The sequence below is a fragment of the Desmodus rotundus genome, chromosome X (assembly GCF_022682495.2).
Source record: "Desmodus rotundus isolate HL8 chromosome X, HLdesRot8A.1, whole genome shotgun sequence".
In the NCBI taxonomy this organism is placed as follows: domain Eukaryota; kingdom Metazoa; phylum Chordata; class Mammalia; order Chiroptera; family Phyllostomidae; genus Desmodus; species Desmodus rotundus.
The window spans coordinates 61,133,618-61,186,823 of record NC_071400.1 but is presented as its reverse complement, the minus strand read 5'-3'; the positions used below and the strand labels follow the sequence as shown (position 1 = coordinate 61,186,823).

At 42.1% G+C, this 53,206-nt stretch overlaps 2 protein-coding genes across 2 annotated transcripts; both read left to right on the top strand.

Annotated features, from left to right (window-relative positions):
- The first annotated feature begins 711 nt into the window (after positions 1–711).
- On the top strand, positions 712–2,063 carry SMIM9 (small integral membrane protein 9). The gene is made up of 2 exons (XM_024564356.1): positions 712–853; positions 1,930–2,063. The coding sequence occupies exons 1-2, from the start codon at positions 712–714 to the stop codon at positions 2,061–2,063; spliced, it is 276 nt and encodes a 91-aa protein (XP_024420124.1).
- Positions 2,064–23,100: 21,037 nt separating this feature from the next.
- Positions 23,101–52,795, top strand: MPP1 (MAGUK p55 scaffold protein 1). The gene is made up of 12 exons (XM_024564394.3): positions 23,101–23,355; positions 37,748–37,891; positions 38,462–38,540; positions 39,553–39,638; positions 42,596–42,664; positions 44,513–44,709; positions 46,376–46,482; positions 47,068–47,148; positions 48,075–48,155; positions 49,817–50,019; positions 50,271–50,345; positions 52,116–52,795. Exons 1-12 carry the CDS (start codon positions 23,254–23,256, stop codon positions 52,290–52,292), a joined length of 1,401 nt encoding a protein of 466 aa, XP_024420162.1. The 5' UTR covers positions 23,101–23,253; the 3' UTR covers positions 52,293–52,795.
- The last annotated feature ends 411 nt before the right edge of the window (positions 52,796–53,206 follow it).

The window sequence follows — 53,206 nt, the reverse complement described above, 5'->3', positions numbered from 1 at the left end:
AGTCATGAGAATATCTGGGGGAAAAGCATTCCTTGGAGAGAGAATAGCAAATGAGTAAGCCTCAAGGTGGAAACACATCTGGCTTGTTCAAGAGCAAATGAGGCTCAGTCACAGTGATCAAGAAGAGGTAATAGGATGTGAGCTCAGGGAAGTAAAGAGAACATAATCTGACTTACAACAAAGCAAAATCTCTTTGGCTGCTCGGTGGAGAAGGCTGAAGGGAAGTGAGAATGGAAGCAGAGAGACAGAAATGATGGTGGATTATGAGTACACTTTGTAGATAAATAAACCAGGCTTTTCTGATAGGTAAGATGTGGGAGTAAAAAAAAAAAAGAGTCAAAAATGACACCATGTGTTTTGGATTGAACAACTGAAATGATTTCCATTAACTGAGATAGGGACGTCTGAAGGGGATGCAGTTTAGAAAGGAATGTCAGCTGTCTGACTGATAGAGCATAGTAAATTTTTGTTTTGAGTTGTTTTGCTTTTGGGAGGGTGGATGCATTTTAGTTGAGAAACTGACTGTGTTCAGAGTTCAGTATTGTCATCTGTGAATTATTCTTGTGTTCGTGACAGGTAAGAAGTTTCTTGCTATAAAAACTAACCCACCATTTTCTAACTTTTCAGACAAAGCTGCCTTGGAAAGAGCCAAGAAAAAATCCATCTCCCTTTGGCTGAGCGAGTACAGCTGAGTAACCCTCAGGGGAACCCATGGAACCCCAGAAGCTGCTGAGCATTGGATTTCTGCTATGCTCTCTGACTTGCCTCTTACTGGAAACTGTAGTTTCCTCTGTGTTACCTTCATCTGCCTTTGGAATACAAGACAAAGCAGGATTGAAACCACGCTCAAGGGGTGTGTTTGCTGTTACAACAAATGTTCCTATCTTCCAAAGGGATAGCATACATGTCTCGGGTCAGGAAAAACTGATTTTGTATTTAAAAATCATGTTCACAGGAAAGCAAATGATCAGGATTTGGTTCAGATTAGTTCAACAAGCACTAACCCTTCTACTATGCACTAAGCCCTTTGCTAAATGACATGAATTACAAGTTCACAGGCGGACCACCAAAGCCATAGATGCCAACTTCCCATGGAATATAACAAATACTCCCCCAAGACAAAAGGATAATTTTAAATTGTTTTGGTGGAGCGGTCAGGGAACATTTGATAACGGAAGTGAATTTAAGGGAAACCTGATGACCACTGATCCGGCTTAGGTGCTCCCAAAGCCCAGCTTCCAACATGCACATTTGCTGCTCAGACCCTTTCCAGAGGTCCGACTCTGGAAACTGTCTTGCTGGTGAGTGGTGAACCTTCTTGACTCCACACCAGAGACACTTTTGTTTTCCCTGCCTCTTTCCTTAGGATTAAATCATGGTATCCACTCCTTCCTTCCCCATTTCCTAAAGAAAAGAGCCAATATCTCTAGCCTTACCTTAATTGGCAGACTCCCTCTAAAGTTCCTTCGCCAGTTGCCCTGGCACCTTCCCACTCAGGATGCTCCTGGGTCTGGTGGCCTTCTCCTTTCTCTTCATGAAACACTCACTACCTTCAGTCTCCTGCAGAACTCCCAAACACTCCAGGAAACAACACATTACTTATTAATTTTTGCTCCTCTTTCACAGAGTGCCCCATTTATTCACCAAGACCTCAAGTAAGCCCTTAAGTTATCTAGGGCAGAGCTTATTGTTCCTATTTGACTCATGAGAAGGCAAAGATTATATCCATCTGAGGATACCTTTTTTTCTTTAATATGTGCCCCTTGAACATTTTAGAGGAAGCACAACAGAGTACATAAGAATATAGGTTCTGGGCAACTATAAGAGCATTATATCTAGGACAATAATTTGACCTTGAACCAGGGTTGAAATCCCAGCCTCATCATTTACTTGACCTATCCTTAATGAAACTTTATGCTCTTTCTACAGAAAACCACAGGTCCTGGCAGAGTAACTTCAGAGATTACTTGTGGGATCTCTTCAAAAGTTCCATACCTCCAGCAGCCATTTTTGCTTTTGTTGTCAGCACAGCACTACTGGGGATTCTCTGCTGCCTCACGTAAGCTGTTGTGGGATGAGTAAAGGGGAGGAGAGAGGGAACCTGAGGAACAGATAGGAAAAATCAGGTTCCACACCAGCCAGCACAACAGTAATTAGGGAAAATTTTAAGAAAAGTGATTCTGGGACCAAAACTCTGAAAGGCCATGCAACCGTCTTTTAAAACATCTCCTCTACTTTCTTTCTTTCCTCCAACCTGCTCTGTCCATTACCAATGACTTACAGGTGACATTTAATAACCAGTATTTGCAACTGCTCTTTTTTTTTTTACTAACTTCATTAACTCCTAACTTTCCTTCCCTTTGCTTTAGGAACCAAAGAATACATAATTAACTGTTTTATCAATTGCCTGAAAATTTACCAAACTATTTACCTACATCAGCGATTTTCAACTGGTGTGACAGAAGAATTTTTATTTCTATTTTTAATTATATTTTATTGATTATGCTCTTACAGTTGACCCAATTTTTACCCCTTTGCTCCCCTCCACCCAGCACCCCCTCTCCTGCAGGCAATCCCCTCAGTTTGTTCATGTCAGTGGGTCATGTGTATTGGTCCCTTGGCTACTCCATTTCCTATACTGTACTTTACATCCCCATGGCTATTCTGTAACTACCTCTTTGTACTTCTTAATTCCCCCACCACTTCCTCCCCTTCTTCCCACCTCCCTCCCACCTGGCAACCATCAAAATGCTCTCCTTATCCATGATTCTGTTTCTGTTCTTGTTTGCTTAGTTTGTTTTTTAGATTCGACTTTTGATGGATATGAATTTTTTGCCATTTTATTGCTCATGGTTTTGGACTTCTTTTTCTTAAGTGAGTCCCTTTAACATTTCATATAATAAGTTCCTTCAGTTTTTTTTTCTTGTCTGCGAAGTTCTTTGTCTGCCCTTCAATTCTAAATAATAGCTTTGATGCATAGAGCAATTTTGGCTGTAGGTCTCTGCTTTTCATGACTTTGAATATTTCTTGCCAATCCCTTCTAGCCTGCAAAGTTTCTTTGGAGAAATCAGCTGACACTCTTATAGGAACTCCCTGGTAGGTAACTAACTTCTTTTCTCTTGCTGCTTTTAAGATTCTCCTTTATCTTTAACCTTTGGCATTTTAATTATGATGTGTCTTGGAGTGGGCCTCTTTGGGTCCATCTTGTATGGGACTCTGTGCTTCCTGGACTTGCATGTCTATTTCTTTCACCAAATTAAGGAAGTTTTCTTTCATTATTTTTTCAAATAGATTTCCAGTTTCTTGCTATTTCTCTTCTCCTTCTGGCATCCGTGTGATGTGAATATTGGACCTCTTGAAGTTGTCCTAGAGGCTGCTTATACTATCCTCATTTTCTGGAGTCATTTCTCTTCTTGTTGTTCTCATTGGTTGTTTTCTGCTTCCTTATGTTCCAAATCAATGACTTGATTCTCAGTTTCATCCACTCTACTATTGTATCACTATAAATTGTTCTTTATTTCAACTAGTGTACCCTTCATTTCTGACTGGGTCTTTTTATGCTGTTGAGGTCCTCACTAAGTTCCTTGAGCATCCTTATAACTGGTGTTTTGAACTCTGCATCTGGTAGATTGCTTATCTCCATTTTGTTTAGTTCTTTCTCTGGAGTTTTGATCTGTTCTTCCATTTTGACCGTGTTTCTTTGTCTTCTTGTTGTAGCAGCTTCCCTGTGCTTGTTTCTATGTATTAGGTAGAGTTGCTATGACTCCCTGTCTTGGTAGTATGGCCTAATGTAGTAGGTGTTCTATAGGGTGCAATGGCAGAGCCTCCCCTATCACCCAAGCTGGGTACTTGAGGTGCACCCTTCATGCGGGCTGAGTATACTCTCCTCTTGTAGTTGAGCCTTGGTTGCTGTTGGCACATCAATGGGGGGGATTTATCTGAGCCATTCAGCTGTAAGGACTGGCTGTGAACACTGACCACCAGCCTCCACCCTCCAAGGAGGATCAGCTGTGCAGGGGCAGGGTGGTGGTGCTCCGACGTGGTCTGTAGCTGTCCACTGGGCATGCAGGCTCTGGGGTTTCCTAGGTGGTGCAGGCCAAGGTCAGCCCCCACCTGTGTTTTTCCCAGGACCACCCTGCCTAAGGTATAAAGCAATCTGAGATGGCTGCTACTTGTACTGGGCTTGGAGATTCCCAGGTGAAGTCAAGGTGTGAATCTAGGCTAGCTGCTGCTAGTGCTGGGCCTGGGGCCACTTAGCAAGAAGTACAGGGGCTAGGGGCTCACTGAAGCTGGCTGTTGCTTGTTTGAGAGGATTTAGTAAGTTGTGAAGCATGAGCTAAGACCAGCCATTCATATGGAAAATCCACTGTTAACAGCTTGGGTGAGCCAGTAGGTTGGGTGGGACAGAGTCTCTGGGATCTACAGGGTAGGGCATACAGTGTTAGCCAGGTTGATGGAGTCTCAGATACGGCACCAGAGCTCTGTGGCTCTGTGGAAAGGGTTCAGAAAAGGGACAATGGCCTCTGCTTGCCTTGATGCCAGACACTTCAGTTTCTCCCTGTGCACCACTGGTGACTTTCAAGCTACTACCTTGGTGCTGGAGCTCAGAAGGAGTAAGTCTGAGTAAGCCCATGTGTGGGTTCTTTAAGAGGAACTGCTTGGGACTCCAGAAGTTTCTTACACTGACTCAATCCCTGCTGGTGTTTGAAGCCAGAAGTTGAGGGCACTTATCTTCCTGGCACTGGAACCCTAGGTCGTGGGTCCTGGTGTGGAGCTGGGACTCCTCGAACCAAATCTTTAAACATGCAATACCTGACTACTTAGTCAGGGGCACTGACCTCCTTTTCCTTAGAGTGTCAAATAAAATATGACAACAGCTAACACAATAGCAGTCTGGTGTGAATGAATCAAAATTATACTTAATTTTTGGTCAAATAGGCAAAAATACATATTTTTGGTGTGCCACAGAATTTTAGCAATTAGTTTATGTGTGCCATGAGATAGAAAAGGTTGAAAATCACTGATCTACATAAATCACATGAAGCCAAAGAGATTCCTGAAATAGTTGACAATATATTTAAGTATAGCTACAAAAGCATAAATTTCATTAGTTCAATCAGTACTTACCAAGAGATAACTACCTGACTGTCTCAGTCCTGGTTGCTGGAGAGACAGAGAAATAATTACAGACTGTTGATCAGCGCTATGGTGGGAGACAGTTCAAGTGTGGGAACCTATAAAAGTGGGTGATGGGATTAAAGAAGGTTTTGTGTAGTAAAGGACTGTTCAGACTTTGCAATGTAATAAAGTAGCTGAGAGCAAAGATTAGATGAAGGGTGTGGTGTCTCCACCTATGACTCCTAAGAACCTCAAAATGGTCACAGGATCAAGAACTGCATCTATGAAACAACCTTAGGTACAGTTACTGGTACATAGAACTGATTGGAGCCAAATAGAAGTCAGAAGTTTTTGAGAAGCTTATTGCTAAAGAAACCATAAACCAAAACGAAATGAGCAATTCACTGTTTGAGGCTTAAAACAGTATTTGAACACAGGTTTGAAGGCTCCTAGGAGGGCTTGCTCCCCAACACTGGCTTCAGATGCAGTCATAGACAATAATGGACAGGAAGGGCCTCACAGAGGATGGGCAATGGGCCAGGGAACTCCTAGGCAAGATCCTGGCCTAATCAATGTCTGCCCAGCAGGATTCTAGGATAATTCCAGAGCAGTGACTGCTGTGTCTTCCATTCTTCCTCTTTCCATATGGAAATGTTTATGGTGGTTATCCTCTTCCTGTGCCAACCACCATATATGGGGTGTGGAAATCAGGGGCAGATAGCATGTTTCAGTTCATAGGTCACTTAACCAAGAAAAGCTACACCCAGATTTGAGAGAAGCAAACATCACCCAGATGCTCTGGACTTTGAGCTGGACACAGTAAGGAATGGATTTGAGTCTTGGGGAAATGTTGTGCCACAAGCCAGGTGTTCTGGAAGCAGATAGTGAGAGGAGTTTGCTATGCAGGGTATTATCAGTGATCAATGCCTGTGGAGGGTAGGGGGAGAAAGGGAGAAGTTAAACTGCCTTGCAAGTTCAACAAAGCCGTGGTCAACCCCATCAGAGCTGTCCCCACATTATATAAAGGTCCAGCTGAAATAGCTGGACTTTTATAACCATGCCTTGATTCATTAATGGATGTGGGAAATACAGGCAGCTCTTGACAGCTGAGGCAAACCCTAAAATTGCTAACAGCTAGGGGCTGTGTGTTGACAGCAGTCTCAGCAGCAAGGCCTTTTCCAGGGGCAGGGATCTCAGTGTCATGTTTCTGTGTGCACTGCAGCCTGGCTGTGTTCCGCGTATGGAAGGAAGAGTGGAACAGATAGATATCAGGGAATCAGTAAGAAAGACTGACAGAGACTGGGTATATGCTCACCAATCCTGTTTCTTCTTCCCAAACACAGAGGAAGAGTGCATTTCCTAACTAAAGAAGCCAGGACTCAAAGTCAAGATATATCTGATTCTGTATCTTTTAAGTCATTGTTACTCAAACTATGGCCAGTGGGCCAACTGCATCAGAAACACTGGAAATATTGGTTAAAATGCACATCCAGAAAGGCTTCTGTGCAGATAAAGTAGGCAACATGCCAAGAGAAGTAGTACTTCCTTCTTTGAAGTAGATGGCTTAACCTGAGGAGAAAATTCAATAAGTCCTTGTCGGGAACAAGCGAACTGCCCAGTAAAGAAACATCAGGGCATTGGGGGCAAGAGGGCAGACCAGAGATAGCAAAACAAAACAAGACATTGATGAAAAAATATAAAAGGAGATTTGAAATACAGGATCAAAAAAGCCAGCCCTATTAAATAGAGATAAAGATTTTAATGAAAGTAAGATCCAAGAAAAAAATGATAGATGCAGGAGACAATTTCTTCGTAGAAGAAAAGCGAAACAATATAACAAAAAATACTTCAAGGTATAATTTTTAAATGTTGCAGAAATAAAGGAGGATTTGAGCCTACAGTCACAAAGGGCACATCAAGTCACAGGAAAAATTAGCACTTGGCAATGGGCACATAATAGGCTCTCAATAATAGTTGTTGATTTTTTATTACTGCATTTTACAGCAAGGATTGCAAATAGTTGCTCCGTGCCTCTTCTTTCATCCTCTGTACTCACCAATACACTATTAGCTGTAGCTGTAATGAAGGCTTAATCCAGCTGCTGATTACCTGAGGAAATCAACGTGGAAGCCTCTTGGCACTCCAGTGGTAATCAGGGGGACTGACTGGCACCACCAAGTATGCAAAGATACATGTATAAGGAATTTTTGGTACTGTTCATAATAGTGAAAAAATAAATGTCCATTGGTTGGTTAAAGAAAGCATACAATAAGTTCATACAATGAGTACTATATAGTAACCAAAACATTGTTGTAGAGGGACAATTACATGGAACATTGTTTCATACTCATGAAACATTGTTGAGTACAAAAAAAATCAGATTATAACAGAGGATATACAATTTAATCCAATTTGTTATTAAAAACTATATGTATGGGAGAAAAGCCTTTAAGGACTTTACCAAAATATTAGGTATTGTTTATCTCCTTCTGGTAGTGAATAGGTGGTTTTAATTATTACTATTGTTGTTATTTAATTTCATGTTTATTTTTGTCTATCTGTACTTTCTAATCTTTCCACAATAATCTGTATTGTTTGATTAGTACATTTTTCAAAAGATACTTTAAAAGCAAAAGCAAAGCCCTGCCCTGTGTGGCTCAGTTGCTTGGAGCATCGTCCCATAAACCAAAAGGTCGCGTGTTTGATTCCCAGTCAGGGCACATGCCTCCAAGAAGCAACCAATAGATGTTTCTCTCTCACATCATGTTTCTCTTCCTCTTTCTCTTCCTCCCTTCCTCTCTCTCTAAAATCAATAAACATGTCCTCGGGTGAAGATTTTAAAAAAAGAAGAAGAGAAACTGTCTGACCATACTTCTACCTCTACCTCAAATCCCAACCGTACCAGAAACACATTCTTACTCATTTTCTCAAGGCATCAAAGCATTTTGTTCATATAAAATCATGTGGTTTATAGACAAGAAGCTGTCTAAAATCCTATCTTGGAAAAGGTGATGTAATGACAAAGTAACTCTGCAAACCAGGAGAGTGTATAGGAATTTAAATTTTGTTCAGCACTCATTATTTTCTCTTCCTTTCCCAGTATTCTTGTAGGTGAACCAGACTAATGAAGTACTAGAAGATTCAGTTGGACTAACATGGAGTTCAATTTGATGGATTCCAAGAGAGTGGAGAATGTGCTTACAATAAAGAAATATCTATTAGTTAAAATTAAATTGTCTTTATCTGAGACTATTGTTGCCTTATTATCTCTTTTAAAATATGCAATTGAAAAATGGGAATAGTCTTATTACTGTGTTGATTATAGAAGTAATACATACTTTTTGTAAAGTTTTTTCATAAAATACAGAAAGAAGAAAGAGTACCCATAGCACAGAGCCCAGAAATAAACGTTGTTAACATTGTGGTGTATCTCCTTTCAAACTTTTCTATGCTTATATTACCAGTTTTCCAAAATCTGTTCTATGAAACAACATTTCTGTTTTAATAAGTGTTATGAGACAATAGGCGCTCTGTGGTCAATTAAGTTTTGAAAGATGCTGGATTAAACAAATTTAAGCATGGTTCTTTTTTATTGAATTTATTGGGGTGACTGGTTAACAAAATTATATGGGTTTCAGGTATACAATTCTATAATACGTTGTCTGCATATTAGAGTGTGGGTTCACTACCCCAAGTCAAATCTCCTTCCATCACTATTTATCTCTCTTATCCTCTTCTACCTCCCCCACCCCCCTTTCCCTCTGGTAATCACCATACTGTTGCCTTTGTCTATGAGATTTTCTTTTTTTGCTTAATCCCTTCATCTTTTTCACCCAGCCTCCAACCCCCTCCTGTCTCACAGCTGTCAGTCTGTTCTCTGGATCTATGAGTCTGTTTCTATTTTGTTTCTTTGTTCTAGGACCTCTAAGAGCCTTTAAAGACTAATATGAATCTCCAGGAGAGGACATAATGTGCAGAATTTCCAAAATAAATTTGAACATGGGATTGAGAAATGCTGATGCACACACAGTCACAGTAACTCATTCACATAGATGCTTTTTCTTTTACCAAATAACATACAATGCATGCTCTTTTGTAGCTTACTTTTTCTTCACTATGACATCATGGATAAATTTCCATGTCAGTAAATACGTGCCTACATAATTTTAGTGTTGTGTAGTAGTCTTTGCAGTGGGTATGACATAAGTCATTTAACCACTCTGCATATAATACTAATTATAGCAACACCCCATATAATAATGTTTCTGTCAATGACAGACAGCATATATGACAGTGGGCCCATAAGATTATAATGGACCTGAAAAGTTCCTATCACCTAGTGACAAGGTAGCGGTCCTAACATCCTAGCACAGTGCACTACTCATGTGTTTGTGGTGATGCTGGTGTAAATGAACTTACTATGCTTCCAGTTGTATAAAAGTATAGTACATACCATTATGTACAGTACATAATATTTGATAATAATAATAAACAGCCATGTTACTGGATTACGTATTTACTATACCATAAATTTCATCATTACTTTTTAAAATTATATTTTATTGATTATGCTATTACAGTTGTCCTAATTTTTCCCTTTGCCCCCTTCAACCAGTGCCTCACACTCCCTCATGAAATCCCCACACCATTGTTCATATCCATGGATCATGCATATAAGTTCTTAATGGCTACTCCATTTCCTATACTGTACTTTACATCCTCATGGCTATTCTGTAACTGCCTATTTGTACTTCTTAATCCCCTCACCTCTTCGCCCATTCCCCAACACCACACTCCCATCAGGCAACCATCAAAATGCTCTCTGTATCCATGATTCTGTCTCTGTTCTTCTTGTTTGCTTAGTTTGTTTTTTAGATTCAATTTTTGATGGATATGTATTTTTTGCCATTTTATTGTTCATAGTTTTGGTCTTCTTTTTCTTTTTTATAAGATTTTATTTATTTATTTTAACAGACAGGGGAATGGAGGGAGAAAGAGAGGGAAAGAAACATCAATGTGTGGTTTTCTCTTACATGACACCAACTGGGGACCTGGCCCACAACCCAGGCATGTGCCCTGACTGGGAATCGAACTGATGACCCTTTGGTTTGCAAGCTGGCTCTCAATCCACTGAGCCACACCAGCCAGAGCTGTTCTTTTTCTTAAATAAGTCCCTTTAACATTTCATGATATAATGTTTTGGCAATGAGCAAGTCCTTTAGTTTTTTCTTGTCTAGGAAGCTTTTTATCTGCCCTTCGATTCTAAATAATAGCTTTGATGCATAGAGCAATTTTGGCTGTAGGTCTCTGCTTTTCATGACTTTGAATATTTCTTGCCAATCCCTTCTAGCCTGCAAAGTTTCTTTGGAGAAATCAGCTGACACTCTTATAGGAACTCCCTGGTAGGTAACTAACTTCTTTTCTCTTGCTGCTTTTAAGATTCTCCTTTATCTTTAAACTTTGGCATTTTAATTATGATGTGTCTTGGAGTGGGCCTCTTTGGGTCCATCTTTGGGTCGAGTTTGGGGCTCTCTGTGCTTCCTGGACTTGCATATCTATTTCCTTCACCAAATTAGGGAAGTTTTCTTTCATTATTTTTTCAAATAGATTTCTAATTTCTTGCTATTTCTCGCTATTTCTCTTCTCCTTCTGGCATCCGTGTGATGTGAATATTGGACCTCTTGAAGTTGTCCCAGAGGCTGCTTATACTATCCTCATTTTTTGGAGTCATTTCTCTTCTTGATGTTCTCATTGGTTGTTTTTGTTTCCTTATATACCAAATCACTGATTGATTCTCAGCTTCATCCACTCTACTGTTGTATCCCTGTAAACTGTTCTCTATTTCAATTAGTGTATCCTTCATTTCGGACTGCATCTTTTGCTGCTGAGGTCCTCACTAAGATCCTTGAACATCCTTATAACTAGTGTTTTGAACTCTGCATCTGGTAGATTGCTTATCTTCATTTTTGTTTAGTTCTTTTTCTGGACTTTTGATCTGTTCTTTCATTGGGGCCATGATTCTTTGTCTCCTCATTTTGGCAGCCTCCTTGTGTTTGTTTCTATGTATTCAGTAGAGCTACTTTGGCTCCCTGTCTTGGTAGTGTGGCCTATTGTAGTAGGTGTTCTATAGGGTGCAGAGGCACAGCCTCCCCTATCACCCAAGCTGGGTACTCGAAGTGTGCCCTCCATGTAGGCTGAGTACATCCTCCTCTTGTAGTTGAACCTTGATAGCTGTTGTTAGGTCAATGGGAGGGATTTACTTAGGACAGTCAGGTGCAAGGATTGGCTACGACTACTGACCACCAACCTCTGCCCTGTGCGGAGGATCAGCAGTGCAGGGGCAGGGTGGTGGTGCTCCAACATGGTCTGTAGCTGCCCACTGGGTGTGCTGGTCCTGGGGTTTCCTGGGTGGTGCAGACCAAGGTCAGTCCCCACCTGTGTTTTGCCTAGGGAACCCTGCCTGAGCTATAAAGCAATGTGAGATGGCTGCTGGGCTTGGAGATTCCCAGGTGAAGCCAAGCTATGAATCTAGGCTGGCTGCTGCTAGTGCTGGCCTGGGGCTCACTGAGACCAGCTGTTGCTTGTTTGAAAGGATTTAGGAGGTTGTGCAGCAGGAGCCAAGACCAGCCATTCATGTGGAAAAGCAGCTAGGGTGGGCCCGGAGGTTGGGTAGGGCAGAGTCTCTGGGGATCTCCAAGGCAGTCAAACAGGGTTAGCCACTGTGATGGAGTCTCAGATATGGCACCATCTTGTCAGCTCAGTCTGGATGGGTATGGTTTCTTTATATCATTACTTTTGAGTGTACTCTTTCTACTTATAAACAAGTTTTCTGGGCTGTCTATCCAACATGGGGGCATAGAGAGATACACTTTGCCTCCTCGCAAACCAAAAGAAGGACAACAAAGTAAAAAAAAAAAAATAATAACAAGAACTCCCAGAAAGTTGAACTCTATGGAAGTCTGACAACCAAGGAGTTAAAGGAGAAATATTCATCCAGACTGGCAAGAGGGCAGAGATGGGCAGATGGGGTGGAGAGGACTTGTGGCAAGGCAGCAGCTGGAGGACCAGGGTAGGTGAGGTGGTGGCTGGCAGACCAGGCAGTCCCACATTTTCATGCAGATAAACTGGAAGGAACAAATGAGGAGTGAGACAGGCCACACAACCCAGGGTTCCAACCAGGGGAAGTAAAGCCTCAAAACCTCTGACTGAAAAAATCTGTGGGTGTAGTGGCAGTCGGAGAAACTCCCAGCCTCACAGAAGACTTTGTTGAAGAGACCCACAGGATACTAGAACATACACAAAACTACCCACCCAGGAATCAGCACCACAAGGGCCCAATTTGCTTATGGGTAGCAGGGGAAGTGACTGAAGCCTGCTGAGAGTCCAGCAACCAGCATTATTCCCTCTCGGACCCCTCCCCCACACACAGCATCACAACATAGCGTCCTGGGTTGCCCCGCCCTGGTGAATACCTAAGGTTCTGCCCCTTACAATGTAAGAGGCATGAAAATATGGCCCAAATGAAAGAACAGACCAATGCTCCAAAAATAGAACTAAGTGATAAAGAGATAGCCAACCTATCAGATACAGAGTTCAAAACACTGGTAATGAGGATGGTCACAGAAATGGTTGAGTATGGTAACAAAATAGAGGAAGAAGTGAAGGCTATGCAAAGTGAAATAAAGGAAAATGCACAGGGAACCAACAGAGATGGGAAGGAAACTGGGACTCAAATGAACAGTTTGGAGCAGAAGGAAGAAATAAACATTCAACCAGAACAGAATGAAGAAATGAGAATTCAAAAAAATGAGGAGAGGCTTAGGAACATCCGAGACAACCTTAAACGTTACATCTGAAGCATAGGGGGGCCAGGAGAAGAGCAAGAGCAAGAAATGGAAAACTTATTTGAACAAATAATGAAAGAGAACTTCCCTAATCTGGCAAAGGAAATAGACTTCTAGGAAGTCCAGGAAGCTCAGAGAGTCCCAAACAAGCTGGACCCAAGGAAGCACACACAGAGGCACATCATAATTAAGTTACCCAAGATTAAAGATAAGGAGGGAATCTTAAAAGCAGCAAGAGAAAAGGAGACAGTTACTTACAAAAAAGTTCCCATAAGACTATCAGCTGATTTCTCAAAAGAAACCTTACAAGGCATGAAAGGGCTGCAAAGAAGTATTCAAAGTTATGAAAGGCAAGGACCTACATCCAAGATTACTCTTTCCAGCAAAACTATCATTTAGAATGGAAGGGCAGATAAAGTGCTTCGCAAATAAGGTCAAGTTAAAGGAGTTCATCATCACTAAGTCTTTATTATATAAAATGTTAAAGGGACTTATCTAAGAAAAAGAAGATGATCAAAAATATGAACAGTACAATGACAACAAACTCACAGTTATTAACAACTGAACCTAAAACAAAAACAAACTAAGCAAACAACTAGAGCAAGAACAGAACCACAGAAATGGAGCTCACATGGAGGGTTATCAGTGGGGAGGGGGAAAGGGGAGAATGGGGGAAAGGGTACAAGGAATAAGAAGCATAATTGGTAAGTACAAAATAGACAGGGGAAGGTTAAGAATAGTATGGGAAATGGAGAAGCCAAAGAACTCATATGTACGACCCATGGACATGAACTAAGGTGGGGGAATGCTGGTGATAGGGCAGGTGCAGGGCCAAGGAGAATAAAGGGGAGAAAAAATGGGACAACTGTAATAACATAATCAATAAAATATATTTTTTAAAAAGTTTTCTGTAAGACAGCATGTTGTACCATATCAGCAGGAGCCTTATACATCTTGTCTCTTGATTGCATCATTTTCTCTTGTGCTTGATTTAATCTTGTGTTGTTTTGTACTGTAACATGCTGTACTGGCTTGTACCCTAGGAGCAATAGGCTATACCATATAGCCTAGGTGTGCGGTAGGCTGTACCATCTAGGTTTGTGTACATGTACTCTATGACATTTGCATAACAATGCACCCACCTAAAGACACATTTCTCAGAAATATCATCCTTCAGCAGTGCGTGACTGTGTTTAAGATGGTTCTACTTTTTCACTATTATAAATATAATTCAGGTAATAGTTTTATAAATTATTAATTTGTATTTCCCCTTTGCTGTTCTGCATTTGAAGTCATTCACTCAGTGGACACTTACTGAACACCTACCATGAGCCAGGCACTATTCTGGGCAGGCAGCGAAACAGATTAATCCTGGCTCTTGTGGAGCGTCTGTGCTAGTGGAAGGATTCAGAGTATTCAAACAGCAACACTAGGTGTTCCAGGCAGAATATGCAGCAGAGCACAGGTGCTGGGATGAGAGCACTCCTGGTATATTCAAGTAGCAGCAAAGAAACCGGAGTCAGCAAGGGGCAGAATAGAGCCTTGTGGGCCATTGAAAGAATTTGGGCTCTTCTTGGGGACAATAAGGGAACCACTAGATGGTTTAGAGCAGAGAAGGGACATAATTTGATAGTTATTTTTAAAGGGTCATTTCAGCTGCCATGCTGAGAATGTAGGGGAGTGAGGAAAGAAGCAGGGAGACCAGTGGGGATGCTTTACCAAGATCCAGGTGAGAGATGATTTTGTTTGGACTCAGGTGGGGAGCAACAGAGTTACAGGAAGTGTCAGATTCTGGAGATATTGTGAAGAAAGCCAGAAGAATTTGCTTATGGGGAGCATGAGGTATAGGGAAGAGTGAGGCTCCAGGGATGCCTCTCAGGCTTTTGACCTGAGGAAGTGAAAGGATGTGTAGTCATTTATCGGGCTGATAAACTACAGGAGATTAGGAGTTTACTACATGGAAAATGTAAAGAGAAAGAAAGCCTGAGGTCATATTATAATGCATACTGAGGTCAGATCCAGCCAGCTGCCAGTCACTTGGCTTGTTCAGTGGCAAAGTGAATTTGGTTAAGACTACACCAGCCCTGGCTGGTGTGGCTCAGTGGATTGAGTGCCAGCCTGCAAACCAAGGGATCGTCAGTTCGGTTCCCAGTCAGGACACATGCCTGGGTTGAGGGCCAGGTCCCCAGTAGGGGACATGCAAGAGGCAATCACACGTTGATAATTCCCTCCCTCTCTCCCTCCCTGCAAAATAAATAAATAAAATCTTTAAAAAACAAAAGACTACACCAAAGCTAGGCAGGAGGCCTGACAGAGGCTAGCGGGAGCATTGTTCAAACTGAAAGACCACGGGCTGCCCTAGAGGCCAAGCGGGGCGGGAGGGACAGAAGGATAAGCTACATCCCTGTGGACACCCATGGGTGCCAGTTCACACTTGCAAGCTGAGACAAGGGGGTCAATTTCACTGCAAAGAATAGTAAAAGCCACTCATCCTTTGTCCCACACCCCCACATGTCAGGACACCATCATTCTTATCAAACCTGAAATGACTGTTTAATTTATCACCTTACACTGAGCTTTAAATGGGATTGGACATAAACTCAAATTTTTCCCCAAGAACCAGCAGGCAGGAGCTTGGGAAGTCATAAATTACAATAAAACAGAAGAGCTGCATTTTTTCTGAACATCCAAGTTTCAGTGTTAGTAGCATTTATGACTCTGCTACACAAACAACAATTTGATCAGCATCCTTACGCACCACTTTATAGGTTTTATATCTTGTCCAAGTTCCTTAATTTGCTGAATGTGGAATTGTTGTGTTATAGGCTATGACTATTTTATGTTTTTTTATATTGTTCCACATCATGGTTGTACCAATTTACACTTTAAGCTCACAGGCCTCCCTCCTCCTACTTTCCTGAACATTGTGTTATTTCCTTGGTTTTCTTTATATTTTTGCCTATTATATTTGGCAATATATATTTAATTTTTCCTGTACTTTTTAAATTCTTGAGGTATCCCTAGGTTTGATGCCCCCAAATTTTTAAACTTCTTTTTTGAAAGATAATGCACGTACAGAAAAGAGCACAGATCATAATAAGCCTTCAGCTCTAAGCATTACCACAAAGTAAACAAATTCATCGTCCTCCTCACCCTTAATGTAACCTCTGACCTGTGTCCCAACAAGGCTATTGCCTTGTCTGGTTTTTTAAAAGATTTTATTTATTTATATTTAGAGAGAGGGGAAGGGAAGGAGAAAGAGAGGTAGAGGAACATCAATGTGTGGTTGCCTCTTACGTGTCCCCAACTGGGGACCAGGCCCGCAACCCAGGCATGTGCCCTGACTGGGAATCAAACCAGCGACCCTTTGGTTTGCAGGCTCGCGCTCAATCCACTGAGCTACACCAGCCAGGGCACCTTGTCTGTTTTTAAACTTCATAAAAACTGACATGTATGTGTATTCTTCTGAGGTTTTCTCCTTTTACTTGCTTTATGTTTTCAGATCCATCCATGTTGATGCTTGCAGTAGTAGTTAGCCCGTTTTCATCCATTCTGTGTAACATCTTATTGTGTGAAAAGAGCTCTACTTATTCAGACCATCAACTGTAGAAGGACATTTGGATTGTTTCTGGGTTTTTTCTATTCTAAATAAAGCTTCTATAAATATTATTGCCGGTATGATAGTACACCACATGCAAGAATTTCTCTAAAGAATACCGACTGTGATTAACTTGCTGAGTCAAAGTGTAAGTGCACGTTTTACTGCGTTATACGATGCCAGAGATTCCCAAAGCGATTGCACCAATTCGTACTCCTACTACGAGTTGGAGTGCAATGTTCCCATTACCCCATATCCTTGAGGAAATGCAGTACCATCGGTCTTTTAATTTTTTGCCAATCTTATGGATGAGAAATTGTATCTTACTGTTTTCTTACTTTGCATTTCCCTGATAACTGATGAGATTGAAGATTTTTTCTTGTATTTATGGATCATTTGTCTTTCTCTTTTATACAATTCCTGTTAATGAATTTTGTCCTTTTTTCTGAATTGTAGTTTCATTTATGCCTTATCAATCAGTAAGAATTCTTTTTTAAAAACAGCTTTATAGAGGTATAATTTATTTTTTATTATTTGTGTGTGTTTTATTTTTTTAATTTTTAATTTTTATTCAGTTACAATTGTCAGAATTCTTTACATATTCTGTATACTAATGTTTTGTGGGCTATAGCTATGGAAAATATATTCTCCCAGTTTGAGGATTGTATTTTCACTCTTGATATGATATATTTTGATGAGTGGAAGTACTTAATTTAATGTAGTCAAATTTGGTGATCATTTTTCTGTTAGTGTTTTTGCTGTCCTTTTAAGAAATCCTTTTCTACCCCAAGGAAGTCTCCTATATTGTCTTATTTGTTTATATGTTTTATTGTTTATGCCGTTAGTTGTTTCAATTATTTCCCCCTTCACCCCCTGTGCTAAGCCCACCCCCACTCCCACAGTCAATCCCCACCCCGTTGTCCATGTCCATGGGCCCTGCATATATGTTCCTTGACTAATCCCTTCACCTTCTTTCAAACAGTTCCCACCTCCCACCTCTCCTCCTGTACTGTCTTCTAACAGCTTTGTAGTTTTGCCTTTCATATTTAGGTCCTTAAGCTACTCTGAATTAACTTCTGTATGGTGTGAGGTAGAGTCTGCCTTTATTTTTTTATTGGGTTGGCCAAGAAGTTTGTTTAGTTTTTTCCATAAAATAAAAGACATATTTTTTCATTTTCACCAATAACATTATTGATCTGGATATTTTGAGTATGTTGGCTATCTCCTGCATGGTATAACATTGATAGATCTCAATCACTGTCTTGATTTGATCGCCATCAACTTCAACTGATCTACCCAACCATGGAGCATCATCCAGTGAGAAATCTCCAGCACAAAACTTCGAAACTTTGCAAACCAGTTTTGACACATTTGATCAGTCACAACACCTTCTCCATAAACTGCACAAATCATTTTTTTTTTGCATTTCAGTTTCACTTTTACCTTTCTTGAAATAATAAAGCAAATATGCCAAAAATGTTGCTTATTTTCTTCCATCTGCAGTACTAAAATGACTACACAAAAATTCAACAATTTTGATGTTTTTTTAAAATGCATGCTGATATGACAGCTGTCACAATACAATCTAACAAAATTGTTTTTGAGTGAAGTTAAAGAAAACTAAGCACTACTAGAGCTATCTTACAGAGAAAAAACAAACTTTTTGGCCAACGCAATAATATTCTGAGAAGCTATCTTTTTACTTATGAACTTCGAACTGAACTTCTGTGCCTAAAGGAAGTTCTAGGAATTGAGAAAAGCAGATACTTGCAACAAATTCCCAGAAGCAATAAATTCTGAGGAAGAAAACCAGATTCTGAGCAATGAGTGCCTTAAACTGGAACTGACTGACCAGAAAAGGCATGGGAATGTTGAAAAAAACTATCTATCCTCTGAGTCAGACAACTTGCTTTCCCAGTACCATTCCACCTTGAGCTTTGCCTCAATAAAAAATGTCACTAAATTTTGCTCAAGGAGTCACCCTCTCTGAACTTCTTCCTACTGTAGTTGTTTGCATAAAGTGTTTGCCTTCACCTCTAACCAGCTTCGGTTTCTGTTTTGATAATATGGCTCCCCAATATGTCCGGTACCACTTAGTGCAAGTCTGTCTCTTCCCTACTGTTCTGCAGTGCCACCCGTCATGTTATGAAGGGTCTAAATGTGCATAAATCTGCTTCTAGTCTCTTTTCTCTTCCACTGGTCTATATGTCTATGTCTGTACCTATACCACACTCTCTTAGTTGCCATAGTTTTATTACAGGTCTTGCTATCTGGAAGGCAGGTCTTCCCACCTTCTTCCTCTGGGAGGCTTTGACTATTCTTCTTGTTTACAACTCCACACATGTTTTAAAATTAGGTGGTCAAGTTTCACAGAACACAGTTGTTGAGATTTTTTTATTGGAATTGCATTGAATCCACAGGTCAATTTAGGGGAAACTGACATCTTCATAAAACTGAGTCTTCCAAAACACAAACACGACTTATCTTTCCATTTGTTTAGCTTTTCTTTAATGGATTCTAATAGAATTTTATAATTCTTTTCATACAGTCTATTCAGACAGATTTATTCCTAGGTATTTGGTCATTTTAGATGTAATGAATGGTATTTTTAAGAATTATATTTTCTGTGTGTTGTTGGTGTACAGATATGCAATTGATTTCTGTGTAATGACTATAGCCAACAACCTTACTGATAGTCCTTAAATTTTAATAATTTATCTGTAGATTTTTAATATTCACAAAGACAATAAGTATCTGCAGATAATAACAATTTTGTTTCTTCTTTCCCAATCTTTATACCTTTATACTTCTATTTTACCTTACTGTGCTGGATAGAACTTACAATACATGTGAAAAAAAGGTGGTTATAGAGGCATTCTTGTCTTGTGCAAAATCTTAAAGGAAATGCCTTTGGCTTTTACCAGTAAGATAGTTGTTGTAGATTTTTTACAAGTAGCTTTAAAAATCAGATTAAGGATGCTTCCTTCTATGCCCAGTTTGTTAAAATCATTTTTTTACTGCCATGAATAGATACTGAAATTACATTGAATATTTTTTACATACTAATATGATTTTTCTCATTAATATGTTAACATGGTAAATTGAGTTAGTACATTTTCTAATGTTAAGCTAATCTCAGATTCCAATATCTGAAGTTTTTGGTCCTATTTGGTTATCTGTACTTTCTACTGGATCTCACCCATGGGGCCTTGTTTCCTTGTTTGTGTATAGTAACTTTTTAATGTAAACTGCACATTTTATTGGCAAATATGTGTAGAAATGAAGGCTTGATGTTAATGAAGCCTTCTTCAGAAAGTTCTTGTGTTTCTGTTAGGTGTCTTGGGTCTCTGCCAGTCAAGAAATCACTTAAAGTTAAATTATCCCCTTAAGGTTTGTCCAGGCCACCACAGTAGTGTGACTTTGGGCTACCAACCAGTGCAAGGGCCGATCCATACTTACAAAATCTCAAGGGAGAGGTGTTTTAGCCCTTTGTGGTAGATTCCATTAGTAGTCCTGCAGAAAATAGGTTAATGGTTGCCAGGGGCTGGGGGAGGGGGACTGGGGAATGACTGATGAAGGATATGGGGTTTCCTTTAGGGGGTGTTGAAAATGTTCTGAAATTAGGTAGTGGTGATGGTTGTACAACTCTGTGATTATACTAAAAACCACTTGAATTGTTTGCTTTAAATGGATAGATTTTATGGAAAGAGAGAAGACAGAAACTATTTATTAAGTATTGATGTCTATCACTATAGTTACTTAATATATAGCAATGGGAAAATTGGGCCCAATTTATACCCCTCAAACTCAGTCTGAACAGACTTATGGGGCTCCGACTCCTACCACTTCTGGACTCAGCACTGAACTGTGGTATATGGGATCTGTCCCTAGTGACAGCCAGGACCAAGGTAACACAACTTAGGGGTTTGGAGAAATTAACATCCATTTGAGTAAACTTTGATCAGTGAGAGAGATGAGGTCAAAACCTGCTGGCAGAGCGATTCTTTTCCCTTCCATGAAAATTATGCTTCAGAATTTTTTTCCCTGTGAACCCAGAAACCAATCTTCCAGCTATAAAATCTTGTCTTGAACCAGTCCTCAAAGGAGGTCTGTTTCATGGGGAGGTAGGGGAAATGAAGAATGATTTGGCTCAGGAGGAACCAGGCCATGTGTACTACCAGTTCTCTTCCTGGACAAACAAGGCAACTCTGGTTCTGAAATTTTGTATGTGCATAAAAGCTGCAGAGGTTACCAACCAAACTGGGGAAGGTTGTTTCCTCTGGGGAGTGGGAAGGAATGAAGGAAGGATTTTTCTCCATTTTATATATTTATGTATCTCTGATTTGTTTTCTTCTTGTTTCAATATTTCATTGTGTTAATATACCAAAGTTGATGGGCATTTGAGTTGTTCACAGGTTTTTGCTATTAACAAAAGTATATTTATGAACTTTGGTATACATGTCCCCTGTTGCACATATTTAAGAATTTCTTGGAGGGAAGATGCATGTTCAATTTTAAGAGATAATGGAGAACTGTTTTTCTGTTAACTACCAATGTTTATTCCCACCAGCAATGTTCAAGAACTCATATGGATTCACATCCTCTCCAACAGTTGATATTGTTAGACCTTTCAATTGTTGATAATTGAATGGGTATACTATAGTATTTTATTGCAGTCTTGATTTACATTTCCCTCATCACTAAATAGGTAGAATATCTGTTCATATACTCATTGGTCATATGTGTTTCTCCATCTATCAAATGTTTTTTACCCATTTCTCTATTGGACTATTTGATTCACACATATGACCAATGAGTATATGAACAGATATTCCACCTCATACACATATATTCACAATAGGAATCCTTTGTCACTTGTGTGTATTGAAAATATTTTCTCCCAATGCATACTTGCTTTTTACCTTTTAAAAAGATTTTATTGATTTATTATTAGAGAGAGGGGAAGAGAGGAGAGAGAGGGAGAGAAACATCAGTGTGAAAGAGAAACATCCATCAGTTGTCTCTCGTACATACCCCAACCAGGGACCTGGCCTGCAACCCAGGCATGTGCTCTGACTGGGAGTGGAACCAGGAGATCTTTTGCTTTGCGGGATGATGCCCAGCCCACTGAGACACAATGGTCAGGGTTTAATTTGTCTTTTAATGAGTAAAATTTCTTAATGTTAACAAAGTGAAAGTTGTCAATATTCTCTGTTATTGTCAATGGTTTGTCTGCAGTGTTTAATAAATCTTCTATCCCAAAGTCTAAAAGTTGTTTGCTAATGTTTTCTGTCAAGAACTTTAAAGTTGTGTTTATGCATCAAGTCCTTCATCTATCTGGAATAGATTTTGTGTGCATGTGTGTGTCTGTGTATAACAGCATGGAGAAGCTTTACAATTTCATCTCCTTCAGTGTAAATAACCATTTTTCCAGCTTCATTTAATGAAAAATGCCTCTTTAATTACCTAAAATGCCACCTCTATTATATACCACAGTTCTGTACATGCATGGATATGTTTCTGTGGTCTCTCATCTATCCCTTTGCTCAGTCTATACCTCCACCAATATCACACTCTTAATTTTGACCTCTTCCTCTCCCTCTGCTTGCCTTCTATAGTTCCTGTAGGGTAATCTTGGGGAAGGGAGCTATCAATCATGTGAGCTCAGCCCCTTAACAGACAAAAGTGGGTCATTTGGCTTCAAATCCTTGTCCTTGGATTTTCTCCTGTTGGTTGAGTTACTGGAAGGTCCAAATAAGATTGCATAGAGTAATGAACTGCTTAATATACTTTGGGGTTAAAAAGATATTGTGAGGTTACTATGTTGGTGTAAAGGGGACCAGGTTTTTTTTCAGGTAAAGGTGTCTACCAATCGGGAACAGCCCCGAGCCCTGCTAAGTCCAGTAAAAAGTTTTTTTGTTTTTTTTTTTTAACGCCTCTAAGCATCAGGACTCTAAGGAATCCTGCTCTGAGATTACTAAGGAATGTCTGTCTCCCTTTGCTTCCACTGATCTCTCAACATTTCTGTGGCATCTGCAGAAGGTGTGGCCTAAGACAAATAAAAACAGTTTGCTTTTGGAGGCAATCAGGTCTTTCATCATTGAACAGCAATGTATTTGTGCTGCCAAAGTGAGCACTGAACAGCTCACTTTGTCATTTACAAAGTGTAAATGACAGAGCGCCACAAGCACAGGAGCCTTAAAGACATTTTCGCAATGACTTGAACCCGCATGCATTTACGCATAGAGCCTGGAGTTGAAAGGGAGGCAGTCACAGCCCCTAGATGCTTTCCTGCTCACCCCACGAATTCAGCCAGGCAGTGGGCCATGCGCTCAACGAGCCTGCAGCTGGGGCCCCCTGCGCAGTTTTGGTGCTCAGCCCCCTCAGGAATTCAGCCACGAGGGCCTTGACAAGAGCTGTACCTCCTTGTGGCCCTCTGAAGCAGAGACGGGCGCCGCGGGGGTCCGGCGTGGGCGGTTCAGGGGCGGGGCGAGGGCAGCAGTGGGCCGGGCGCCTGTGGGGTGGAGACTGGCCCAGCTGCACCACCTCCGCCACCCGCACAGCCTCTGCCGCTTTCGCCGCCTTCTCCTCCCCGCAGGCATCGGGCCCTCACACACCAGCTTCTGCCTGGCCCCTAGTCTCTGCGTCCCCGTGTCTCCGCGTCTCCCGGTCTCCGCGTCCGGCTCCCGCAAGATGACGCTCAAGGCAAGCAACGGCGAAGGCGGGAGCAGCATGCGTACGGCACTCTCCGACCTCTACCTGGAGCACTTGCTGCAGAAGCGCAGCCGGCCCGAGGTGAGCGGGCTCCGTGGGTCCCCAGGGTGTGGGGTGCGGAGCCAGAACTCGGCTGCGCCGCCCACTTCGGGACCTCCCCCGTCAAGGGCCCTGTCTCCAGGGGCCTGCCCTTGGGAGTCCTGTCCCCGGGGTGAAGGCCGTCGCGGCCAGCAGCTTGTGCGGGGTTTGGGGTGCGGTGGGTGGTTGCCCTCAGCAACACTTCTAGGTGGGAATCAGGAAAGGCCGAGGCCTGGACAGAGTGCTTATTAAGGTCAAGGAAACTTCGTGGACGGAAGTCAGTGTAACAGAAAGACTTTAAGGAGAAGATCCAAGAGTAGATCTGATTCGTTGGTGTTGAAATGCCTGTGTTTGCTCAGCAAAAAGGGTTGTAAAAACCAACTCCAGCTCTAAAGTGCTCACTCACTGTCCCTCTGCATTTAGGCAGAACCCCTTGTGCTAGTGTGCAAATGCGGTAACCCGGTGTATTTGTGGGTAGACAAGGAATGCAAGGATTTCAGAGATAATTCTGCCTTCCGGATTCCTGTGATGACCTGTAAATACCTGTTAACATCTATCCTCAAAGATGCCCACAGGGGAGGTTGTCATTTTCTTAGTTCTCATAGTTCTGGGTGTGGGTTGGACCCAGGAAGGTAAGGTTGTCACTCAGGGTGTCTCAGGCAGAGATAATGCCACCAGAATGCTCACTCATTCCCTCACTCATCTGGAAGCTGAGGCTGGCTTTTATTTGGAGCCACCAGCCACAAGACATGCCAGCAGCCCTTTCCTGTGGCCTGGCCTTCCTCACATCATGGTGGCCAGGTACCAATGAATGTTGAGAGAGAGAGAGAGAGAGAGAGAGAGAGAGAGAGAAGGAGGGAGGGAGGGAGGATGAGAATGAGAATGAATGACAATGAGAGAGAATGAATATGAATCCAACTGTGTGCAGTCTTTTTCTCTCTGGCTAGTTCCACTCAGCATAACCTGAGCGCCATCCATAACTCCATGACCAGAGCTTGTGTAAGCCTCATGGGCAAGTTAAATTGTCTGCCTTTTTGAAAAGAGGCCCTGTCACTACAAGAGTTATGCTGTGGGTGCACTGTCTGAATAAACAGCATTTTTTGTGGAGCTGTGAATTTTTCCTAAAATACTGAATACAGTTTATGGGTTAGCCCATTTATTTTGTTGTTATAAAAGGATTTGAAGAAGCTGAAATAAGAAAACTTATTAAATCCCTGAATGAAATATTGTAGTATCCAGATCTGCCAAGGTGTGGACATCAGAGGGAGAATATGTGCATGGCGACTGATGGCTTGACCCCATGACCCTGCTGATTCTCATTTCATGAGGTTCACCTTCCCTTTTGGGATCTTACCAGTCTTTGCTGCCAACACTAGTCTCTGCCTCTCACTCGCTGTGTGGCCTTGGGCAAGCTGCTGAAGCTCTCTGTGCCTTAAGATTCTCTTCTCTCTAAACGGACTTGCTTGGAGGATTGTGGTGATGTTTACCTGAGGTAATACTCGTCAGGCACTTCCAACCGCACTGGGACATCCAACATCCCTCAAAGAGCTGCCTGTCCAAGAGCAGTCAGCATGTTTTCCTATCCTGGCAAGAAGCAGGAGTACCTGTGCAGAAGTTGTTGGCTTTAATTGAAATTTAAAATGAAATCATAAAATTATGTTGTTGAAGGCTTCATTTAAGGGGATTGCTTTGTGTAAAAGTTCTCAAGAGTCAAAACCCAAAGTTTTACTTTTAACCGTAGTCCACATTTAATACTGTAAAGTATTGTCAAATGATAATTTTGCACTAGGTTTGAACTGTAGCGTATCTTCCAGATTTAATTAGTGTTATTTCTTTGGAGAAACTAATTTTATAAGCTCTCTCTGGCCTTGTTCTTTACAGAGGTATACATTAGTGCACACTAAATTGATTGTAAAATTCCTAATACTCCTTTTCTCTTCAGTCTTACTTGAACCAGCACACTTCCCATGACCTGGCATTAAATAGGTCAAGAATCCCTGAAAATTCACTCGGGCCTATCCAACATCAAAAAATGAACTACAAAATAAGTCAGGCCCAGATGAGTTTCCACTAAGAAGACCTATGTATTGATTCTTAGGCTGTCAGGCGCAGCATTACTCCACACTGGCCATCATTCGTTCAGGCCCGCTACGTACAAGCCTGGTGTGCGGCCGAGAAGTCAGTGAGGACACCCATGCAGGTTCCGGGGGCTGCAAAGCTGTCGGAGCCTGTGTGTTTTCTTTTTACAGAAAGGATAGTAGAAAATGAAGTGTAATTTTCAAATTATTTGGTTCTCTCCCCACTGTCAGTACAAGGTGTGGTCTCAGCCTGTGTGACTCCTTCCCTTCTAGGAACCCTGTGACTGCCTTCAAAAGTAAAGGATTTGGTATACCTTGCAGGTGACAATTTGGTGTCTTTTTTAACCACTTGGAGGCTAAGTACATTAAAGTTTTATCATGTAAATTCTAGTCAATATTTTATATTAAAGAAGATAACATTTTCTAACTCATTTGTTCTCTGACACTGAATTAGATATTCCAGGTCAAAATCAATTCCCTTAAATCAGGGTTTCTCTGACCTTGACATTACTGACATTTTTTAAAAAGATTTTATGTATTTTTAGAGAGAGGGGAAGGGAAGGAGAGAAACATCAATGTGTGGTTGCCTATCGCACGCCCCCTGCTGGGGACCTGGCCTGCAACCCAGGCATGTGCCCTGACTGGGAGTCAACCACTGACCCTTTGGTTCGCAGACCGGAGCTCAACCCATTGAGCCACACCAGCCAAGGCAACATTGTTCACATTTTGAGTCTGGTAATTCTTTGTTGGGAAAAGTAATACTTGCCCACTCCCCACCCCCTGCCAGTTGTTACAATCAAAAAGATCTTGAGACATTGCTAAATGTACCCCGGGGCAAGGAAGATAACTCAGACATTTCATTGATATAGAGATTGTCCCTAAGCAGTGACTTGCTCAAAACTTTCAGTATTGCTAAAAACAGGAGGACTCTGGATGTGGGGTATAGAAAGGCAAGAGTGAATAACCAAATTTCCAAAAGCAGCTGGCCCAGGGGTGGGGAACAGGAAGAAAAGCTCTGAATTAGGGAACCAGAATACAACTTTCGTAACATGTAATTTTCTTTTGTGAGTGTACACTTTTTATTTTTTCCTTTATATAAAGAAATATACATGAACAAAATAGATATATATGTGTTTGCTCAAAAGTCACCTTTCCTGCAAGGCCTTTTCTGGACACCCTATTTAAAATCGCAACCCCCCTTGCCCAATTTCTGCCATTTTCCTCCATAGCACACATCATCTTTGCATATTCCATCTAATGTACGGTGTTTAGTAGGTGAATCTGCCCACTGGAATGCCCGCTTTGTGAGCACAGGGCCTGTCTCTGACTCATTGCTGAATCCCAAGCACCTGCATATATCTTCCTTATGTGAGTAGTAGTCCTCTCACAGGGATTGCAGCTCCCACAGGGCTCAGCTTGCTCAAATTGTATGCAGAAAAAGTCTTCCTGACACTTGCACTCCAAGTGACAAGATGACTTGGGAGCCGAAGGTGCCCTGCAGTTCTGAAGGGAATGAACTTCCATTAACACCGTTTTGTGCCCCTAACATAAAGGTCATCTCTATGCTTCACACTTCTGGAGATGCTGTGCCTGCATTTTCTCCTTCAACCCTCACAAACTCTGAAGTCCGTGCTCGTTTAAGTCCTAGAGTTTAAAACTTACTAGTCCTTTAACTTCAGACAAGTTTCTAAACCATTTCACACAAAATGGGGATGAGGACTTCATGAATGGTGTATGCACACAGTGCAGGCGCGGGTTTAATGGCAGTATCTGGCTTTGCGGTCCTGTGTTTCTTTCTGTGTGGAGCTATGGTTCTTGAGTTTCCTGTTTTCCTCCAGTGGAAGGCGAAGCCTTTGCCAGTGTACATAGTATGCTGGGTAGATAAAAAGCACATTGGGAAAGGGTCTTTAGAGACGTGCCCTTTGGATGGATGGATGTGTTCTCAAAAGGATTTACTGCCTGAAAAACAATGTGCCTAGTTAATGTATAATTTTAAGATAGTACTTGTAGAAAGTTCTGGCCCTTAGATCTTCCTCTCCCCCAAACTCTTTTCCTCAGCTTTTCGTCATTTGTAGTTAAACAGTGTTAATCTCTTTCTAAGGCTTTGGAGCACTCTTTGTTTTCTCATAGTTTGTCTTGTTTTCCCCCCCCCAAAGTGGAATGGAATCTTGCTAGGGCAAAGAGTGGGGTGTTTGCGTGCCCATGGGCCCCGGGCTGTGGGAGGCTGGCTGCTGTTGTGGGGCAGTTCCCAGGGCCTGCCCTCTGGCGATCGCTCACCTTCTTGGTCTGGGCCTTCTCCTAGGTCTCTTTGCCAACAAAGAGCCTTGGAGTTGGCAAAGAGCCCAACAGTTGGCTGAGCTATATTCTTTCCTATGTCACTGTCACTTTCTAATTCGATTGTTGGAATGAGAAAACCAACTGTAATTGCCCCTGCTGTATTCACTCTCTCCAGCCCCCAAGTTTGTTTTTCATTTCTTTTTCTAATCCCAACTTCCTTTGAGCAACTACGTCTGCCCTTTGAACCCTGTTGCAGATGTTTCCTCCAGAGGGAGTTTCAGAGCAGCAGGCTTGCCACTCCAGCAGTTTGTAAGATTAAAGGCCATGAGGCTGCAGAGTAAAGGCCAAACATGCCGTTGTGTTTACTCCCCAATTTCTCCTGAATGTGAGCAGTCATCGTTAAGCAGAGTCACTCCCTTCTTGCCTATCATTGGTATGGGGCAGGCCCATCACAGCCCTGGGGCTTCCCATGTCCACTGGAGATGGGGGGGACAGTTTCGAAGTTGTGAAGGGGACTCTGCAAAATGGAGTCTAGTACCTTAGACTTCAACTGTTTGTCAACATTGCTCATGTCGCTTACCACTCACGTGGTGGTGTGGTGGTGATGGCGGTGGCAAAACTGAAAAAACAGCAGCACATACATGCCTTGGTAGCCATTCATGTCACAAGTGAATGTGGAACAAGCTCCTGTTAGAGCTGGGCACTGTTCTGGGTGCCTGGGTCCATATGTGAAGACAACAAAGAACTTTGCCTGTGTGAGACTTAAATTCCAGCTTGGGGAAAGAAAATAAACAAATAAGTAAAACATACATAGCACATTGGAATGTATTACCAGCTGTGCAAAGAGTACAGGTTAAAAGAGATATAGGAGCCAGGACAGGTGCCTGGTACATGTCACTGGGACTGGGCGAACAGGTGGGACAGACTGCAGTTTAAGTTGTCAACCTGGACAAGTTCGTTATCCTGAGTCCAAGGGAAATACCTTCCCCTTTGTCCTAAGCCCAGCCTCTGCCAGTTGTATAGCAGGCAGACTGGGATGCAGCTTCATCAGGCAGAACTTGTGTATGAATCCCAGTTCTTCTGTCTTCGCCTCCCATTGAAGAGCAGACTTCCCTTTGTCCATCCCCGAGACTTCCTGCCTTCTTCCCCTCTCTCCCCTGCAGGTGCCATCCTTATTATTTAGAAAGCCTCTGTGAAGCTCCATTTGCAAGTTTTGAAGAAAGCTGACAACCTTGGTCTGTGGCCTTTGAGTGCTTATAGTCTAAGACAATCTGAAACTCCACGGAGGGTATCTTTCCCATTTGTCATTTATGGTGTATTAATGAATGAATGATAACTTCTCATCACAGTGAGCTGCTAAAGGTCCGAGACCATGCTTAACTCTGTCAAGCTCTCTTGCACTTAATGGGGTCTCAGACCAACAGATTGACTTAAGTAATCAATCGCCTTTACTTTGCATGTGTACACATACACACAGACATCAGGTGTAAGTGTATGTCTGCATATTCTTGCTGCTACAATTTTCTGTAGTGAGGAGATACAAGGGGTTAGTTGAAGGAGTTTGAAGCTAGCCCTTTTTTTTCTGAGAGGAGTTTCACTGCAGACAGGCCCTGGGGAAGCGTTAGTAGGCTGGGTAGAGTGTGTCTTAGGAAGACAGGGTGGCTCAGGGACAAGTTCATGCTAGAGAAGATTGTGTTTTGCTTTTGGAAGCCTTACTATTGCGTGTTGGTTCTCTACTTACCGTGTTGGAGGTTTCCGTTTACCTTAGTCATCATTTGTGACTTCTGGGTGAGTATGATAATGATTCTTAGTCATCACGAAGGGGAACAACTAGATGGATAAGCACATTTGAAAGACCAATCTTTGGGATAGCAACTCTTGACCTTTTCTGACTGGAATGTGTTTTGCCTCTGCTAAGCTTGCCTGAGTCCTTACTTTAAAGGCTGGCATGGTAAAATCAGTCTTTATAATAAAGCTGAGTAAGAAGTTTATCTGCCTTGTCTAGGTACATGATCATGTAGCCTTCTCCCTCTTTCAAAGGTCACATTGTATTCTGTGGACTAAGACTTTCTAATCTGTCATTACTTAGAACACTATGCAGGGGTTCACCAAGTCTGAAAACATAGGTGAATCATTGGAAGTGGTTTATTGATGGTACATTACAGCACATGATAAAGTAATGTGATCCATGTGCCCAAACTTTATGGCCACCTCTAGACTACTATCATCACCAACCCAAGTGTTAGTTGGTGATAAACCCATAAAATTAATTTCTGAGTTTGGTTTTTCAGCTTTCTTAGCCCCACAATTACTAGTGATAAGAGATTCATAAGCCAGGGTCAAGGAAAGTCCTTAAACTTATTTCATGCTTTGCATTAAAAATGCGAGGTTTGAGCTCATAATTTTTGGCAGCAATCATTCAATCGGTGGTCCTTGAATTCCTCGTTTGATAGACTCAATCTCTAATACACACACATGGTAAAAACAGAAATGATACAGATGGTTCATTTGAGAAAGGGAATTCTTCCTTCCAACTTTACGCTGCTTTTCCTCTGATTTTCTTGAATCTACTTAGAGAGATATTTGATCTTGTGCCCTTTAAATGGATCTGTAGCAGTAGCTACCCTGCTTTTGATGCGAAGCATAAGAATTCTTTGTCTAGGCCTAAATCCTGACCATTGTCTGTTATGTTTTTTTTTCTTAAAAAGTTTATAGTTGTACACTTTACATTCAAATCCATGATCCATTTTATAAGTTGTGCAGTTTAGGTTAGTGTTTCCTTTTTTTTGTTTTTGCCTACGGGTATCTGATTGCTCCAGCACTCAGATACCTGTATTTTGTATTTGTTACAAAGCCTGTCCTTCCTCTACTGAATTGCGTTTGCACCTTCATCAAAATCAACTGGGCATATCTGTGTGGGTCTATTTCTGAGCTCTCTATTCTGTTCTATTCATCTATGTGTTTGTACCACACATAATTTTTTTAAAGATTTTATTTATTTATTTTTAGACAGAGGGGAAGGGTGGGAGAAAGGGAGGGAGAGAAACATCAATGTGTGATTGCCTCTCACGCGCCCCCTGCTGGGGACCTGGCCTCAACCCAGGCATGTGCCCTGATTAGGAATTGAACCAGTGACCCTTTGGTTGGTAGGCCAGTGCTCAATCCACTGTGAGCCACACCAGCCAGGGCTGTACCACACATTCCTGATTACTTATAACTATATAAGCATTGAAACTGTGGACACTGATTCCTTCTAGTGTCTTCCTTTTCAAAATTGTTTTAGCTGTTCAAGGGCTTATGCCTTTACATCATACACATGATTTTTAAAAGTCATTCAGAGGTGCTTTTAGTGTAACCTATGTGGGTCAGGTGAGTGAAGCTGCTTGTATATAAGAAAAGTAACACTGCCCTGACCAGGTTTCTCAGTAGGTTGGAGCATCATCTCATACACCAAAAGTTTGTGGGTTTGATTCCCGGTCAGGGCACATACCTAGATTCTGGGTTTGGTCCCTGGTCGGGGTGTGTATGGGAGAGAACCATTTGATGTTTCTCTCTCTCTCTCTCTCTCTCTCTCTCTCTCTCTCTCTCTCTCTCTCTGCCTCTCCCTCCCTCTCTCTTTTTCCTCTCTCTGCAAAATCAATGAACATATCCTTGTGTGAAGACTAAACATTTTTTTTTAAAGAAAGAAAAGTAATATCCCAGGTGCAGAGAAATCAGCAGCCAACACTTGACTTCTGTACCAGGGAGCAGTAAGGAATGACCTGGGGAATATGTGCCTATCTGCAGGGGGCAGCCACAGCCTGACCCAACACCTTTGCCCCACTTCTTGCTTATCCTGCGTCTCCTTGATCTTGTTTGGGATGGCAAAATGCCCAATTCAGTTCTTTTCTTTTTCTAAATATTTTATTTATTTATTCTTAGAGAGAGGGGAAGGGAGGGAGAAAAAGAGGGAGAAAAACATCAATGTGTGGTTGCCTCTCACGCACCCTCTACTGGGTACCCGGCCCACAACCCAGGCATGTGTCCTGACTGGGAATTGAACCGGCAACCTTTCAGTTTGCAAGTTGATGCTGAATCCACAGAGCCACACCAGTCAGGGCGCAACTCAGTTATTTTCTCAGCCCCCTTTGCAGCCTAGGGTGGCCATGTTCCACAATTCTGGCTGATGAGGCATGAACAGATGTCCACTGGAGAAGTTCTGGGACAGATGCCACTGTCCTGGCCCTTTTTCCTTCTTTCTGCCTTGAGAGCGGAGCTGAAGGCTGGATTGGAAGCTTTTTGGGAGATGTTTTTAGCCTGAGCTCATTGTTTTGCTTTGTCTGTACAGGGACTTCTGAGCCCCTGACTGCTGTGCTCTGCAGAGTGACACAGTTCTCAGCCAGTTCCTCCTCTGTGCACATTTTAGGCCCTGCTGTCTCAACTCTGCTTAGGCAATGGTCATTCCCCCATCTGCTTCCCATCTTCTAGACAGTTATTGAAATCTCTCATCCATGGTAACTTCCTCATTTCTTTATGTGTTTCTGTTCCTTGCCCCCTTTGCTCTCGTTTAAACAGAGTCTGGGGTGTACACTGGTACTTAGTCTACCAACTTGAAGTCAAATCACAGTCACTTAGAAAAATTCTATCTTGCCAGAATAGAAAGCATTGTATTTTGTGGAGCTTTTAGGATAATAGATTTTCATTTGACGGAATAGAAATTAATTGAAACTGAAGGGATGCATGAAATTTTTAATGCTGAGCATTTTCTTTAGCAGTGTGTTTCAGGATTCTGAATGTATCTCAGCATCCCCTGCACACAGCCTGGCACCGCATCTTGACGACAGCTCACATTTGTAAGTGAAACACTGAGAGGTCAAGAAACTTGCCCAAAGGTACCAAGCTGTCAGTTGAAAGAGTCAGGACTCAAACCCAGACAGTTTGTGTATATTTCTGCTAAAAAGCATACCTACGATTTGTAATCTGTGCTTTTTTCTTTTACTGACTTCTTTTATTGCAGTAACACATACACATAGTAAGTAATTTGAAAGGTTTACAGTGAATATGATTTGCTTCTCACCCCATCCCGTGGTCACCCAATTCTTCTTAATAGAAGCAACCACTGTCGTTTGTGTCTCCTTCCAGAGAGAGCTTGTGCATTTATAAGCAAACATGAATGTATTCATTTGTTTCACTGTTTATGCTGATGATAGCATATGTTTCCTCACTGTGGGTTTTTCCCTCTTAACAATGTATCTTCAAGGTTAACCTCAGAACGTCTTTTTCATTGCTACATAGTGTCCGTATGCCAGGATGCCCCCATGAGATGCAGTGGTAACTACACTATTAAGTCATCTACTATGGAGAACCTTGAAGTTACATGGAGTTCTGTGCTTCCAGGTGTCATAAGTTGGATTTATAAATGCCACCCTATCTTAGACAATTCTGTTTTAATGGCAATGCCATATGACTCAGTGTCATGTGAGTCTAGTTGCTGCACAAAGCAGTTTCTCTTTCTTAGTACTTCCCTCATTTGAGGCCACCCTGTAACTAACACTTTCTCAAATGTCACCATCTTATCAGAGTTGAAACTCAGAAAAGATGAAGTAAATTAAAATTAAAATGTTTATTTTTTAAGGTACATACTATGTCTTATAATACATATGCCCATCCACAAGCCTCTAACCTCTTTGTCTCTGATCTTCCGATTCATTTCCATCTAGGCCCTTCGGTAGGCCATTGAGCACTTCCCAGGAATGAATGAATGAATGAATGGAGAGAGATCAATTGATTCCCACTTTTCCTTCCCCACAAAATGGATAACAAGGTGTACCACTCACAACCCCGCTGTCTTTGAGGGACACGCTTGGGTATGGCTGGAATGCAGCTGCCATTCGTTTTCAGCTTGTACTCAAACACTGAACTGACTCTTAACTAACATTAACCAAGCTCAGCCTGTTCCTCCTCCTCCGTACTGTTTTTGAATTAATATTTTACCTGGGGCGAGGGGTGCACTTTTAGAGGTTTCCACTTGGCATTCCCTATTGTCATAATGCTTACCCTAAGACCTAGGCTACTTCAAATGAATAGATTAGAAAAATAAGGAAGAGCCAGCAAAGACTGAGAAGGAGCATTTGAAGGAGAAAAGAGTAATCATCTGTGAGGTGTGTAACCTCAGTCTAATCATGAGAAAACATGGGACAAACCCAGGCTGAGAGACAGTCTATAAAACAGTAGCCCTGTGCTCTTCAAAAATGTCAAGATCGTGAAAGGCTGAGGAACTTTTCCACGTTAAGGATGACTAAAGCCCTGGCTGGTGTGGCTCTGTGGATTGAGCACCAGCCTGTGAACCAAAGGGTCACTGGTTCGATTCCCAGTCAGGGCACATGCCCAGGTTGCAGGCCGGGTCCCCAGTAGGGGGCACGTCACAGGCAACCACACATTGATGTTACTCTCTCTCTCTTTCTCCCTTCCTTCCCCTCTCTCTAAAAATAAATAAATAAAATCTTAAAAAAAAAAAAAAAAAGGGTGACTAAAGACATGTGCAGACTCAACACCGGGCATGATCCTGGACTGGATCCTAGTCTAGGAAAAGAAAATGCAGACCTATAAAAGACATTTTGGGACAGTTGATGAAATTTGAATATGAACTGAGGACCAGATGATAGTATTGTATCAGTGCTGAATTTTCTCTTTTGACAATGTTTTTATTCTTAGAAAACACCCAGAGGCATTTATGAGTTAAGCAGCATGATGTCTTCAGATTATGCTCACATGATTCAAAATTTAGATTTTATAACTTTTTATTTTTTTAAATTTTATTTATTTATTTTTAGAGAAAGTGGAAAGGAGGGAGAAAGAGAGGGAGAGAAACATCAATGTGTGGTTGCCTTTCATTTACCCCCCACTGGGGACCCAGCCCACAACCCAGGCATGTGCCCTGACTGGGAATCAAACCAGCGACCCTTTGGTTCGCAGACTGGCACTCAGTCCACTGAGCCACACCAGCCAGGGCAGACTTTGCAATTTTTTAAGAAGTGCTATGCTGACATTGCTATCCATGTCTTTTGGTGCACATGGAAGGCTCTGTGTGTCTGTTGAGTGGCAATGGAATGGCTGGGCCCTGTGGTAGAGACTGCCAGGGTTCACACTCCCTGCGGGGCATGAGGGTTCCAGTTCCCTGCTCCATGGTTTGCGTGTTCACTCTCTTAATGCATTTCCCATCAATATTTTGTTTGCAATTTTCAAATTTACTAAAAAGATGGAAGAATTTTACAGTAACACCTATTAGGCACATCTCCTAGATTCTATGGTTAACACGTTGCTATGTTTGCTTTATCACATCTAGCCTCCTTTGAAATGTACAAAAAAGAAAATCCATCTAGCCACCTTTTTTGTGTGTGTCTGCATTTCAAAGTTGCAAACATCAGAACACTTCATCTCTGGAACCTACAGCATGCATATCATTGGCTAGGATTCAGTATTTCTCTATGGATCTTCTTTTCTAGATAGAATTTACACATACTAAACACACTGGATGAGTTTTAACAGATACATACACCTGTGTAACCCAAACCCCTGTCATGACATATTTTACCAGCATCCAACAAAGTTCTCTGATGCCTCTTCCCATCCAATCAGAGGCAACTACTGCTTTATTTTTGTACTGTAACTTTGCTTGTTCTAAAACCTCATAAATTGTATTATAAAATTGTATTATATAAATTATATTATAGAAGTATGTATTCTTCTGTTTAAAGCTGCTTTCAGTCAACATAATGCTTTTGAGATTCGTCCAAGCTGCTGCATGTATCAGCAGTTTGATCCTTTGATTACTTAAAAGTACTGCATCGTGCGGGAGTATGACACGTGATTTACGCATTCTCCTGCAGATGAGCACCTGGGTTGCTTCCACTTTTTGGCTATTATGAATAAAGCTGGTATGAACATTCATGTACAAGCCTTTTTGTGGACATCTGTTGTCTTTTCTTTTGGGTGAATACCTAGGAGCAGGATAGCTGGGACATAAAGTAAATGTATGTTTAACTTTATATAAGAAATTTCCAAACTTTTCCACAGTGGCTGCACAATTTAGCATTCCCACCAGTAGTGTATGACAGTTCCAATACTTGGCATCATCTGTCTTTCTCATTTTAGCCTTCCTAGTGGGTATGTGGTGGCACCCTGTATTTCCCTGAATACAGTGACATTGACCATGTTTTCATGTGCTCATTGGCTCTTCATATGTCACCTTTGGTGAAGAGTCTGTTCACATTTTTTGTCTATCTTCTCAGCATTCATCGTTTGTCATCGTGTTACTGAATTTGTAAAAGTTCTTTTTATGTTCTGGACGCAAGTCTTTTGTCAGACGGAGATATTGCCAATTGCACTCTCAGGCTGGGCCATGCCTTTTTAGTTTCTAAAGTGTCTCGCTGAAGTTTTTAGTTTTGCTGAAGTCAATTGTTAGCTTTTATGATTATTGGTCTCTGTGTCTCCTAACCCTTTGCCTATGTCAGGGAAGTTTTTCAATGAACAAATGTTCTTAATTTTAAAGTATTTATCTTTTTACTTTTCATTTTACAGTTAGGATCTTTTATGTTGTTTGTAAGATATTTTTGCGTACTGCAAGGTTATGAAAACATGCTGTTTTCTTCTCAAAGCTTGGTAGTTTTACCTTTCACATTTGGAGCTGTGGTCCATCTAGAATTGAGTTTCGTGTATAAAATCAGGTGGGAATTGCCCTAACCAGTGTGGCTCACTTGGTTTGGCATCATCCAGCAGAGTAAACAGTCGTCGGTTCAATTCCCGGTCAGGGCACAGGCCTGGGTTGCACGTTCAGTCTGCAGTTGGGTGCGTGCAGGAGGCAAGCAATTGATGTTTCCCTCTCACAATGATGTTTCTCTCCCTCTCTTTCTCCCTCCCTGATTCTTCCCTTCTCTAAAAATAAATAAATAACATCTTTTTAAACATAAAATAGAATGAGGTGGGAATCAGCCTTTATTTTTTCCATACACTTTTCTGACTGACCCAGCACCATTTATTACAAAGACCATGCTTTCTCCACTGCACTGCAGCATCACCTTTTTCGTAAACCAGCTGACTGTGTATGTGGGGGTCTGTTTCTGAAGTTTTCATTCTGTCACACTGGTCTTTTATTTATTCTCCAGTCAATGCCACAGTGCCTTTGATTACTTCAGATTTATAATAAAGAGGTCTTGCTATCTAGTCATAGAAGTTGTCCAGCATTACTGTCGTCAAGTTTGGGGGGAAGAGGTCACAGTAGAGATGTCATCTTGAGATGGTGGGAGGGGTAGTAGTGATCTCATCTAGAGGTAGCCCCTTGGTTTTAGTGGCTATTATTGTTATCATGGGCCAGTGGATGGTACCAAGTGCCTTATTTTCCAGTCCAGATAGGACTTCTTTATAGCCTAAGAGGTGAACTGTGAGAGACTGATGCTAACCTGAACCACCTTTACTGCTGTGTGACCTAGAGCATCAGGGAGTAAAGAGGGAATGGAGCAACTGGGTCCGATGCTCACCAGAGTTCCTATCACTGGAGAGGCGCTCATTGTTGGAATGGGAAAGGCCATTGTCATCAGTGCTCACTTCTCCCCTTTACTGATGCATTCCTACTGCACTTGTCCCCTCTGCCTCCTCTCATTATGAATTGAATCCACCCTGGATCTTTGCTATAGAGTATGTGCACGTGTGTGTATGCCTCATATATGCAGATAGTTCTTATCAGAAGTTCTTGGGGCCCAATGTGCATTAGAAATCAAACTTTCTGTAATTGTATTATATTTTAGGTAATTCTCCCAATAGGGTCCAGGGAAGCACCCTGTAAATTAAACACACTATAGTTTCTGCAGCAAACTATATAAACATGTCTATAAAGTTGGGTAAATAAAGCTTACAAACAGGTTCACATAAATTCAAATGAGATTGGATGCCAATCTTATAACTGTTGGTTTTCAGAGCCTTTGGGTTTTAGAATTGCAGTGACAGAATGACAATGGACCTTTGCCATTTATTTCATACATTGTTCTATTGTTTTGACCTGACAGGCCGTGTCACACCAGTTGAATGCCGTGACTGAGGACATGTATACCAATGGGTCTGCTGCCCCAGGTAGCTCTACCCAGGCTAAGGGGCAGGAGGTTCGGAAGGTGCGACTCATACAGTTTGAGAAGGTCACAGAGGAGCCTATGGTAATCCCTTGTCATATGTTCACCCACTGCTTACTGTCAACCACGTAAGTTACTGGGCCACCAAAGGAAACTCAGAAGACTGAGTTAGGGCATCAGCCAGCTCTCATATTGTCTCTCTATCTCCATCTCAAGCTCCTCCTCAAAGCAGGCTTCATGCCAATTCTAGTTGAGGACTACCCCAGGTATAGATGGATAATATTTCTCCTGAGAAATTGACCTACATTGTCTTCAAGATAACCTCAGAAAGAGCTTAAAATAAAGCGTGCTGGCCCTGGCCAGCATGGCTCAGTCCATTGGCGCATCATCCCATAAACTGAAAGGTTGCAGGCTCAGTTCCCTGTCAGGACACATGCCTGGGTTGCAGGTTTGATACCCAGTCAAGGTGCGTACAGGAGGCAACTAATCAATGTTTGTTGCTGATATTGATGTTTCTCTCCCTCTCTCTTTCCATCCCTTACCCTCTCTCTAAAATCAATAAGCATATCCTCAAATGATTGATAAATAAATAAACAAATAAATGAAGGAAGGAAGGAAGCAAGCAAGAATACTGTACCATTGTGTTTATTTCAGGGAATCACTCTGAAGCTGAATGAAAAGCAGTCCTGTACGGTGGCAAGAATCCTTCATGGTGGCATGATTCATAGACAAGGTACTGTGCGCAGTTCCTAGATTGTGGTCATCCACTGCAGCGGTGAGGGACATGAAGCTTCCATTCTTCAAAACTGGGAACATTTTTGTATGTGTGCCAAGAGATTTGTTTGTAGCTTAATAACTGGCTCTTTAGAATAATTGTGTGATAAGGTCTTCATGTGAATTGCCCAGTGCCACCATCTGTCTCTCTGAGCATTTCTTATACACGTATTTATATACACCAATATTTTTCTAGTTAGTTAATATTTGAGCAATTAGTGTATACAGCCCATTGCATTAGAATTTGAGTACACAGTACTGAAGAAAACAGACCATCTGTACCTCCTGGAACCAGTAGTTAAATTGAGAAATTAAACATTACCTTCTAGCCCATTAGCTCCTGCCCTTTATGTTTAGTTTTGTATCCAGGGTGGTACAAATTTTGGTAAGTACTCTTCACATAGCATATAAACACTGATTAAGTTTACCAGTAGGTAGCATTTTGGGGTTTTAATTAAACAACAAAGAAATATCAAACTTGCTGGTGAATGAGAGGTACTGCGCTCCCTGCCTTGCACTGTCATTCTTTCTAGCATGTACAAGTGTGTCCTAGCCTCCTGGGATCTGTAGCTACTCTAGGTGCAGGGAACTTAGAGGATGAGGTACTTTTATTCTGTTCTTGGAGTACTGAAGTCAGGGAGGATGAGATAGTCGCACTGTGAAGTACTTGCCACGATGCATCCCTCAAGGGAATCAAGAACATTCATGGTTGAATTGTGTAAAATCCTGAGTAGTTTATACACTTTATTGTCTAATAAGCTCTAGATCATGGCTTCTTTTCTGGGGTATCTTTAGTTATATTGACAGCTTTTATCTGAATATGTATTCCTTTAAAATTTTTTTCAATTACAGTTTACATTCAGTAATATATTCTGTTAGTTTCAGGTATACAGCTTAGTGGTTAGGCAATCATATACTTTACAAAATTGAACATTTATCCTTTTGTGGACTGATTTTTCATTTTGTGGTAGGCTCCCTTCATGTCGGAGATGAGATCCTAGAAATCAATGGCACAAATGTGACTAATCACTCAGTAGATCAGCTGCAGAAAGCGATGGTGGGTATTTGCTATGTCATTGTCTTTGTGAAGTGTGGATCCACATTGGTGGCAATGTACCTCATTTTCTGTCGAAGTATTCGCACCTCGTTGAGGAGACTATTATCATTGCTAATCTTTATTCTGTGTAAGAAATAAGAGTTCTCTGCTTTTATTTACTAAACTTCTAAAACAAGGCAAATAATCCAGAGCATCTATCTAGAAAGAACATTGGACTGGGTGTCAGAAGGCCTTTGTCTCTAATGGCAGCTCTGAACCCCTGCTCTAATTTATTCTAGCCCTGTGATTTTGAGCAAGTGAATTAACTTCTCTAAATCATCTGTAAAATGAAGATAGTAATCCCTATTCTTATGTCACAGATTTGTCATGAAGAGCAAATGGGATATTATAATGAAAAGTTGAGTGTGCTCTTTAGATTCAGTCGGTATTTGTTGAGCAACTGCTATGTGGCAGGCATGTGCTTGGTGTTTGTGCTGGCTATCCTGTTTGCTCCTCCAGATTCTTCACCATCTCCCACCTCTGCACACACCAGAGATCATTCCTGTAACCAAAGCACTAAGAAACCCATGGGGTAATTGGCCACTGCTGGCAGGAGCTACGCCTCAGGCACTCAGGAATGAGATGCTAGGGTACCAGCCAGCGAATGAACCAGAGAACAGTTGTCATTTGAACCAAAATGTGGTTTTTCACTTGAGACAGAGATGAGGAAACTATACCTTGGAGAGTTTTGAAACTTGCCCACAGTCACATGGCTTTTTAAGGATTAGACCTGGGATTTGCTTTAATCAAAACTATTTGTTTAGATTTCTGCTTCTGACCAAGATGAAGAACAGGGACCATATTTACCCTGCCTCTTTTTTTTAAATTTTTTTTAAAATTTTTATTGTTATTCAATTACAGTTGTATGCCTTTTCTCCCCATCCCTCCACCCCACCCCAGCTGAACCCACCTCCCTCCCCTACCTCCACCTTCCCCCCCGATTTTGTCCATGTGTCCTTTATAATAGTTCCTGCAATCCCCTCTTTCCACTGTCCCCATCCCACTCCCCCCTGGCCACTGCTAGACTGTTCCCAACCTCAATGTCTCTGGTTGTATTTTGTTTGCTTTTTTCTTCTATTGATTATGTTCCAGTTAAGGGTGAGATCATATTTTACCCTGCCTCTTGAAATGATCCAATCCTAAATGCCAATGCCACTAATGACAGAGCTTCAAAATACCTGAAGCCGAAACTGGGAGAATTGAAAGAAGAAAATTACAAATCCATGATTGTAATCTAAGATTTCTTTTATTTTAATGTTTCAATATCTTTCTCTTAGTATAATCAAAAGAACAAGTAGCCATAAAATTAGTGAGGATACAGAAGAGGCAAACACCACTATAAACCAACTTGACCTAACAGATATGTACAGGACTCAATCCAGCAGTGGCGGAACACACATTCTTCTCAAGTGCACATGGAACATTCTCCAGGATAGGTCATAAAACAAGCCTCAACATTCAAATCATACAAAGTGTATTGTCTACCCATAAAGAAATTAGAAATCAAAAACAGGAGATATCTGGAAATCCCTAAATTTTGGAAATTAAACAACACACTTCTAAAATAACCCACAGGCCACAGAAGAAAATACCTTGAAATGAATAAAAATGAAAACAGTATATTAGAGTTTGTGGAATGCCACTTAAGCAATGCTGAGGTGGAAGTTTAGAGCACAAAATGCCTATATTAGAAAACAAGAAAGGTCTCAACCAAAAACGCCTCAGCTTCTGCCTTAAGAAACTAGAAAAAAGGACACACTAACAAAATAAAGGATAGCCCTGGCTGGCATGGCTCTGGATTGAGTGCCAGCCTGCAAAGCAAAGGTTCGCTGGTTCGATTCCCAGTTAGGGCACATGACCTGGTTGTGGGCCAGGTCCCCAGTAGGGGCCGTGCAAGAGGCGACCACACATTGATGTTTCTCTCCCTCTCTTTCTCCCTCCCTTCCCCTCTCTCTAAAAATAAATAAAATCTTTTTTAAAAAGGATAAAAACCATATGATCATCTCAATAGATGCAGAAAAAGCATTTGACAAAATTCAACATCCTTTTGTGATGAAAACTCTCAGCACAGTAGGTATGGAAGGAACATATCTCAGCATAGTAAAGGCCACATATGACAAACCCACAGCTAATATATTCAGTGCCAAAGACCTGGAAGCTTTTCCTCTGATATCAGGAACAAGAAAGTGGAATTGCTATCTTTTGGAAAAGTAATTTGAGGACAGCTATTAAAATGTTCTCATCCTTTGATTCTGCATTTCCATGATGGGATTTTATTCTATAGAAGTCAAAATGCAAATATAAGGACATATTTTCAAGGATTTCTATTGCAGTGGATTGTAGTGAAAAAAAGCTGGCACCAGTCACAATGCCCAATAATGGGGAGAATAGCTGAATGAAGTGTGATACACCCATAGCGTGGAATGCTGCATAGCCATTAAAAAGAATGAATGAGGTCTTCGTGCATGGACCTGGAAGCATATCCACCAACTCAAAGCAAGTTATAGAGTAATATACATAGTATATTCCATTTTTATTAAAAAAATACATACATATGAATATGTATATATGTGTAAATATTTGTAAATGTTTTCATTGGTATGGAGAAAGTTGTAGATATATGTGTGCCAGGATTGATTATAGGTACTTATAAGGACCTTTTGTGGTCGAGTGTGGGGAGGAGGGGAAATCATTAGCTTTTTCTCATTATTCTTTGTACGTCTCCATGTTGTTACGATGGTTTATGGGCACATGACACTTGTATTAGAGGAGAAATTGTTCTGATACCAAATTTCAGTATACAGTAAAAATGGCTGTTGAGAAAAACAATGCATGGGACTTTGAGAGGAGTTTATGAAACCCCAAATCATCCAAGTTAGTCTTCCTTAAAATGTTATTTCTCCTTTCTTTTTTAATAGAAAGAAACCAAAGGAATAATATCTTTAAAAGTTATTCCCAACCAACAAAACCGTCTTCCTGCACTACAGGTAGGTGGCGCCATATTCTCTGTTGTGATGACGGCAGAATTCAGGCCCAGTGTTGAGATTTGCTTGAAGTGATATGATTCTAACTTTAAAGTTCTGTATATCTTACAAATGTAGCTGCCTGGTGCTCTCTGAACTAAGCAAACATTACACACAGGCAAGCCTTCTTTCTGACCACCAGCAGGACTGGTACTTTGCTGCCTATTTGTAATGAATATGAAAGGAAGGGGTAATCTTATTCTACAACTCCAAGAGGAAAATGGGCAAAGGGAATGAAGAGATCATTCATAGGAGGAAAAATACCAGTGGCACTAAGCATACAAAAAAATATCCAATCTTACCGTCAAAGAGGAAAATAGCTTGGACAGGGCCCTGGCAGATGAATGTGGAAGAAGGAGTTTAAAAAAAAAAAAACCCTCTGAAGTTTCTATTGCAGATTACTGTAATAACAGTTTCATCGTCTTGAATAGGTATATTAATGTTCATATTTTCAACTTTTTGTTATATTACTTTTGGTAAATTATGTTTTTCAAGTGATTTATCAAATGTATTATTGTGAAATTATTCATAAAATCTTATAACCATTTTTAAGATTTTTTTTTATATTTAGAGAGAGGGGAAGGGAGGAAGAAAGAGAGTGAGAAACGTCAGTGTGTGGTTGCCTCTCACACATCCCCTACTGGGGTCCTGGCCCACAACCCAGGCATGTGCGCTGACTGGGAATCAAACTGGCAACACTCTGGTTCGCAGGCCGGCACTCAATCCACTGAGCCACACCAGCCAAGGCTAAAAATCTTATAACCTTTTAAACATATCTGGGGTCTCTACTGATCTCTTCTGGGAAATTGTATCTTCTCTATTTTATTATTTGGCCTTGCTAGGGAGTTCTTAATTTCATGAATCTTCAAAGAGCCAATTTTGCCTTTGTTGATCCTGTCAACTCTATTTTCTGTTTCATTTGTTTCTGTTCTTTATTATTTTTCTTCTTTCTTTGGGTTGGATTTGTACCCCTAATCTTTCTACCTGAGGTAACTGGTATTAGATTCTGAGGTAGTTTCTTCCAGTCTTTTTTTTTTTCTATGTATAAATAAATACTTTTTAAAAAAATGTCAAGTGTACTAGGCATTGTTTTTGTTGAATGATATTCTCTTTTAATGTTACATCAGCGGCATTTTGCAAGAGCATTAAATTTTTCTACAAACTGATTTTTATAAGTGCATGGTCACATATGCAGTAGATGATCAAAACTTAACTAAATTCCCCATTCTTGGAAAATTAGGCTGTTTGCAATAGTTCATTCTTATAAATAATTCTGTGGTGAGCATACTTATCCATACATGGTAACTGACAACGTTTGCATAGAACTGGGTTGTGGGGTCAAGGGGGTGCCAACTCAGACCCAATAACCCAAAGGCATTTTATACCTTCTTGTTGGAGGGCTCAGGTCTGACTTCTCCACAAACATAACAGTAACCAGTTCCAGTCACTTCAACTACCCCTCCATTCTTTTCTTTTTTATTTATTTTTTTAAAGATTTTATTTATTTATTTTAGAGAGAGGGTCAGGGAGGGAGAAAGAAAGGGAGAGAAAACATCAATGTGTGGTTGCCTCTTGCACACCCCCTACTGGGGACCTGGCCCGCAACCCAGGCATGTGCCTTGACTGGGAATCAAACATGCAACCCTTTGGTTCGAAGGCCGGTGCTCAAGCCACGGAGCCACACCAGCCAGGGCTCCCCCTCCATTCTTGCCTCTGTGTTATTCATTCAGTCCTGACACTACTTATCATATGTGCTGATGCTGGTGTTTCTCCTGAAGCTGCCACTGCACTTCCCCTTGCCTTCTTTTTCAGATGTTCATGAGAGCACAGTTTGACTATGATCCAAAAAAAGACAATCTGATTCCTTGCAAGGAAGCAGGACTGAAGTTTGTTACTGGGGACATTATCCAGATCATCAACAAGGATGACAGTAACTGGTGGCAAGGGCGGGTGGAAGGCTCCTCCAAGGAATCAGCAGGATTGATTCCTTCTCCTGAGCTGCAGGAATGGTGAGCTGCTTTTATGCAGGTGGAAATTGCAGATGGAATGGACCCGTGCCTGCCACAGATAATGGCTTCAAAAATCTGTCATGGCATGTGTAGGTTCTATTTCTCAACCAAGCCAGCCTCCCCACTTCCCTGGAATAATGGGTAAGGGCAGGGGTAACAATGAGTTGATAAGCTTAGCTGGCAGGCCTTTACAGGAAAAGGAGCCTGAAAAGCTCTTCATTCGTTTGTGGGCCTGTTTCCTCAAATGCTTTCTCTGCGGTTAGAAAGGAAGTGGCAGTGCTGGGACTGGAGCCCTCCCTGGTCTCCTGCCTCCCAGGCTAGTGCCTTCCTGAGAAGATCTTCTGAGTCCTGAAGAAAACAGTCAAATTTTAAATATGTGTTCTTTATGCAAATTCCCGGTATATGGAAAATGAAGTGAGAATCAACATTTATCCCATACACTTAGCTGGTTGAACCAGGACTACTTATACAGAGACAATGCTTTCCCCACTGCGCAGTGTCGCCTTTATCACAAATGAGCTCAGAGAGATGGGTGCCAGGCCTAAGGCCCCCTACCAGCTCCGTCCAGACTAACGCAGGGATGGCTGCCCAGGGCTTCCCAGGGCTCGCCCACCTCCTTTGCCTCTCTGGAGAGTTCTTATGTGGGTGTTCAAATACCTGGCAATGCAAATGTGTCCAGGAGGAAGTGAATTCCCACCACGTTCTCCCATTAACACAACCTAACCATTCCAGCGGGGCTCTTTGCACCTCTCTTTGTGGAGGCCTCAGCTCTAGGCAACTCAAAACCAAGTGTGGTACCAAGAAAACAGTGAACACACTGGTTCAGCTGATTCTTTCCCCACTTCCATACTCCTCTAAACCCTGCTCACCACAGACCCAGAGCCGTCTACACACGAGAGAGGCTGGGAGGAGGGGAATGGGGGTGTGGACAGATAGAGAAAGATACAGGGAGGTTGAGGGGGTGCTGGCAGAGACAGAGTGAGAGGGTAAGAAAGAGCAGGGATATTAGAGCTTGAAGATGAGAAAGGGTACACTATGAGACAGACAGAGAGATGGGGAGTAAGGGAGGGGAGAGAGGCACATACGGACAGACACTAAAAGAGAGACAGGCTGAGAGACCAAGGGGGTGGGTCTCAGAGAGAGACACGCAAAGAAAGCGAGGGGCTGAGAGGTAGAGGATGAGAGTGAAGGGGGAAGAGTTAGACACACAGAGAATGAGTGGCTGGCGGGCAGGGGGTATGAGAGAGAAGGAGAGGGGTCAGGAACAACATGAAGTTTATTGGCAAGTGCAAAGGGAAGGAGGCAGGTGAGTCTAGTCTGGAGGGGGTTTTTTTCCCCTAAGATTTTATTTATTTTTAGAGAGAGGGGAAGGGAAGGAGAAAGAGAGGGAGAGAAACGTCCATGTGTGGTTGCCTCTCATGCCCCGCCCCCCCTACTGGGGATCTGGTCTGCAACCCAGGTGTGTACCCTGACTGGGAATTGAACTGGTGACCCTTTGGTTCACAGGGTCATGCTCAGTCCACTGAGCCACACCAGCCAAGGCTAGTCTGGAGGATTTTCGTTGAAGGGAAAGGCAATCACTGAGCTCTGTCACAACACAGGCGAATGATCCTGGGACTTCCACACTGCGAGTTCACTGACATCCCTGGTCCTCTTTTCCTACTAGGAGGGTGGCAAGTGTGGCTCAGTCTGCTCCAAGTGAAGCCCCGAGCTGCAGTCCCTTCGGGAAGAAGAAGAAGTACAAAGACAAGTACCTGGCCAAACACAGTTCAAGTAAGCTTTCTTGAGCTTCCTGGGCCGCCTCCTTGCAGGCCCCTGGCAAGTGGAGATGGTGTGGTGCTTAGTGGAACATATGTTATGCCGAAAGCATGCCATTTCTTCTGGTTTTCTTTTATTACATTCATGTTCCCAAGCTCACTGCAATCAGTGAGACAATGCCAGTACACATAAAGGAAGGCTAGTGGTCTGTTCTCACCTACTCATCACCCTCACCCCTCAGGTAACCAACTGAACAGCCTTCCACACCTTTCTCAGTGTGGCATTACCATCAGCATGACCAGCTGGAAGGTCTGAACAACCCCAGAGAATACCATGTTTTCCTAAGAACTAATTCCGGCTTTGGTTTTTACCTACCATGATTGGAAATATAATATTATAAATTATAATAATTAAAAATTACAAATGAGTTTCAAGCGGATCATAGACAACAAAAGAATAATAATCCACCACTTATTAAATGCGTCCCATCCCACTCTAAGTACAGACAGGAGCAGCAGAGAATCACAGAAACTGAAATCATCTGGCGAGATTTCTCCTCGGCTCTGAAAGTGAACATTGCTTGGTTTTCTTTGTCTCTAGTTTTTGACCAGTTGGATGTTGTTTCCTACGAGGAAGTCGTTCGCCTCCCCGCATTCAAAAGGAAGACCCTGGTGCTGATCGGTATCTCCTCTCACCCTTTGTGTTGCTTTGCTAGTTAGAGTACATTTCTGTCCTTTTGTTCCTGCCTATAGTACATAACCCTTCTTCCAAAAAAAGACAAGACAGTGAGGGGGAAAAAAGAAGGTCTGTTGGGTTCTCCGTGTAGAACAGGTACAAAGAATTTTCTGAGTTCTAACCTCATCTGGGTTCACCTTACAAGTGAAACTAACAAGGTTTTCAGCAGCTAATTCTTTTAGGTCGGGTTTGGTGCTGGCCAGTCCTAAACTGGGTTTGGCTCTCAGCTGGCTGGCTGTCGCGGTGCTCCAGTGCTGTGCTTTTTGTAAAGTACACATGTCAGAGTGCTTTGTTAGCAATGTCAGTGGCCCTGGAAACTGTTTGGAGCTCTTTGGTCACGCACATGAGCCCCGGCCTTGACATGGAATGAGTCCTTGCTCCAACCCCGGGTATGTGGGCCTTGGCTCACGTCCCTGTCTTTAGAATTAAAATGTTAGTTGCTTAGAAGATCTGTATTAAGGTTCCGCTGAAGTTTCCAATAAAAACACTAGCTTAAATTCAGCACCATTCATTTGGGAAAGCTCAGTAAAGCAAAGATCGTTAGAAAATGGAAACGCCCATGTGTTAGCTGGTTCCTCTGTGGAAATAACAGTTATGTTCTGAGTCCTGACTTTTAGCCCTTAGAAGAGTCTCCCTCCCCAGCTGGGACCCAAGGGCCTGAAGCCCCTAATCCCCCTGTGGTTAAAGGCATGCTTGCGCCTGACCCCAGCCCAGATGCTGTGCCAACTCACTTTCACCTGTTGGTGATTTCAGGCTTTGAGAGATGAAAACCCATATTCTGTTCCTATTCCTATCCCTTTTTCTTTGGGAAAGAAATGGAAGCCTTCATTAAAATCATAGCAAACTGGATTCTTTCTTCTCTCCCTCTGAAGGAGCCAGTGGGGTGGGTCGCAGCCACATTAAGAATGCCCTGCTCAGCCAGGACCCGGAGAAGTTTGAGTACCCTGCCCCATGTAAGTAGTTCGGGGGGGCTCAGAGGGCAAGCAAGAGCACCATTCTCCATCTGCAATACTGTAGTAGTCCTTTTTTGGTGATTTTATTTTAAATATTGGATTATAAAAACAAAACACAATTTAGGAAAGATATAAATTCGTACCCATAATCACTCCAATTTAAAACATAACTGTGTTTTCTTATTCCCTTCTGTGCTGTTCATGTACATAACAGAAGCAGTAGTAAACAATTTTATCCTGCTTTTAAAAATTAAGTAATATGTGCTCTGGCTGGTGTGGCTCAGTGGATTGAGCACGGGCCTGAAAACCAAAGGGTCACCAGTTCAGTTCCCAGTCAGGGCACATGCCTGGGTTGCAGGCCAGGTCCCCAGTAGGGGGCGTGTGAGAGGCAACCACACATTGATGTTTCTCTCCCTCCCTCTTTCTCCCTCCCTTCCCTTCTCTCTAAAAGTGAATAAATTGTTTTTAATATTTAAGAAAATTAAAAATCAAGTAATATGTTATTAAAACTTATATTACTTTTTCTCTTTAGTTTACATTAGAAACATTTTCTCATGTGCCTTAATCACTTTGAGAACTTCCTTCTAGTCCACTGAGTAGCTGTATTGTAATTTCCTTAGCTACCCCACTTTCATTTGATGTCTGGACTCTCTAATTTTCATGAAATGTCTCCTAAATCAAAGCAGTGCTCAGGCGAGGTACAGTCTCTGCAGCAGTCCTGGGTAGGGGGACATCCGACCGGTGGTGATGTGCAGTCAGGTACCTTACATTCCCAGAAGTGAATCTGCATAGCATGGTTGTACATATTCCCAGGAAGAGATTCTGCTTATCAAAGTAGAAAACAGGATTCTGCACCTGATATTAGTATTTTTTTATTCCTTGCTTCTCCGTTTTGCCTTTAGGGACATTGTGACATCCTGGGACAGAAAGCAAATGGACCTGGGTTGAGGAGTGAGTGAGGAAGTCGAGAAGTTGAAATAACCAGTACAGCCTTGTCATTTAATAACTTTGAATGAGAAGGGAGCTAGAGAAAGAGGGTGATGGGTCAAAATAACTTCAGATCAATGAAGAGGTGTTGTTTTATAAGCTGGAAAGGGGATGATGATAAGGATGGAAAGCAAGGGAGGTCCCTTGGGGAGGGCTGGGGAGGATCGTGTTTCAAGCTACAATATCTGGAGCACATTTACTTAGAGGACAGTTTATATGAGCAATACTAGATGTTGTGACTTAAGAACATTCTCACAGTTAACAGTATAAGTTTAAATAAAACCAAAGTACTCTTCTTTCCAAGTTATGCAAACTTTAAACATACTTCCAAGAAATCCTGACCATAGCCTATAGATCTGTTTTTAAAATATCTCCACCTATCATTTCTCCATTTTCAAACTTCAATATTCCTGGGGTTGATGGTTCGAGACATGGAACTTAATGTTAGGGAAAATGATGATAGGAATGTTTTGTTGGACTTTGCCTCTTAAAGTTTAAATTTGTTCTGGGTGGATGGGGGATTTCCTGATATGTATCATCTCCTATTGTCAGCCCTTAAGGACTCCGTGGGAGAAAACCCTCTCTCTACACCAAAGGCAGCTAGGGTTTCAGCAGACACCGTGGTCCATGGCGAGGACCCTGAGTTTGTCAGGGGTTTGGGTTCTTGTGTGCAGATACAACACGGCTGCCCAAGAAGAATGAAGAAGATGGGAAGGAGTACCACTTCATCTCCACAGAAGAGATGACAAGGAGCATCTCTGCCAATGAGTTCTTGGAGTTTGGCAGCTACCAGGGCAACATGTTTGGCACCAAATTTGAAACAGTGCACCAGATTCATAAGCAGGACAAGATTGCCATCCTGGACATCGAGCCCCAGGTGGGTAGGCATGGAAAGGCAGGAGTGGATGGGGAGGGGGTGCTGAAGAGCAAAGCTCATGGGAATCTTTGGGGAGCTCAGATTTGCTTCATGTACTTTCAGTGGGGTCATGCGGAAGAAGAACAATAGTACTGGAAATGATGGAAGTAGTGCTGGGGTTGGTGAAGCCCAGAGATGCTTACCAGCAAGAATGCATCATGACAGCTAACTTTTGAAAAAATATGTTCTTCCTTTCTCTTCCTCTTTTCTAGACTGTAAAGATTGTTCGGACAGCAGAACTTTCACCTTTCATAGTGTTTATCGCACCTACTGACCAGGGCACTCAGGTAGGAAGGAGGGGATTGTGTGGGGTGGGTAGGGGTTCACTCGCTAGGCCTGTCCAAACTGGGACATCAGTACAAATCATTGCCCAGAGCACTGGCTGGAGCTCAGCTTCAGCTTGTGACCAAATCCCCTATGAGTTTACTGATTACCGCTATCCTTCCTGCAAGGCCAAGAAGCCGAAGGACATATATATTATGTACATTTGATTCACTTGGCAGACACTTATTAAACCACTAGCTGGACAATGACCATGTTAGGTAATGGGGACACAGTCAATGTTCCAGAAGTGCCCAGGGTCCAGTGGCAGAGATGGACAATTGGGTAAATCTTGACACTTTGGGATGATGTGGGCTCAAGTGGGGTGAGCAGGGGGGACTGTGAAGGAGACTGAACCCACCCTGTGGTGTGGGGTGGATGTGGGGGGCATGAGAGAGGAGAAAAGAGGCCAGGAATATAATGAAAGGTCTCCCCTGCTCCCCACTCTGCAGTTCCTACCTGCCTCACACCCATCGTACACACACTTTGCTGCCCCTGCTTCTTCACTGAACGCGATGATCTTTCTGAATCAGCGTGTGGAGAGCTTCTTCAGTCTTAGTGCCTGCATGGCCTCCCATTGCGTGCGTGCGGCATTGTTTTGTCACTCTTCCCTTAGAGCTATCTGGGTTGTTTTAAAACTTGGACTGTTGTAAATAACATGGCAACCAGTGGCCCTGTACAAATGGCATTTCACAGGTGTGCAAATCTGTCTGTAGGAAAAATTCCAGACAGGACTGCTGGGTCCAAGCATGCATGCTTTGGGAATTGGGAATTCAGACAGATGATTTACCTCAGAGAGTGCTTGCTTCCCTGTGTCGGGGTCATATTTTCCAAACTTTCACTTTTGGCCAGCCTAATAGAGTGAAATATGAATCTCATTGTACTTTTCTCTTTTTTAAAAAGGTTTTGTTTATTTGTTTTTAGAGAGAGGGGAAGGGAGGGAGAAAGAGGGAGAGAAACACCAATGTGTGGTTGCCTCTCACATGCCCCCTACTAGAGTACCTGGCCCGCAACCCAGGCATGTGCCCTGACCAGGAATCAAACTGGTGACCCTTCAGTTCACAGGGTGGCACTCAATCCAGTGAGCCACACCAGCCAGGGCTTTCATCAGACTCTTAAGGGCCGTTTGTATTACCTTTTCTGTTAATACCTGGTCATGTTCTTAGCTTATTAGTCTGCTGATTATTGGCCTTTTGGTTATTGATTTCTAGGAACTCTATTAATTATCCCTTTGTGATACCAGTCACTTTTTTTTTTTTTTTTTTTTTTTTTTGCAATTTGGCATGTCTTTTGGTGTCCATTGCTACAGAAACACTTTTACTTTTATGGAGTTAAATTATCAGTCTTTTCATGGCCACTTGTTTTGGGGTTCTAGAAAGAGACCTGGAATCATCAGTCACACTTAACCTTGTCCTGGGATTGCAGCTCTCGGGGCTGCTGGAAGGGCTGTCCATGCTCAAAGGCAAGAACTGGGAGATGGCTGCTGGTCTTCCAGAGCGCTCTGATTAGTTTGAGGGTTACTTTGAGATCCTCTGAGAATTGTTCTTAACTGATTGCCTCTTTGTGCCCTTCTCTGTTAACATTCTAAAGCAAGGTCTTCAGGCCTTGTCTCTAAGCAGGTGACTGGGAGCCATGCAATGGTCCTAACGGTCAACAACCACTTAAAAGCTGTCCCTAGCCTCTCAGGAGGGGCATGCTGCAGCCTGCTTTCATCAGTGGCTCTCTCTTCTTTGCAGACGGAAGCCCTGCAGCAGCTGCAGAAGGACTCGGAGGCCATCCGCAGCCAGTACGCTCACTACTTTGACCTCTCGCTGGTCAATAATGGTGTGGATGAAACCCTTAAGAAATTGCAAGAAGCCTTTGACCAGGCATGCAGTTCTCCACAGTGGGTGCCCGTCTCCTGGGTTTACTAAGCTTGCAGAATGGGGGGAACTACTGTATGCCCTCTCCAGTATTTGGAACTCTATTCCTCTTGCTTTAAGACACAGGGGCCCTCCAGCTAATTTGTGTCAGCTTCCAGCTCTATGCAACTATCCTAATTAAGCCAGTGGGTGTCGGTCTTGTTCAAGGTGCTGAATGAAGAAGGTCTGGGCTCTGGTTTTCCTGATACATGGGGCCCCACTGATCAGAATTTCAAAAGGATCTCTGGAAATTGGGGTCCAGAAGCACTATCCAAATGCAAATGCTAATCAAAGATGGCGTATACAGGGAGGAAAAGCAATGGACCCTGTCTCTCTACAGCCTGCACTCCCTCACCTTGAATCACACTGAGCACTTCATTTGTCTTTACTTTGAAGAAAACTTTTTTACTGCAACTTTCTAAAAATGCCAAAATCAAACAGCTGTGCAATAGGATGATGTCTGCTCTAGGAAAACACATAAAAGCAATAAAAATGTTACTGTGCTAAAATGCCAATGACTTTATGTGTTTGGGTTTCCACTCACACAAGCCTCTGGAAAGGGAAATGTCACCAGCTTTAAGTTCATGGAGGATGGCATCCAACACCAGATGCCTCCCTCAAGCCTTTAACAATCTTAAGGGTCTGGTGGTCAGAGTAACCCAACCTCTTGTGCGGTGAGTGACCACGTGCTGGGCACACTTTGAGGGCAAAGGTGTAAGATTGTCGTTTTTGCTCCATGGGGAAATGAGCAAACATCTTTGCCTCCACTTGCGCTGGCCTTGGTTATGACATGCCTAGCAAATCTTGCCACTTTTCCCTGTCACTCATTGTAGTGTTCTCTTTATTCACAAGACATGCTTTTTAGAGCAGCCGCATGACTGGCTGCGGAGATTACACTATCAAGAAAATGAGCCACTGCTAGGATT

What these genes read in the sequence shown, in the direction of transcription:
- SMIM9 (XM_024564356.1), top strand. Translation starts at nt 712, where the DNA reads ATGGAACCCCAGAAGCTGCTGAGCATTGGATTTCTGCTATGCTCTCTG. An exon ending in ATTGAAACCACGCTCAAGGG is followed by an intron (nt 854 to 1,929) that starts GTGTGTTTGCTG and finishes CTCTTTCTACAG; the next exon opens with AAAACCACAGGTCCTGGCAG.
- MPP1 (XM_024564394.3), top strand. Translation starts at nt 23,254, where the DNA reads ATGACGCTCAAGGCAAGCAACGGCGAAGGCGGGAGCAGCATGCGTACG. An exon ending in ACCGTCTTCCTGCACTACAG is followed by an intron (nt 42,665 to 44,512) that starts GTAGGTGGCGCC and finishes CTTCTTTTTCAG; the next exon opens with ATGTTCATGAGAGCACAGTT. An exon ending in TCCTGGACATCGAGCCCCAG is followed by an intron (nt 50,020 to 50,270) that starts GTGGGTAGGCAT and finishes CCTCTTTTCTAG; the next exon opens with ACTGTAAAGATTGTTCGGAC.